Here is a 72089-nt window from a genome sequence, read left to right as displayed (position 1 = left end):
CTCTAGAGATAAATAAAATAAGTACTGTATAAATAAATTGGAAGCAGATAATCGTTTATGAGAAAACCAAGAGCAGTTGGAGGGAAGTTTTCGCTTCTCAATGTGGAGCATATACACACATCTTTTGTGCCATTGTTATCTATGAGAAGACAGGATTTGCAGGTCTTTTAAACAGTATCGAAAATCTGCTAAATATTGTTACTGGAGGAAAAAGCAATATGAGTTTGCAAGCCACTAACAGTGACATTCCTCTTCCAAACCATTTTCTTCTCTCTCTCTCTCCCCCTCCCTCCCTCTTTTAAGTATATTTCTGGGCTGAAGAATGTCAAGAAAGGAAGGAGGGAGAAAGGAAAGGAAAGGAAACAGAAGCCAACAATTGCTATAGTCCTTGCTCAGCAACAGAAGGGGATGCCAGACTGCTGGGAGGTGAGTCACATGCTTTGTATGCATAAAGACTTATGTGAAGGTTCAGATAAGCTGATTGGAAGCAGGACTGACTTGGTATAAGACAGCTTTCCATGTGCAACTGTTTCTGCGGAGACTGGTCCATAACTCTGCACATGCATAAGATCTCAGGCCCAGTTCCAGGACTGGAACAAGTGTTTTGGAACTTTCTGGGCACAGGGCAAGCAGAAGTGTGAATGAGTCCTTGCTGTGGGCTTTCTTCCCCCCTACTTTCACAGGGGTACACCCCCAAATGTCGATGTTCTCCCTCCAAGCACACCCACCCCATAAGATTGCCTGCCCCAATTCCTGCCCACAAGGCTTGTTTGGTTTTGTTTTCTTGTACCATCTTGCATCTGCCAATCTCCCTAAACTGAGGATTCATTTCCTAAAGTAATGAAAGAGCATTGCAAATGCAATTAATTCACCAGAAATTCGCCTTGAGCAACCCCATCTCAAGAAACGGTAGGCACGTTGTCTGCCAACTTACCCAGGCCAGACTTTTAAGATGATATCAAACATGTACACACTCATTCAGGTGACATCTCCCCCTTCCCCTGAAGGTTCAAAGCTTTCTGTTTCATTGTATGCTTGCAATAATCCCGTGAGGTCGTTTGGGCTGCGAGGTTATCACAGCCTAAGCAACCTCATGGGATTATTGCACTTAGTACCTCTTTGCCCGAATTCTCTTGGGTTTTTTATCATTAGAAGACAGAGCATGAGTGCAGCCCATGAAAGAAACACTAGCAAACACTAGACTTCTGCAGTGTATCACAGAGGAGGTGGCTGGGACTCTGGCAGAAATCCTTGGGACGAGAATTGGAGAATTAACAAGCAGGCTCCTATTTTCATCTGAGAAATATCGGAAATTAAGTTGGAATTTAAATGACTCAAGCTCTTCCAACCTACCGCTATCATTGTCAAGTTTAATGTTATCGCACCCCATTAGCTAGTGTGTGACAATTATTTAACTAATACACATTCTGATTTTACCAGGTATCTATATTTGAATAGAAGTAGGCTTAGATATTTGGACAAACGGTCGCTTCCCAACCTCACACAGTTGCTCATCATCATCACTCCAGCTGGAATCTGAATTATGTCTCCAGCTGTAGGCTCAAGCACTGAGAACCAGTACTTCTTAAAACTGGGACTCCTTCAGGCACTGAAGCTATGCATCCCATAGAAAATGACTAGATGGTGCTCTTGGCTAATCTGCAGAATCTGTGATGCCTGAGACAACGCAATTCCTCTCCTCAAAGTGCATAGCAAACATGTTAACAGAGTTCCTTTTCGTATTACACCACAAGACAAGCTTTAAGAGGCCTCAGACCAGTAACAAAAGCATCACTGGATGGCACCCCATTGACACCATGGCAGTGAAGTATCACTTCTTTGCCACCACTTTGTAGCCTGGATAACATGTTCACCCTTGCATTAGTCTAGATGTACATCAGGGTTTACCATCTCCTAAGTTCTAGTTTCATTGCCCAGAAAATCAAAGTATTGGATGGGCTCTGTATTGGAGGACAGGATGCTTAGGAACAATTATGTCAACCTCCTGAGTCATCTCCACATCCCACAGAATGACCAGGACATTGACAGAATAGTCAACCATTCTAGCCAGAAACTTCCCAAGAGCTCTCAAGAATCACTCCAATTCCTACTTGGAAACCTCATCTCCTGTTCCTCTGATATCAAGTATGTGGTGGCTGGATTCCAAGGGATGGTGCAGAAATGATGTTTCTCCTCAAATGTATGGCTTCCTGGGAGGCCCAGCACCAGGGATCAGCATGGATGGGCACCTCCCGGGACTCAGAAAGGGCCATTGCCTACCCACATCTGCCAGGTTGTCCATCAGGACCATCTTCTTGCGCTTTGTGGCCCTGCCATGTTCACCACCACCAAAGCTGTGTTTGTGACACTGTTGCCGCTTGCTGCCATCACTTCACACAAACCTCACTTTTAAACAGGAGCCAAACTCATGCTTGTTGTCTTTGTCCATGGAGTTTTCTTGGCAGGGATACTGGAGTGGCTTGCCGGTTCCTGCTCCAGGTGGATCCCATTTGGTCAAACTCTCCACTATGACTTTTTGAATTCTGGTGCTGGAGGAGACTCTTGAGAGTCCCATGGACTGCAAGAAGATCAAACCTATCCATTCTGAAGGAAATCAGCCCTGAGTGCTCACTGGAAGGACAGATCCTGAAGCTGAGACTCCAATACTTTGGCCACCTCATGAGAAGAGAAGACTCCCTGGAAAAGACCCTGATGTTGGGAGGGCACAAGGAGAAGGGGACGACAGAGGACGAGATGGTTGGACAGTGTTCTCAAAGCTACCAGCATGAGTCTGACCAAACTGTGGGAGGCAGTGGAAGACAGGAGTGCCTGGCGTGCTCTGGTCCATGGGGCACGAAGAGTCGGACACGACTAAATGACTAAACAACAACAAACTCATGCTTGGCTCTGCTCCGCAGTGGCCACATTGCCTCAAAACTCAAAACTTGAACAAACATTGGGTCAGGCACTGAGTTTCAAGCAGGGGCCCATCTTGCTGTCAGCACCATGTTGAAGTTCCAGCAAAGCCCGGCACTGGCTTTCCTACTTGATTTTTCATCTTCAAAAAGTTCTTTTCAAAGCAAGATCTGAGAAAACAGTTCAGCACCAAAGGGCATACTATCCTATGAACAAGACAAGGCAGCAGGCACACACATTCAGCAAACATTCAATGAATGAGTCTTCTGTGTGTGGAACGCTTTGTCTCTGGTGTTTTGGTTTGTGTCGATGTGATGGTACTTTAATGACTGGCTTGTCCTTCTGGGAAACAGGAAATGTGAGCCATCGGCAGGACTGCTTGTTCACATGGGAAGCCATATTACCGAATCACGCAACTACAATTGTTTGCCGCAGGTTTGCGTCCGTATGTGAGCAAGCATTGAAGTGAATCACATACTCCCTGAGAGTGGTTTATTTGCTTTGCTTTTTATCAGTGCAGAAACCCAGGTCTCGAAGTTGGCAGAAGGAAACACAACAGCACTGCTGTGCAGAAGTCATTCAAATTCATTGACATATTTCTGCATGTGGAACAATGGAAGCATTGACTGCCTGAAATAAATAGTAGTAGCAGTAGTAGTAGTAGCTAAACAAAGCAAGCTTCTTTCTTTAAGCCTTAAGGCTTTCCTGAACAATATAGCCGTAAATTTATTTTATGATGCATTTTGACCTAGAAGCAACATGATGTTATTTAGGGCAAATGTACCTAAATGATCTGTGGGCTAGGCTGGCCCTATCACAAGCCATGCAGATCAGGAGCAGAAGGAACACATTCCAGACAAGTGTTTATTGCGGCATCACTCCTCCTCAGGCAGGCAAGCTTTTCCCAGTGTTCGGTCTCTGCTCCTGCCCACCTAGCAGTTCAAAAGCACGTCAAAGTGCAAGTAGATAAATAGGTACCGCTCCGGCGGGAAGGTAAATGGCGTTTCCGTGCGCTGCTCTGGTTCGCCAGATGCGGCTTAGTCATGCCGGCCACATGACCCAGAAGCTGTCTGCAGACAAACGCCGGCTCCCTCGGCCTACAGAGCGAGATGAGCACCGAAACCCCAGAGTTGTCTGCGACTGGACCTAATGGTCAGGGGTACCTTTACCTTTTTAAGGCATGGGTAGAGGGCACAGGTGGCACTGTGGTCTGAACCACTGAGCCTAGGGCTTGCCGATCGGAAACTCAGCGGTTCGAATCCCCATAATAGGGTGAGTTCCTGTTGCCCGGTCCCTGCACCTGCCAACCTAGCAGTTTGAAAGTATGGCAACGTGCAAGTAGATAAATAGGTACCACTCCAGCAGGAAGGTAAATGGCGTTTCCGTGCACTGCTCTGGTTTCACCAGAAGCAGCTTAGTCATGACCTGGAAAAACTGTCTGTGGACAAATGTCAGCTCCCTCGGCCTGTAAAGCGAGATGAGCGCCACAACCCCAGAGTCGTTCGCGACTGGACTTAACTGTCAGGGGTCCTTTACCTTTAACTTAAGGCATGGGTAGGCAAACTAAGGCCCAGCCCAATCGCCTTCTAAATCAGGCCCACGGACGGTCCAAAAATCAGCATGTTTTTACATGAGTAGAATGTGTCCTTTTATTTAAAATGCATCCCTGGCTTATTTGTGGGGCATAGGAATTGGTTCTTCTTCTTCTTTTTCATTCAAAATATAGTCTGCCCCCCCCACAAGGTCTGAGGGACAGTGGAACGGCCCCCTGCTGAAAAAGTTTGCTGATCCCTGGCTAAGGTCTCAAATATAGAATAAATGTTGATAATTGCATAAGGTAAACACACATGCATAAGTATATAAACCACATGTCTAAAACAGTACAGGAGAGCAATCCAAAAGCCATCTTGGCTCTCTGAAAGACCCTCAATATTTCCTCTGCCTCCTTAATCCCCCTTGCCTGAGAAGATGCAGGCAGAGAGCAATCAGGGAAGTTGCTGAAGGAATTCCTCCCCTATATCTATGAAGGTAAAGGGACCCCTTACCATTAGGTCCAGTCGCAGACAATTCTGGGGTTGCGGTGCTCATCTTGCTCTATAGGCCGAGGGAGCTGGCGTTTGTCCGCAGACAGCCTCCGGGTCATGTGGCCAGCATGACTAAGCCGCCTCTGGCGAACCAGAGCAGTGCACGGAAACCCCGTTTATCTTCCCGCCGGAGTGGTACCTATTTATCTACTTGCACTGGTGTGCTTTCGAACTGCTAGGTGGGCAGGAGCAGGGACCGAGCAACAGGAGCTCACCCCGTCGCGGGGATTCAAACTGTCAACCTTCTGATCGGCAAGCCCTAGGCTCTGTGGTTTAGACCACAGCGCCACCCGCGTCCCACATATCTATGAAACTTCTTTGTAATAATTGCAATTGTTTGCCCAGATGCTCTGCACTGAGGGATGCCCAAGGGGCATCCTGATGGTCTTATGATCCAATGCTAATGTTTGGCATAAACTGTGTCTGGAACTATGTAAAACTTGCTAAATCCTCAGGAATATCACACCCTGGCCTGCCTGAGCCACAGTAACCCAACCTCAGGTGTGATGTAATTTCTGACTGTTTGTAGAGGGGATGCACACCAAAATGAAAACCCTTAAAAGAGATGAAGGCAGCCCTGTTTAGGGAAGTTTTTAATGTTTGACGTTTTATCGTGTTTTTAATATTCTGTTGGGAGCCGCCCAGAGTGGCTGGGGAAACCCAGCCAGATGGGTGGGGTATAAATAATATTAATATTATTATTATTATTATTGTGTTTCTTCTTGGTTCTGGGTCTCTCTGGCCTCCTTGCTAGGAAGGGAGGGAATTTGGTTGCTACAGAAAAATAAAGATCTGCTTTGCTTTCCCTGCTTCCTGCCCCCATCCATTCACCTGACAGATCAGGAGTTGGGCAGCAAAAGCCAACCACCCTTCTTTTTCTATATCAACTGCATAAAAATTGCCAGCCCACCCTCCCCCCAATTGAATCCAGTTTTACATTTTCTAGAGAAATTCCAGCAAGGTTTTTTTTTGGGGGGGGGCTTGTTTTAATTTTGTCAACCTATTTATGATATCTGAACGACCTGTTAAGCCTCTGTCTGGAGTTAAACCCTCTTAATTCTGGTTTCTCAGACAGCCAACAGAGCTCTGGCAGCCTTTGCTTTTTCAGAGCAAAAAAAAGAAAAAGCTCAGCTTCCGTCTGCAGAGCAGCTATCGAGCTTCAGCGATTAACCTCTCCCGAAAAGCAGATTTTAACGTGCAGGAAGTAGTTCAAGGAGGGGAGAAAAAAAGATATCTCCCTTTCTAAGGAAACACCGCCTGCCGAAACCCGGGATCGAACCAGGGACCTTTAGATCTTCAGTCTAACGCTCTCCCAACTGAGCTATTTCGGCAGCTGCTCTGCCGCTTTCGAGGAAGGACTGACAAAAGGACTCTCCCGCTTGATTAATTGCGTGTTTTTTATTTGAAAATACATATATATTGCTTCGCTCGGCGCTGGTATTGTCCTGGGCAGCTTCTCGACGATGGTTGAATTAGTTGCAGGTTCCATTTCATGGCAGTGGCTGTGAGCAGCGCCTCTGCTTAAAGGGGAAAAAAAACTATTTTAATAATAATAACCACCTGGAAAGGTTCCCTCCCCCGACAAGGCTGGCGATTTCTTTAGGACTTATTTTTACACACGTTCTGAAAAACCTGCCAGCCTGTGATTTCCTCCTTTTCATATATATAAATTTAAATTTTTATATTTAAGTTTATAGATATAGATATAAATTTACATTTCAGTATGGGCTTTGCAGAGAGCACCACGTGAGCTAAAAGTTTTCCTGGGAGTTTGATATTTTTGATATTTTTATATATTTTTAATTATATAATTATATATATATATATATATATATATATATATATATATATATAAATTTTATATATATATATATATATATATATATATATATATATATATATATATATATATAATTTATATATATATATGTATGTATGTATAAACTGCCAGGAAAACTTTTAGCTCACGTGGTGCTCTCTGCAAAGCCCATGCCGATACTGAAATATATATATATATATATATCTAAAAATAAACTTAAATATAAATATAAAAATTTGTTTTTTATATATATATGGAAAGGAGGAAATCGCAGGCTGGCACGTCTGCAACCCGACGTTGCAAACTGGGGGCGAGATGGGCAGCCTCTTTCGCCTTTTCTCCAGCGATAACAGCGCTATTAAAGATGCCCACATGGCAACTCTGCCAATGTTTGCTTTTCTTTTTTTTTAAGATATTTATTGAAGTTTTACAAAAACGTAAGTTTACAAACTAAAAAAGGTCATATAAAAAGAAAAAGATACAAAAAAGAGAACATAGAATACATAAAAAAGAAAAAAGAAGAATAAAAATACAAAAGACAAAAGACAAATAGCTAAAAAAGAATTAAAAACAAATCCGTTTTTTGTAACTTTGAACTCATTAGCTTATTTCCTTGGCCTCCTCACACCTCCCCTTTTTGTATTCCCATTTAAATAATCAAATCAGCAAATCCTTACCCTCTTTCGTTTATCTTAACTCTGTATCTTAACATATCATAACTCTATATTTTCATCCATTATCAATTCATTTTTGCATATTCTTATTAACTTTGTTGCTAATGCCACTTATTTTCAATCCAACATCATTTTAACATTCATTAATTTTACAGTATTTCTGAAGATAGTCTTTAAATTTCTTCCAGTCTTCTTCCACCAACTCTTCTCCCAGGTCTCGGATTCTGCCAGTCATTTCCGCCAATTCCATATAGTCCATCATCTTCATCTGCCACTCTTCCAGGGTGGGTAACTCTTGTGTCTTCCAATACTTTGCAATAAGTATTCTTGCTGCTGTTGTTGCATACATAAAGAAAGTTCTATCCTTCTTTGGCACCAATTGGCCGACTATGCCCAGGAGAAAGGCCTCTGGTTTCTTCAAGAAGGTATATTTAAATACCTTTTTCATTTCATTATAGATCATCTCCCAGAAAGCCTTAATCTTTGGGCACGTCCACCAAAGGTGAAAGAATGTACCTTCATTTTCTTTGCATTTCCAACATTTATTATCAGGCAAATGATAGATTTTTGCAAGCTTGACTGGTGTCATGTACCACCTGTATATCATTTTCATAATATTCTCTCTTAAGGCATTACATGCCGTAAATTTCATACCGGTGGTCCACAACTGTTCCCAGTCAGCAAACATAATGTTGTGACCAATATCTTGTGCCCATTTGATCATAGCAGATTTAACCGTTTCATCCTGCGTATTCCATTTTAACAGCAAGTTAATACATTCTTGAAAGTATCTTAGTTTTGGGATCTAACAGTTCTGTTTCCAATTTTGATTTTTCCACCTGGAAGCCATTTTTTTATCCAAATTATAGGCCTCTCTTATTTGATAATAATGAAGCCAGTCTCGCACTTTATCTTTTAATTTCTCAAAACTCTGCAATTTCAATTTGTCTCCTTCTTGTTCCAATATTTCCCAATATTTCGGCCATTTGGCCTCCATATTGAGCTTTTTCTGAGCCTTCGCTTCCATTGGTGACAACCACCTTGGGGTTTTATTTTCCAGTAAATCTTTGTATCTTATCTAATGTTTGCTTTTCAAGTTAAGGCCCATTGACTTCAACGGGAGTTACTTCCAAGTTATGGCAGCGAAAGCAGCTGCGGGCAAGTTTTGCCACGTGGGGTTTTAAAGGCACCATGCAAAGTTTTGCCCTATTATTATTATTATTATTATTATTATTATTATTATTATTATTATTTTATTATTATTATTAACACACTACCATAGCTGCATTTCTATATATTGGCCCCTGAGTGGTTTACCATTGTATTAAACATACAATCAGAAAAAAAATATAGTATGAATTAGCTGCACACATGCAAATAGAAGATAAAACAGGCAACAGCTGAGAATGCTGGCCACTTTAAGATAATCTGGAGATTCTCAAAAGTGAATATAAGTTTTGATGGATGTAATAATGGGATACTGAATGGTATAGTTTCTGTAAAATAATGCAGGCAAAGTGAAATATACTCAGAGTCGCAAAGTGATTTCATGCTCTTTATTCAGCTCATAGTGGTGAGGAGGAATGAATGAATGAAAGTCCCCTCAAAGTATCTGCTTTATATACATTATTTACACAATGGGCTGCACATGATTGGCTAATTCCGGAATTCTACTGTAAGCCAATCAAGTTGTGGATTCACTTCTATCTGGAGCATGATTGGGTGGTTCCTGCCAACCAATCATACTGCTACATTGTTCTAGGACCAATCAGACTGCTGCATTCTGAATCCTATTATTCTAGGACCAATCAGACTGCTGCCTTTTGGATCCTATTGTTCTAGGACCAATCAGACTGCTGCAGTTTGGATCCTATTCAACTCAGTACATAACACAAAGTAAAATGATCCATGGAAAGAGAAGAAGGGAAGTCACTGATATTTTAAGGATGTAAAAATGAGTAAATTGTAAAACAGAAAATTTAATAAAAATTATATATAAAAAAGAAGATAAAACAAACAAAAATGCCCCCAGCAGCATAAATCAACATGAAATAGCATAAAAACACAAAGGGTTGAGGAATATAAAAAGTACTAAAAATATGCAAATGTTGTGCAAAGGCCTGTAAGAATAAAAAGTGTTTTACCTGGTGGTAGGTTACGATGCAAGTATATTTGAGGGCATTGCCGTGGGTTGCTATTAACCCCAAAGGTCCCCTCTGTAGTAACCCACTCACCTCACTTCACTGGGTGAGGGAACATGAGGACATCACAAGCTCTTAGGGGCCAAGCTTGAGCGGTATTTGTGGGAGAAGGCAGTCCTTTGAGATAACTTGGCGCAAAATTATTTGGGGCTTTGAAGGTTAACGTCAGCACTTTGAACTGGACACAGAAATGGACCGGAAGTCATCGCAGACGACAAAAATGTGTGCTGGCGTCCTGTGAACCAGCTGACGGTCCTGGGTTGCTTTCAAAGGATGGCGCATTGCACACATCAAAACACATTGACTGGGGGAGGTCATTTAAAGGAGGCAAGTAGTGCTTTCAAGTAGTAGCCATCAAAGTTCTCTGCGTTGTTTTTTAAATGACCATAATTAATGAATTATTCCATACAACTAACATAGTGCGGAAACATGCCTTTGAGGGATTCAGCTGATTTAGTCTTCAATGGTTTAGCATTAAAAAAAAGTGGGACAAACAAGTTCACCGCATGTACTTTGTTAAAGGAAAATGTAATGAAAATGATGTGTAGATGGTATTTGACTCCTGTAAAATTAGCAAGGATATATCATAATTGTGACAATATATGTTGGAAATGTAAAGAAAAAGAAGGAACCTTTTATCATATGTGGTGGACCTGTCCCAAGATGAAAGACTTCTGGGAAAAGATTTATAATGAATTGAAAAAAATGTTGAAATATACATTTATAAAGAAACCAGAGGCCTTTCTTCTTGGAATAACAGGTTTGGAATTGCCCAAGAAAGATGTTGAATTATTTTTGTATGCCACAACTGCTGCTCGTATTTTGTTAGCTAAAAAGTGGAAAACCCAAGCATTACCAACAATAGAAGAATGGCAGATGAAGATGATGGGATTTTCGGAGCTAGCCGACCTAACCAGAAGAATCCGCAACCAGAAGGAGGAGGCGTATCAGGAAGAGTGGAATAAATTTAATGATTATTTAGTTACATTTGTTAAGTTAAATTAACTGAAAATAGCTTGCAAATACTTAATGGGCTTAGGATTTTATTTATGTTAAGTGATGAATTAATATGTTTAATTCCATAAGGTGAAGATCTAAGGATATTAATGTTTAAGTTAAATTTCATAAAAATTGGGATTTGGAAAACCGTTAAAAGGACATGCAATGAAATTCAACCAAGGGGATGCGAGGAAGTCACTTAACAAAGTTAATAACTGTAATTTTCAATAAGGTTATGATTTATGTTTGTTTGTCTTGTGTGTTTGTTTGTTTATAATATTGTGAAAACCAATAAAATTTTTGAAAGAAAAAAAAAGTGGGACAAAGGAAAACTATTCCATTTTCGCATCTTTCATTTCAGGAGCTAAACAGAGTTAGGGGTTTATGAGCCTTTAGCTCGATTCCTGTGTTATAATAGTATTGAATGTGTAGCCTATGCCATTTCAATTATAGTCTGTCCTTTTTCGCATTTTATTTTTTTTACACAATATGGACATGTATGCATTCCTCTTCAGTAAACATTTTCCATTGCGATTTCACTAGATTTCCAAGGCTATGACGAGCTTGGGCGAACCATTTACTCAGGTAAGCATTCCACAAAGCCGGCATCTTGTTTAAATTCTCTTTATCACACGCGGTATTTGCATGCTGGTGAATTCTGAGCCCTACAGAGCTGCTGCTGGCATGCCAACACGGCAGGCATATGGGCCAGCTCAAGCGGTAAGACCATTTAAATGACATGACAGCCATAGTTTGGTGGTACAGCGCATGCCTTGCATGCAAAAGGTCTCCACTTCCATCCCTGGGTGTCCCCAGGCAGGGCTGGGAAAGACTTCGGCCTGAAACCTTGGACAGCCATTTCTTAAGTCAGTGTCAACAACAGATGAATCAATGCTCCAAGTTGGCCTAAAGCAAGCTCCCTCTATCATATAGGCAAATGCTTCACCAGTGGCCAGCATGACATGAAATTTGGCCTCAGAATACCTTGATCATCGTTTCCTCATACTGAAAGCTTTGGGAAGACAGCAATGGTAAATTCACACGACCCTTTTGGCACGACAGAATGTGGTTATGGTGTTTTAGACTTGGATTCGATGTTCGAGGGGTTTGGCAGATCGCCTTTATATGACTGCAGTTTGTGATGAAGAATACTTATCACTGGTTCAGTACAGTGGTACCTCAGGTTAAGTACTTAATTCGTTCCGGAGTTCCGTACTTAACCTGAAACTGTTCTTAACCTGAAGCACCACTTTAGCTAATGGGGCCTCCCGCTGCCACTGCGCCGCCAGAGCACAATTTCTGTTCTCATTCTGAAGCAAAGTTCTTAACCTGAAGCACTATTTCTGGGTTAGCAGAGTCTGTAACCTGAAGCGTATGTAACCTGAAGTGTATGTAACCTGAGGTACCACTGTATCTCTATCGACATAAAGCAATGTACAAGCTAATTGGGTTTGATATTTTCAGTGCCTTTAGATACAATGTGCCAAGTGGCATCAACAGTACAGTGGACGCTTGGGTTGCGAACGTGATCCGTGCGGGAGGCACGTTCGCAACCCGCAGCATTTGCAACCTGAAGCGCCTCATCTGCGCACACGCACCACATTTCGGCACTTCTGCGCATGCGCAAAGAGCGATTTAGTGTTTCTGCGCATGCATGAGCGCCGAAACCCGGAAGTAACCCGTTCGGATACTTCTAGGTTCGGCGCAACCTGAAGCGTCTGTAACCCGAGGTGTGACTAAGTGAAAGGAGAGACTATGGGATACATGTCAGCCTAAAGATCTACATTGTCTCCCATTATGTTTCCGAGCACAATTCAAAGTGTTGGTGCTGACCTCAAAAACCCCAAATGGTTTTGGCCCTGTATACTTGAAGAGGCGTCTCCATCCTCATCATTTAGCCCAGACACTGAGGTCCAGCTCCGAGAGCCTTCTGGTGGTTCCCTCACTGCATGGTTACAGGGAACCAGACAGAGGGTTGTCTTGGCAATGGTGACTTCCCCGTGGAACGACCTCCCGTCAGATGTCAAGGACATAAACAACTATCTGAAGGCAGCCCCGTATAGGGAAGTTTTTAATGTCTGGTGTTTTATTGTGTTTGGTGTTCTAATTTGCTGGAAGCTGCCCAGAGTGGTTGGGGCAACCCAGTCAGATGGGCGGCATATAAACAATAAATTATCGTTGTTATTATCATTATTATTAAGAATAGTAGTAAAGCATGGGAGTTACTGCCAGATTGCTCAGTGACAAAACAGATGTCAGCTGTTGCACTTTTCTACCTTTTGAATACACAGCTCCAAGTCTAACTCAGAAAAAGCACCACTGGGTTATGTGTCCTACATTTAACGTAGTCTTACATTTTAATATTGTTCACATAATTTCACATGTTCATAGAGTTAAAATACTTTTAGGCAACAAGAAAGACAAATTAAATTTGGAAGCACTGTTATTCTTCAAAATAAATTTGAAAGAAGCTATTAGAAATGATAAATATTTGGCATGAAAGCACTCTCAGGTTTCTATACTGTATTCTTGAGTTCAGGAAAGTCTTTGGTTGTCTACAAAGCTCAATTTCTGTAGAGCAATGGGAGACAGATTTCCTTACCAGATCATTGAGGACACATGATATGACAGTATTTTAAAACAAGCACGTGATCAAGCATAGATTTCTGGGACAGGAAGATACAACTACAAAAAAGCAGAAAATACTCCTGAACCAAAATCTGCTGCCTGGGTTGTAAAAAACTATAACCCTGTCAATGCAATACATTAATAAATAATTAAAATGCAAAACAGCTGTACGTATTAAAAGGTGCATTATTTAATAAAAATTGCTCCAATTCAATTATTATTTTTATAGAAAAATATTAAAGCTTCAATATTGCACTGGAATGCTGATTAAAAGGCGTTAGCCCTTACAGCCCATACTGTAAAATTGTACTCCATTGTCTTTCTTCATATTATTGATAGTTGACATTCTATGAATACAATCCCATTTTGCTGCTTGAGTACAGTTTTTCAATAATGTGATGATCTTGAGGTAGAATGTTTTCCTTCATTAGTATTTTTCTTCACAACTTTGCCGCAGACTAAATCATACCGATTCTTCAGCAACAGGAAAAGGCTCTAAAGCTTTCTCCGCATTCTTCCAGTTGTGGAAGTTTTCTTGATACCATTCAACTAGCACAAGAAAAGGAAGATTTCAAAGCATGAACATGTAATAAGCAATCTTACAGTGCTATTCCATGCAGACTCAAATACACACAAAATCATTAAGTGCAGAGGGTGACAGATTACAGGGTACTAGTTATAATCAAGACAGTATATTTTTCAGTTTGAAAAAGGTTTCTATCTCATGATTTTTTTGGCAGCACATTTCAAGGATTCAGGAACCAAAAGGCACAAATAAAAAGTTTTGGTTTATGATGGTTTAAATGTTGTTAAGAGCAGAGTAACAATGCCAGACATTTAGGATTAAGCAGGGCATTTGATCGCCCCAAAAGGAAGTCAATTTCATCTCACAGCATATATAGACTTGTTTCTCTGGTTGGAACCAGAGAAAGGTATGCAGAACTCTGCTCTCACAACAAGCCACCCTATCTTCCTCTACAGGCCCTTGTCTCTCTTGAGAAGCCACTCCCACTCCTCAAGGTCCACAGGGTTTTAGCACAAGTTGGTGAAATTCAGGCAATACTTGCACGAGCAGAGTTGGCTTTTGCTCACACAGAGAAGGCCCTGAATTCCAGGTTAACTTGTGAACAAATATTTGTCTTATGGAAGTTTAAGTCAAGGTCTGCAGTCCTTTGCCAAGTTTCCAGAGCAGCCTAGGAACTTAATGGGGCACTTAAGCTAATGGTTTATTTTGTAAATCTAAGTTTGGCCTCATTGAGAGGGAGTATTTCAATACGGGTAGGAAAATGAGAGTACCCTAAACATTTTTTTAGGAAAAAAAGCACTGGTGCAAACTACAGAAGTGAAATCCCTTCAACGGCACATACCACGTCCAAACGTAAATGATGTATGTGAAAAGTGCTTATGTGGTCTAGTCTAACAGTTGCCTGGATGTAGATACCGGTAAGTTTTATTCTCATAATTCTTACTGCTTCCCCCACCCCAACACATAGACCCTACTCTCAAACTCGCAGAAGCAACATTTATTTCCTCTCTTATCATTACAGCCATACCTTGGAAGTCAAACAGAATCCATTCTGGAAGTCCACTGGATTTCCAAAACTTTCGGAAACCAAAGTGTGGCTTCTGATGTCTAAACTGGAAGATCTGGGGCTTCCGTTATCACTTTGTGGGTGGATACTGGACTTTTTGTCAGACCGCCCCCAGAGGGTTCGGTTGGGCCCTTATACCTCTAATATGCTTAAGACTAACATAGGAACACCACAGGGATGCGTACTCAGTCCGCTCCTTTATATTCTCTACACGTACGATTGTGTCGCTGCTCACCCTAGTAATAGGGTTGTCAAATTTGCAGATGACACAACCGTGATTGGGCTCATCCCTGAAAGGGAGGGTGAAACGGATTATAGAGATGAGGTGGAGCGGCTGACAGAGTGGTGCAGAGCTAACAACTTGCTCATAAATACAAGGAAGACAAAGGAGCTTGTGGTGGACTTCAGCAGACAGAAGAGCAATATCCAGCCACTTTTGATTGATGGGGTCTGTGTGGAGAGGGTAACAACGTTCAGATTTTTGGGCATTGAATTACAAGAGGATCTGTCCTGGAGTGTCAACACAAGGGGGCTTGTGAAGAAGGCGCAGCAGAGACTGTACTTTTTGAGAATTCTAAGGAAAAACCATCTTCCGCAGAAACTGCTGCTTGCCTTCTATCACTGTGCCATTGAGAGCGTGCTCACTTATGGCTTATGTGTGTGGTACGGAAGCTGTACTACCCAGGACAGGATGGGGTTGTGCAGAGTTGTTAAGGCAGCAGAGAGCATTGTTGGCTGCCCACTCTCCACCTTAGAGCAGATTTATGCCACAAGGTGCCATAGGAAGGCACTGGACATAGTAAAAGATCCATCGCATCCTGGTCACTGTCTCTTCGAGATCCTGCCGTCGGGACGGAGATACAGGACGATGAAGACAAGAACGAGCCGTCTTAAGAACAGCTTCTTCTCCAGAGCGATCTCGGCCCTGAATGGGAAGCCTGGACTTTGAAAGTCATCTAATCTTCCTTGCTGTACTATACTGTATTGTTTTAATTAGTGTTTTTATGGAGCAGTCAAGTAATTTCGTTGTCCCTGAGAGGGGGCAATGACAATAAAGATATTATTATTATTATTATTATTATTATTATTATTATTATTATTATTGCCAATCAGAAGCCGCAGAAGCCCCGTCGGACATTCGGCTTCCAAAAGAACATCGAAAACCGGAACACTCACTTCCGGGTTTCGATCGTTCGGGAGCCGATTTGTTCAGGAGCCAAGGCGTTTGGGATCCAAGGTACAACTGTATATACAAACAAAAATACAGTGGGAGGTTCAAAGCCTTTACTTTAAAAATTCTAGCTTTAGCTAATTCAGTAAACAGCTTACTCTCCAAAGTAACCTATAAAAAAACAGGTTTTTTGAAAACAGTGCTTCCCTATTTTCCTTCCACTCTCATTCCAGATTTAGTATCAGTACAACATACTGGTTTTCTTTATTCCTTCATTCCAAGGCACTTTAGGTCTCCAGCCCAAGCTGTGCATTTTTCCAGAATTCATTGGATATCCCAAGTCATTCGTAGGCCTTTAAGTAAATGAGAAGAGTGTTATTCCAATGGAAAACTCAAAGTTTCATACAGCATGTGTATTAATTACCTTAATTACCTTAATTAATTACCTTCAAAGGATTTATTCCTTTGGATTAATCTTTAGGCTGCCCTTCCTTCTCTTGTTAAACACGCATGTTTTACACAGAATAGTCTATATTCACAAATATTACGCACTTGCAAGGCACCCAAATAATTTCCAATCTGTGACTCGATTACTGCAATCACAGACCTGAGTGTGAGTAATCATAGCAAAGATCAGTCATGTGGGGCAGCAAAATATACTACCACTAACCTCAAACATGGGAAATTTATTTGGAATATTATGGATGAATACCAATGAATCTGAGGAGTTGTAATTGCATTTTCAGGTGACTGTCCCTAGCAGGTGCGTAGATATATTCATATACATTCTGATTATGAATACCTTTATTTTAGTTTTAATTTATATAACCCATCACAATTCCAGTCACTAAATGGGGCGTGTGTAAATTAAAAGCATGTGGAACACATAACACAAACATGCCAAATCAGATCCCAGTCAATTTATATTTAAAAAAAAAACAAATTGGAAAGGAGTATTAACACCAACAGCATTTTTCAGGAAATGTATCAAAACGTTGAAATGGAGTTTTGAAAGCCCTTGCATATTCAAAACTCCATTTCAAAGTTTACTACGTTTCTGTCCCACTCTTTGTCCAAGGAGCTGTCATCGTATCCTAACAACTCTAGAAGGTTGCTTAGGCTGAAAGAGTCATAAGCTTCATTGTTGAGAAATGATTCAACCTCAAGTAAAAGGTAAAGGACCCTGGACAGTTAAGTCCAGTCAAATGCAACTATGGGGTTATGGCGCTCATCTCGCTTCAGGCCGAGGGAGCCAGCGTTTGTCCACAGACAGCTTTCTGGGTCATGTGGCCAGCGTGACTAAACTGCTTCTGGTACAACGGAACCAGAGCACAAGGAAACGCCGTTTACCTTCCCACCACAGCAGTACCTATTTATCTACTTGCACTGGCATGCTTTTGAACTGCTAGATTGGCAGGAGCTGGGACAGACCAAAGGAAGCTCATCCCGTCGTAGGGATTTGAACCGCCAACCTTCTGGTCGGCAAGCCCAAGAGATTCAGTGGTTTAGACCACAGCGCCACCTGCATCCCTTCAACCTGAAGTATTCTTGATTCAAGACTAATATTTTATCCATTACACCACACTGATGACTTCTAATCTCTCATAAATGAAAACCACTCTTTCTACAACCCTAAATGTTTTAAGCAAGACCATGAATCACATAGATGCAGATGAAACATTTTATTGGTACAAGTAAAGAAAATGAGATAGATAAGAACAAGTCACATTTAGGACTATTTCAGTAGCTGCATCTAGCAATAAACAACATTGATCATACTTAGAGCAGACCTACTGAAATCAGTTAACTTAGGTCCATTGATTCAATCATTCTGCACGAATTCATATGTGGGGATTACTGTGTTGTTTTTTCTTATTATATATAACATTTCTTTCCTGATTTCAAAAGTTCCTTTCACACTGAAGTACCTGTTTCATTCTGGAGTGGCGGCTTTTTGATCGATATATCACCATGTTACACTAAATTGATTGATATACCACGTTACACTAAACTGATATACCACCATGTTACACTAAATTTTAAATGGCAGGAAAGGAGTGCATGCTGGGATACCACCCCAAAATTTGTCAAATGAAATTAAAACGCCAGATTCCTGTGGTTTTCCAAGCTAAAAGAGTTGGATACAGAATTTATCTGTAAAGCAATTAATGCTAAATTCAGCCAGATTTCCACTGTGTGAAAGATCAAATGCAATGCAGAAAATAACAGGAAATGCCAGGAAGACCAAAAAATTGCCGTGTGACCGCAGACCCAATTGAATATCTCTTGTGATGTTTTTGGTTTTTCAAGAAGAAGCTGCATTATATGAAATCTTTAACTGAATTGCTTCAAGGAACTATAAAACAGAAATAAAATATCCCAGTAAAAATACTGGGTAGTTTGCCTCATTACTTTTATATCCAAATCCAAGCATAGGGTCTTTGTTTAACTGTAGCAATAAACTATAAGCTACTTTCAAATAGTTATAGCTACTTTCAAATAGTTAAAAGTCTCAAGCAAGTCACTTGATGGTTGGTAAAACATAAAAGCAGTGTCTACGCCAATATGAAATGCAGTGACTTGGCTTGCATGCAAAGCTACACCAAAGGTTTGTTCTGGGTTCACTGCTCATGGTAGTGTGTATTGGTCTAAACCACTGAGCCTCTTGGGCTTGCTGGTCAGAAGGTCGGTGGTTCAAATCCCCGCGACAGGATGAGCTCCCGTTGCTCTGTCCCAGCTCCTGCCAACCTAGCAGTTCAAAAGCACACCAGTACTAGTACACCCTTGTGCACATTAATTGAAACAAACAATGTTGTTTAGTGTACAAAACTCACGTATACGTACATTAGTAACGGATAGGACCTCCGCTATTTTTAAGCAGCATTTGAACACGGTTTGGCATGGAGTCTACTAGTTTCGAACAGTCACTGCTGATTTTTAGATCCCTGTACCACACTTGAATCAGCGCCTGAGTTTCTCCATAGTCATACAGTCTACAGCACGGAGGCGACTTTTGCATATAGCCCACAAATTCTCAATGGGATTTATGTCTGGGGAATTCCCTGGCCAATCAAGCACTGCTCTGTCATGAATTTCTTCACCACTTTCGATGTGTGACAGAGGGCAAGGTCCTGCTGCAATATCCCAGTTCTGTCAGGATACCTCTTTTCCAGCTCTGGAATAACTCTCTTTGGTAGAACCTCAATATATTGCGGCAAGCGCATCATTCCTTCTATTGGCTGCAGGCTTCCGACACCACAATGATCAAGTGACTTTTCGTGTTTGTTTTGAGTACAGGATTACGAGTAAGACAGAAAACATGCTTTGTTTCAATTAATTTGCACAAGGGTGTAGATAAACCGGTACCACTGTGGCGGGAAGGCGTTTCCGTGCGCTCTGGCTTCTGTCAGTGTCCCATTGCGCAAGAAGCGGTTTAGTCATGCTGGCCACATGACCCAGAAAGCTGTCTGTGAACACGCAGACTCCCTCGGCCTGAAAGCGAGATGAGCGCCGCAACCCCATAGTCGCCTTTGACTGGACTTAACCATCCAGGGGTCCTCTACCTTTACCTTTTTACCTTGGGAACCCAGGACCAAACTCATCTTCCTATCCTGGAGCAGGAAAGTATTTTACAGCAAAGCTCCATGCTTGCCTCTCTATGCCACAGCCCAACCTACAATGGGTGGGGGGCAGAGGAGCTCAAAATTTGGCTTCACTGTAACATAAGGAAAACATTCTGTAGCACTAAAGAAGAGGACACATAATATTACCCAAATTAAGATGGCATCGGAAATCCTGTGGGATATTTTACATGACAGGACAAAATATTTGTAACGAAATAAGAAATATCTTGCCTGTCTTTAACATAATCCATCCAATATTCTGTCTCTGCTTCAGAACTGGTATTTTTAATCTGTAAATCAGGAGGGAGGGGGGAGAACTACGTCAGCAGTGAGAGACTTAACATTTAACAAAATGTTTTTGATTTCTATTGCGTTGTAAGCACAACTACTTCTAATGAACAGATTTCCACAAACATTTCCATCCTCTGTTTTGTTTAAAATGTAGACGATTCCCAAGTGCTGCTAGCTGTATCTATAAAACTACTAAGGAAAACAAGAGACGTAAGTTGTGAGAAACACTCAAGTGGCCGTAAATAAATCTTACATTTAAGATGCTAAGTGCTAGCTAGTCGGCCGAAATCAAAGGTGTTTATCTTTTGGTGTATGTGACTAACATGGTTACTAAATATATTCTGAGCCATGCAATATTGACCGTAATATAAGAGCGTGAAGCCATGCAGATTAGTGATGAGGATTTGCCCTAGTAGTTTGTATGGAACTACCTTGCATCACTTAAAGAGAAGAAAAAGAACTGCCGTGTTCTTATATAATTGGTGATACCTGGAAGTGTCCGGAAGGGAGACTCTAATGGAATTAATGGGTACATCCATAAACACAACATTTCAGTGAGGAGTCCACCATAGGAAGTCTGCTGTAATTGGGCAAGCCACATTCTTCCCTGGTTTGAACTTGGGGGGGACGGGACGACAAGGATTGGTTTGAGCAGAAAATGGATTGAGGGCTGTCACACAAAAGGCGGAACAAGCTTGTTCTCTCCTACTCTAGCGGGTAACACCTGAACCAATGGCTTCAAGTTACAGGGAAATTCTGGCTAACATCAGAAAGAACTTTCTGATGTTAAGAGTTCTTCGAGAGTGGAACGGTTCCTCATGGAAAGGGGTTGACCCTTCTTCCCGGAAGGTTTTTAAGAAGAGGTTGAATGACCACCTGCATTTAGTTGAGATTCCTTCGTGGCTTAGGGCCCTCGTATTTACGGGACCACCTCTCCTGGCATGCCCCACAGAGGACCTTAAGGTCCATGAATAATCATAGTTTAGAGGTCCCGGGCCCTAAGGAAGTCAGATTATCCTCCACCAGGGCCAGGGCCTTCTCACTGATGGCTCCAACCTAGTGGAATGCTCTGTCCCATGAGACCAGGGCCCTGCAGGGCCTGTAAGACAGAGCTATTCCACCTGGCTTTCAATTTGAACTTAACCTGATCTTTTATTCCCCTTCCTTCCCTCCCCCTCCCCTTTTTATGAAGATTACCCGCTCTGGGATCCCACAGCTAATTCTCCCCTGGTCTCCTTGTTGAACCAAATAGGACTAATTTAACCAGCTAGCCCTGGTGATCATCTAATGTTTATTGGATGGATTTTCCCCCAAATTGATTTTTGAATTCTGAATTTATTGTTCTTCACATTTTATTCTGTATTTTATGCTGTTTTTTGTTGCATCAATTAAGTGTTTTAAATTTGTTGTTAGCCGCCCTGAGCACGGTTTTCTGAACCGGGAAGGGCGGGGTATAAATAAAAATTTATTACTATTATTATTATTGCAGGGAGCTGGACTAGATGACCCTCAGGATCCCTTCCAACTGTACAATTCTATGATTCTACCCTATCAACCTTCCTCTATGAAAGCCTAACTGATTTCTCTAGCATCAGTAATGAAGCCACTTTTCTTGTCATTTAAGTTTTCCAAGTGTTGTGGGAGGGGATTATTGGCTTGTTTTTTGTTTTTTATTACATATTTTGTGTTCTCATTTTGTATTTTATGTTGTGAAACACTATGGGATCTTTGGATGAAGGGCAGCATACAAATTCAATAACAGCAATAATAACAATAGTTATAGACAAAAAGAGGTTAAGTCAAATGTTTAAACTCTAACCATGCAAGTGCTAGGAAATAAACAACAAAACCAAAAGCAGAAAGCCTGCCTGAAATATGATGGAAATGAATTTGTCGACACAGGATCAAAGGCAGAGCAAACAGACCCCACTGGTTAGTAAAATAAAAGTTTGCACATGCTCCCCCATTTCCAAATGTATCTGCACACACATATCTTAGAGTCATTTACTGAAATGCATCAGTAGAGTTCATTTGTCCTATTCAGTATTTAATGCTACTTAGCCAGCAATGTCCAACACTGTTTATTACTCACTAGATGGATTAATTCCTTTGCAAGTTGTGCAATCGACATCTCAAAGCTGGTCCCAATGTTGTAGATTTCCCCTGGCTGCCCCTTCTTCATAACAGTAAGAAACGCTTCGACTACATCACTGGCATAAAGAAAATTTCTTCTCTGAAGTCCTGAGCCATGAATACAGCTACAAGCAAGTAAGACAGTGCATACATTTAGCATTGCTTTCAAACGCTATTCTAACATTCCAGCCAGGTTTGCAAAATTATAAAATGCTTACAAAGGGCAAATTGCAAAGTATGTGATAACAAAACACAACCTCCATTCATGCTAATTCTTCACAGTGGCAATAAACCTGGTGGCATGCACAGCAAGTTACAAAGAATTAGGGAAAAGTGGCTATTGCACTGCACCCTGTGTCAGACTTTGCACTACAGAGTGTGTCCTAGCAGAGTTGAAACATATAACAGGTGTAAATCCATGTCAATGAGAAACTACAAGACCAAGAAAACAAATCTTTACCCCAGCATTATACATTCTCTTCAGCCAAGCTTTTAAATTAGCGAAAAGCATGAAACAATGACTCTTCTATGTCCAGCTCTACATTTATGACCTCTTGTGGTGGGACAGAGTATTAAGAAACCTATTGTTGTTGATTAAAAGCAGTTGTGCATGCAGGTTTTGTCCCAGGGCAGTGCGGTCTCAAAATGTGACCCATTTTACTGTCCGGACTGATTTTAGAACGGGGTGTTCAATTTCAAGGGTATGTGACTGACTTGGCTTGCCATACACTTATAACGGAAGGGGCAGGGGGAACGAATATGACCGTGATACATACCATTTTCTGTTCTGCTGCAAGCGAGAAATGAACTTTGGAATAACCTGAGAAACATTAAAAATAGGCAGCAATTGTTAATCCAGGCTACTTAAAGAGAATGATAAACCTTTCAGCTTTTCTGAAATATTTGTGTGAGAACATATTTAATTCTAGCAACAGACAGTAATAAAGACCACTAATCACTTGTAGCAGTGCCTTCTTTTTTCTTTTTTTAAAGGGAAGGGGCTGAAACCACAACCTGCTCCATCTGCTAAACAGCCAATTAAAAGCCAAAATGTTTTCAATTATGGGTTCTGCACACACAATTTTGGCTGCTGGATCGGAGAGGTGAACTGGATGGGTAGCACTTGCTACATGCATGGTTCCTCACCCAGCTGGGATTTAATATTTGCATGGAAGCCTATTTTCACATGCTAGAATCCCTAGCTAGATGAATGGCCAACTCTTAATATTTAACGGCATGCACATTAATTAAGCAATAATTCTACAGAAGAGAGGCCGCGTAATAAATGCTTGGCAAAGTACTGTGACTTGTTAACTGAGGGCTCACAAAGGGTTTGTTTGATAAAAGAAATGCCTTCACCTCACTTACTTTTTCTGGAAACTGATGGGGTCCATAAACATTGCTGCTCCGCGTGATAACCACTGGAAACTTTAAAGGATATACTATGAGTGTGCCAGTACAAATTCAAGGAGAACAGCCATGAAAAAGTTTGCGGTGGCTTAGATCCTAACTCAGGTTCTGCTGGTGGGGGGCATCTCCCCTTCCTCCCACCACCCAGCTGATTTCCCCCTGTGAAACCTGCTCTAGGGTGTTGGTATATCCTCCCAAGCAGCATGAGAAGCTTGTGAGGGGAGAGACTTCATCAGGCAAGGCCTTCTTCCATCTGCCTTGCCCCACCCGCAAGTCTCTGCTAATCAATTTGTATTGTATTATTTTATGCACTGTGATTTGCCATTGTTTTACTGAATATAGTTTGGAAATTATTTATTGTAATTGTTAAGAGTGGATTTCTGTTTAATTTTTTATATGCTGATATTTAATATTATTCTATACTGTTTCAAGGACGCGGGTGGCGCTGTGGGTTAAACCACAGAACCTAGGACTTGCCGATCAGAAGGTCAGCGGTTCGAATCCCCATGAAGGGGTGAGCTCCCGTTGCTTGGTCCCTGCTCCTGCCAACCTAGCAGTTCGAAAACACGTCAAAGTGCAAGTAGATAAATAGGTACCACTCTGGCGGGAAGGCAAACGGCGCTTCCATGCGCTGCTCTGATTTGCCAGAAGCGGCTTAGTCATGCTGGCCACATGACCCAGAAGCTGTATGCCGGCTCCCTCAGCCAATAAAACGAGATGAGCACCGCAACCTCAGTCGGCCACGACTGGACCTAACGGTCAGGGGTACCTTTACCTTTATGCTATTCTAATGGATTGTTGAATATTACTTTATTTGATATAAGTTCTTTATTTTAAAGGTATGTTTTATTATCACATTTTTGAATTGAATTAGATTGTTGTAAGGTGTACATTCATTGTTTCTTCAGCTTGTAAACCGCCTTGGGTATTGTAAAATAGAAAGACGGCATACAAATTAAAAGTGAAGTGAAATGAAATGAAAAAATCATGTCCTAGCCTCACAGTTCCCTCTGCAAATGAAACAAGGCCTTCTGTTTGCAGGGGACTAGTAAAGATACAAACCAATGCCTTCTTCCACAAACAGAAGAAGCAGTAAGTGGTGCACTTTTCACAGCTCTGAAGAAGAATATCAGCTAAGATCAAAATAATACACTTTTGGGATAGGACTTTGGGCCCTATTGCATGTTATACAATGGCAAGCCTGGGCTTATCACCACGTACACAAACTAAAAAAACCTTGCTCCTTGACAAGCATACCTATACATCGTGCCACATGGCCACCAGGCCCAGCAAGAGTAATCAGTGGTGTTCTGTTTTAAAGTATTCCTTGCTTCCAATATGGAGCAGCAGAAAGGGGACTCTGGGACATGCTTCACTTCTCTTAAAGCAGGCACCCACAAACTCGGCCCTCCAGATATTTTGGGACTACAACTCCCATCATCCGTAACCAACAGGACCAGTGGTCAGGGGTGATAGGAACTGTAGTCCCAAAACATCTGGAGGGCCGAGTTTGGGGATGCCTGTCTTAAAGGCTGGGCTTTGGAGTCAGAGGCTAAACAGATATTCTCGAAAGAGGGAAAAGCCAGACGTCATCAGGAAATTGATACCTGTGGTGCAGCATTTCACAGAAAACCGCAAACAAGCATAGCAAGTTTAGCAGGTTACATATCAAGTTTTTAAATGTTCGTTTTTTGTTGTAAGTAAGCCCACAGCAAAGATATAACTACCATATTTTATACTGGAAATCTACTATGTATTTTAAAACTCACTAGTACCAGCATAGCAGGGGTAGCCAATATTGTGTGCTCCAGTCCTACAGCTCCCATCAGCCCTAGCCAGCATGGCCAATGGTGAGGAGTGATGTGAGTTGTAGTCCCATCATATCTGGAGGACACAGCACTGGTTAGCCCATTGAACATAATGAAATTGACTTCTGACTAAATGTATATAGTTTGTGGTGGTAACTTCTTTAACCTCAGTGTGGGTTCTTCTGTGTCCAAAACATCTTTGGGCATATGGACCATATTCAGAAATCCAAATAATTAAAAATAGTACCTAAAATATCAAGTTTCATTTCTGCTTACCTGGTATCTTTCCCAATATGACTGGACAATGCATTCAGCTGCCGCCTTAGAAGCTGCATAAGGATTTGACGGTTTTTTAGATGAGGATTCATCAAATTCCTAGAACAATTTTTTTACATGCCAGACATTCAAAGTCTTAAAAAGAATTTATATTGATTTACAAGCCAGCTTAAAATGACTCTTGTTAATGGCCCGATTCTCACATAATGGTAAACTATGACTTATTTAACAAACCTCAAATTAACCATGAGTTGTCTGATAAAGCAGCAGAGATCAGCTTGTCCCTCCACTGTTTGGGATTTTTTTAACACTAGCCTTGTGTCTTTGTAGCTTAGTGAGCACCTGGGGTTAAGCAACCAACCAAACTATGGTTAAGGAAGGGTACTAGACACACACATTAAGAGCAAGTCATAGGTAAAACAAAGCAGGGTTTGTAATCCAACAACAAATCACAACTTTATATTCTGGTTTCTTGGTAATAAATAAACCACAGTTATGTCATTTGCCAGGGTTTTCAGGAAACAGTAATTCATGCCTTAAATAGTCTACAAACTAGACTAGTGATTGAGGATAAGCTCGAAACTAGAAACATTAAGTTACTAATGTAGCAATAATTCATGGAAAAGTTGTTCAGTTTGGCTAATGGTTGCACAATACTAAATTCTACCTTTATATACCAAGATAGTTTTAAGATAGTTGTGGAATTGCATGCAAATTGTTACTTTAGACACCTTTCCTTTTTTGGTTTGAATTAACACAAATAAGCAGTGCAAGCTTGCCAAAAACATGTAATAATTTTTTTAAAAATCACCAAAATTCTATATATGGAGTGAAAAAATTTAAGAGGGTTTTCTCATTGCTAATAAATTTTAAAAATTTAAAAATTTAAAAATAGTCTAGTAGCACCTTAGAGACCAACTAAATTTGTTCTAGGTATAAGCTTTCATGTGCATGAAGAGTATCTGAAGAAGTGTGCATGCATACCTAGAACAAACTTAGTTGGTCTCTAAGGCGCTACTAGACTATTTTATTATTTTTTAAAAAAAATAATTTTTGATTTTTTAAAATTTATTTCGACTGCGTCAGACCAACAAGGCTACCTACCTGAATCTTTCTCATTGCTAGTTATCTAACATTATACCTAAATAATACTTCCATTCTCTAATTAGCAGTAGTGCTAAGAAAAATCTACCCCCAGCTAAGCACATAAGGATAAAATACTAACCCACTTACCTAGAAGTAAGCTCTGCTGAATTCAACAGGGCTTACTTCTGAGTAGATGTTGGTTAGGATTGTGCTGCAAGATACCCCAGAGGGCCTGATCCTTTTCCTAGCAGATGCAGCTGAAATCATGGGAAAAGGGAGAGTGATCCTGTCTACCTATACAGTGGTGCCCCGCAAGACGAATGCCTCGCAAGACGGAAAACTCGCTAGACGAAAGGGTTTTCCGTTTTTTGAGCTGCTTCGCAAGACGAATTTCCCTATGGGCTTGCTTTGCAAGACGAAAACGTCTTGCAAGTTTGTTTCCTTTTTCTTAACACCATTAATACAGTTGCGACTTGACTTCGAGGAGCAACTCATAGAACGCAGTGTACATAGTAGCCTTTTTTGAGGTTTTTAAAGACTTTGGTGATTTTTGAAGCTTTTCCAAAACTTCTTTTGCAGCCATTTGGTAAGTTAAGCTTTTAAAACTTTTTTGGGGGGTTTTGGATTTTGGGTTGGGGTGTTTGGAATTCAAGGACTTGGTGTTGGGGAGGGGTTTGCAAGAATCTGGAAGCTTGTGTGTGTTTTTTCTGCATTTTTATGATTTTTTGTGACCATTGGGGCACTCTGCTGTTTTTTAAAAAAAAATCTGGGTTTGAATTTCTGTGTGCTGGGTGGCTGGGGGAACAGTTGGGGAGGGGTTTGCAAGAATCTGGGAGCTTGTGTGTGTTTTTTCTGCATTTTTATGATTTTTTGTGACCATTGGGGCACTCTGCTGTTTTTAAAAAAAAATTTCTGGGTTTGAATTTTGAAATGCTCTTTAGTATGTGTGACTTTAAAGAGCACTTAATAAACTCTTGTTGTACCAAATTTGGCTTTGTTTGGACTTTTTTTGACCATAGGAACGCATTGATTGATTTTCAATGCATTCCTATGGGATTTCGTGCTTCGCAAGACAAAAAATTCGCTAGACGAAAAAATTCGTGGAACGAATTAATTTCGTCTTGCGAGGCACCACTGTATAGTATAAGGAAACCACCCTGCCCAAAGTGTTCTCCTAAATTCAACTCTGACTACCTTTACCAGTAATTAATATTTTACTCTTGCTCCGTGACAAGTGAGGTTTCATGTTCCATCCTCTTACTGAAAAAAAAGTATTTACTTGCACAGCAATCCTAAAATACCAAAGTACTAACAAAAACTCTTGCATCCTTTAAAGACAGCAGAATCGAAAGCTCTTTAGGTCAAATTTGTACCAGCACATTCCTTCTGTGTAAGATTATCATTATCTTTTGGTTATTTTCAAGTGGCCGAACATTGGTGTAAATGTAAAACAATACGCTTACTAAGCTGGAAACAAGAGAGGCTCAGTTCCTAATGTTTGTCAATTTTTATTAGTTGGTCATGGGAAGTAAAGTAGTACTAGTTAAAGAAAGCTAACAGTCTCCACTTACTGGTCATTACAAGATCATGCCCTGATTAATTCACCCAAGAGACAAACATGAAGGTAAGAGATGTAAGAAACTCATTTAATTCAAGCTCACCTTGTTGTAGCTTCCCCCATAAACTTCATCAGTACTGACATATATGAACTTCTCCACATTAGCCTCATAAGCAGCACCAACCAGAATGCAAGTTCCATAAACGTTGACATAGTTGAATTCAAGCTTATGCCAAAAAGAAAGATCTAAGTTTTGAGACAAAATAATAAAGAGAAATGTACGTCAAACTTGGTACCAAAAAAAGCCTGAAGGCCATGATCTCTGGGGGACCTTCAGACCTACAACATGAACTCAAATAAAAGAAAAAATGTTATCTCCATATGCAGTAGAACAAAACTACTCTTAAGAGAGAAATCCTACACACAAGAAGCTGGTATAAAGCAAGCCAGTGTAAATTAAGCCATGATAAAGTTCCATCAGACCCAAACTTCACTCAGCAGAGGAGCTACTGCAGGCTGATCCCCAAGGGGCCTAACAACAGTAATAATTTTATTATTTATACCCCACCCATCTGGCTGGGTTTCCCCAGCCACTCTGAGCAGCTCCTATTAAAGACATTAATAAGGTCCATGGGCCAGATGTTCTGTGCCACTCACAGCAGCAGCATAGTTAGCACCTGACGTCAAAAGTTTAAACAATGATGAATCAAGGGACACAATGGCAAAACAGTAAAACATAGCAATCTACGTACATTGTCACCAGGAGGGACAGCAGGATAGGTGTCCAGCTATGTTAGCAGTGCCAGCATAAGCAGCATCCTCTGCCCCTCGCGCAAAAACTGGAAGCTACTACTACTAGTAGATTATTGTAGTGACATGCAATGCTCACCTACATGTGTCTGAGCTGCAAAATGTAGCACTATATCAAATTTCTCAGCCTCAAATAATTCTTTTACAAAATTGGGTTCACAGATATCCCCCTATAAAAGATGAAAAGTATAAAATTAGTAGGCAACATCAGATTTGGTTATCCATACCCCCAAACTCTTCAACTAGACCAAATTTTACATCTGATGCAGAAAGTTTAATATTTTCGCTTCACAAAGCTCTGTAGAAGGATGCTCCAGTCAGTTCTAACTTCAGTGTACTCAATAAAATACTCAGTAACAAAGAAAAGAAAAAGCTTCCAGTTCCATGTCAGTTAACAAGACTTACACTCAAGTAAGTCCGTACAGGATTGCAGCCTTCATACTGTAGATGGTTTTTAAAATAACAATGAATTACCAAAAAAAATAAATGTATAGTTTACCTGGATAAACTTGTAGTTCTGTCTCTCAGAAACTCTCTCAAGGTTTTTTAAGCTTGCACAATAGTCCAGCTTAACAGCAAAAAAGAGAAAATAACAGAGATGTTTTATTTCTAGAGTCAAGCCTCTGCTCCTCCATTTTGTCTCATAGCATTCTCTTCCAACCCACCTTCTCTGTATCTTGGGGCTCATACAAATCAACCCTTTTAATTAAACTCAGATGGGCCTTAGTACAAAATAAATGAAAATCATCACATCCTCATTTCAATTACAAAAATAATGTCAAGAAAATGAATTCTTAAGAGAGAGAGAAAGTATAATGAAAGCAAATATGTGTTTAATGACAACTCCTTGGTCTGCAGAGTTAATATCTGAAGGAGATATAGAGACTGTATTTTCATTATAAACCCTTCCAAGGAAGAGTTTAATTTTTTATTTACATGGATAAATGTGCAAGACACACAGAACTGGTCAATGAGAAGACCAAAAGCCAGGATTACAAAAAGAAACAGTGTGGAAGTCAGTAACAGTAAGCTGTGAAGGATGATAAGTTTTTTTTCTCTTCATTAATGACAATGCACTGAACTTCATCTTTTAGAATCTGTTACCGGGTGTAATATGTATCATATGAAGAAACCTTAAGTGGTATCTCTAATCTATACTCTGAGTGATCCTTCAATTTATATAAGAACAAGGAGGTATATTGAGGTTTGAATGAATATTTTTATTATAGCAACGAAGCAACTGCTGAACAGGGTTTGAATCTAGTGTAACCTTAAAGTAAAGGTAAAGGTACCCCTGCCCGTACGGGCCAGTCGTGTCCGACTCTAGGGTTGTGCGCCCATCTCACTTAAGAGGCCGGGGGCCAGCGCCGTCTGAAGACACTTCCGGGTCACGTGGCCAGCGTGACGAAGCTGCTCTGGTGAGCCAGCACCAGCGCAGCACATGGAAACACCGTTTACCTTCCCGCTATAAAGCGGTACCTATTTATCTACTTGCACTTAAGGTGCTTTCGAACTGCTAGGTGGGCAGGAGCTGGGACCGAAAGATGGGAGCTCACCCCGCCGCGGGGATTCAAACCACCGACCATGCGATCAGCAAGCCCTAGGCACTGAGGTTTTACCCACAGCGCCACCCGCGTCCCGCAGGTGTAACCTTAGGCCACCTTAATTTACACTAGCTCACTTTACATCAGCTTCTTCTGCATGGGATTTTTCCCTTAGAGCATGGCTATTTGGATTAAAGTGGCATAGCTGCAAACATTCAAATCTCATTTACTGTTGTTTATCTCCAGAGCTAAGTAAATAGAGTATTTTGCAAGACACTGGCCTTCCAGATCAAAATTCACCATGGCAGCACATGCTTATGAGTTCCAAGGTAATGGCTTACTTTAAAAACAAGACCTGAATTCTTGCATGCAGTCACTGATTGCCTGTCAAGTATATGTTGGTTTGCTAATTTATGTTTATTTAAGCAAAAGAGTCTTACCTTATCAAGATTAATAATCATATAGTTTGGATGCTTCTCTACGAGGGAAACCACTACATGAGATGCACTGCAGGTTTTGAAGAAAAAAACAAAAAATCAACATATTTCAAATTCAAACTGCATTGATTTCAGATGTATTTCCAAAACACGTACACACATGTACCAGTCCCATGCTGCTCCCTTGTTTCTGCTGCTACGGTCAGATTGCTTTTTCTGTCACTAAGACTGGCACACCGCAAAAGAGTCTTGTGGCAATGTCTCATGAACTGTCTCTCAAGAAATCAGCCTGAACCAAGAAGCAAATCTCAGTGGAAAATATATTCACTTGTGGAGCTCTTAGAATATTTGTTTGTAAACTTTTTTCAGAAGAATCCAAAATATTGTTTTCTTTAAGAAGCAACTGTGGTTTTCTTTAAGAAACAAAAACATAAAAAGCTTCTAGCAAATAAGCAACTTACCTACCCACCTCCAAATAGTTTGAACTTCCCACCCCTTTATTAGGGGCATCAAGAAATAAGTGACACCCTTTCCAGTCATACATATTAGGATTTCTTTATTTTTACAGTCATGGAAAACATGACATGGGCCTCATGAATGAATGTCAACGCAGAAGAAGCATAAGCCAGCTTTCTCTCTTTTCAAACCCATATTTTCTGAGAAGGAAAGCTTAAGGCCTTTAATCCCTTGGCCCAAATTCACCCCATCCCAATCCAAACTTGTAAACGGACACATGCCGAATCACAAATGGTAGGTAAAAAACTGCAGCTCACCAGGTAGAGGAATTATACTAAAACCTATTGCTTTCCTCTCTTTTTTTTAAAGTAGCAAATACAAGCAAGTTTTTTTAAAAAGAACTTCAATGGAGAAGAATAAGACCCCTTTCTCTCTTTCCAAGCCCATATTTTCTGAGAAGGAAATCTTAATAGGTAAAGAACTACCCTGCAGCTTAGCAGGTAGAGGAGTAATACTAAAACCTATTGCTTTCCTCTCTTTTTCTTAAGTAGCAAACACAAGCAAGTTTGGGTTTTTTGTAACTTCAATGGAGAAGAAACATAAGACACCTTTATTTCTTTCCAAGCCCATATTTTCAGAAAAGGAAAGCTTAGTAGGTAAAGAACTACCCTGCAGCTCCCCAGGTAGAGGAGTAATACTAAAACCTATTGCTTTCTTCTTTCTTAAGTAGCAAACACAAGCAAGCTTGCTTTTCGTTGTAAAGAACTTCAATGAAGAAGTTGTATCTGAAGAAGTGTGCATGCACACGAAAGCTCATACCAAGAACTAACTTAGTTGGTCTTTAAGGTGCTACTGGAAGGAAAAAAAAAATTTTTTTTTTGTTTCAATGAAGAAGAAACATAAGACCCCTTTCTCTCTTTCCAAGCCCATATTTTCTGAGAAGGAAATCTTATTAGGTAAAGAACTACCCTGCAGCTCAGCAGGTAGAGGAGTTATACTAAAACCTATTTCTGCAAGCTTTTTTTTTTTTTTAAGGAAGTGGTACTCCGGTAATTTATGCAATCTAAATTTCGCAAGGCTGCTTGAAAGGCACGCTGGCAGAGAAAGCAGGCCAAAAGTTTTTGGTTTTTTAAACACACACACACACACAAAACTCTAGGCACCTTTACTCAGGAGTAAGCCCACCCCATCATATTCAATGCGCTTTTTGCTCCTTCCGCGAGGGCTTTTAGGAAGCCTGAAAGCCCCCCCCCCAAAAAAAAACCCCAACCCAGGCGGGAATTTACATGAAGCCCGCGCCGCCGGTCACCAAAATCCTCTTGGCGAAGCCCGGGGGGAGCGGGGCGGCCTCGGACCCAGACAACCCCCCAGACATTCTCCCCCCAGCTGGAGAGCCTTTCCTTCCTCCCTCTCTCGCCTCCTCCCCGTCGACGCGTCACTTCCGCCACGGCTGTATACGTCACTTCCGCCTGCTACTGTCACCTACAGCGACCTTTGCACGTGCGCCTCTCTCTGCGTTCTGCGAACGTAGCGCAAGGCGGGGGGGGGGGCGGGTGTCCTGCGCATGCGCACTCGGGCGCTCTCCTCTTTCCAAAACTGGGCGTGATCAAATAAAATTGTTTCGTCTCCCTCAAAGTATTCATTTTTTTTTCTGTTATGTGGCAGCGATGTGTTTTTTTTCTCATGTCGTCGACCGCCTTGAGCGCGGCTGGCACTGTGCAAAGGCGGCATGCGTTCCTCTTCAACCAGACTTTTGAATATCCTACAGCCTTTTAAATGTGAACCGCCCTTGGATCTCCCATTTAATCAATATAAAGTGCTTCTGGCTTGCACTCTTTGTAAAGATTTGAGGAGTGAAGTTGTTTGTTGTTTAGTCGTTTAGTCATGTCCGACTCTTCGTGACCCCAGGGACCAGAGCACGCCAGGCACTCCTGTCTTCCACTGCCTCCCGCAGTTTGGTCAAACTCATGCTGGTAGCTTCGAGAACACTGTCCGACCATCTCGTCCTCGGTCGTCCCCTTCTCCTTGTGCCCTCCATCTTTCCCAACATCAGGGTCTTTTCCAGGGAGTCTTCTCTTCTCATGAGGCGGCCAAAGTACTGGAGCCTCAGCTTCACGATCTGTCCTTCCAGTGAGCACTCAGGGCTGATTTCCTTCAGAATGGAGAGGTTTGATCTTCTTGCACTCCATGGGACTCTCAAGCGTCTCCTCCAGCACCATAATTCAAAAGCATCAATTCTTCGGCGATCAGCCTTCTTTATGGTCCAGCTCTCACTTCCATACATCACTACTGGGAAAACCATAGCTTTAACTATACGGACCTTTGTTGGCAAGGTGATGTCTCTACTTTTTAAGATGCTACATCCTACAGCCTTTTAAATGTGAACCGCCCTTGGATCTCCCATTTAATCAATAGAAAGTGCTTCTGGCTTGCACTCTTTGTAAAGATTTGAGGAGTGAAGTTATTACCCCTCTATTATTGTCGCTCGACCATTGCTCCTGTGTCTTTTAGCACTTTCTTTTAGCAGATCAAGATGATCAGCTGGCAGCAAAAACTAAAGGCTTTTAGCGGGGACAATTAGAATAAGATCTATTATTTGATTATTGATGTAAATCTGCAAAATGTATTTTGTATAGTTTTTACCTCTCTCTACAGTACAATTTATTTTATTTTATTACCATTGCTTAGTGGCTGATGCAAATGAAAGATTCTTCTGATTCTGAATATAAAGTAAAATACGAATATTGATTATATATTTGGTGCTTTTATCTTTTGATTTTGTTCTGTGAACCGCCCTGAGACCTCGGGGTATATAAATTCAATAAATAATCATCATCATAATCATCCTGTATAAGACGTGTCCCACGGCCATGACGTCACGAGCCCCTTCTGACGCCGCGTTCCCTCACCCTCTGCCCTTCTTTGGAAGTTTCCCCGCCCCCCTACCCACCCAGCAACCAATCAACAGGCTCGTCAAACACGGCCGGGTCACGCGGTTGGAGAGCTCGTTCCCTAGCAACCGCCGCCGCGCGCAGAAGTGGGGAATTCAAAAGGGGGCCGGCAGGCCGGAAGTATTCCCCGTCTCTATCGGCTGGCCCCGCCCACCCCGCCGATCGGAAGAACGCTATTGGTTAGCTGCGCGGTCAATCCCGCTCCCGCCCGCCCACCCGTGAGGTTGTAGACGTGGTACGGGGATGAGAAAGCGGTGACTGAGGCGGCCGCTCCCGCCGCCGAGGGAAGGACCATGGGGCTTCCGTGGCTCGCCTGGGCCGCCCTGTGCTGCGCCGCGTGGCTCCCGGCGGCGCAGGCCAAGACGGTCCGGGGCGGCTTCTCCAGCGCGGCCGCCGGAGCTGGCCAGGCGGCGGCGCAGTTCCAGTTCCACGGTAAGCGGGGCGCTGCCCGGCCTGGAGGAGGATCCCGCCCAGCGCCTTTGCGCAGCGCGATCCTATGCGCGCCGAGCTCGGGATCGAGCGCAGCAGGGTCTTCGGTTGGGAGGAGACGGAGGGATGCGAGGGACCCCGTGCCAGGGCGTTTTCTGCTGTTTGCGCACGTTTCCACGCGTTATGCGCCTTTGCGCAGCGCGATCCTATGCGCACCGAGCTCGAGATGGAGCGCAGCAGGGCCTTCGGTTGGGAGAAGGAGGGATGCGAGGGATCCCGTGCCCGGGCCTTTTCTGCTGTTTGCGCCCAATTCCACGCGTTATGCGCCCTTTCTGGATTTGACAAGGGTTTGCCCGGACTCCAGGGGGCTGTGAGACTCTCCCCACCCTGAAGTCCACCGCCCTTTAGCCCCCGCTGTAGCTACGGCTCTGACTGGACCTCCGCTGATCTTGCAGTCATATATATCGTCACCTATATAGGTAAGGTAAAGGATCTCTGGATGGTTAAGTCCAGTCAGAGGTGACTATGGGGTGCGGCACTCATCTCGCCAACATGAATAAACCACTTCTGGTGCAACAGCATACAATGACGGAAACTAGAGCGCATGGAAACGCCATTTACCTTCCCCGCCACAGTGGTACCTATTTATCTACTTGCACTGGCATGCTTTCAAACTGCTAGGTTGGCAGGAGCTGGGACAGAGCAACGGGAGCTCACTCCATCACAGGGATTCGAACCTCCAGCCTTCTGATCAGCAAGCCCAAGAGGCTCAGTGGTTTAGACCATTTAGTCCCGCATATATAAGTGACTGTAAAGGTAAAGGGAAGTGGGTGGCGCTGTAGTCTAAACCACTGAGCCTCTTGGGCTTGCCGATCAGAAGGCTGGAGGTTCAGATCCCCGCCATGGGGTGAGCTCCCGTTGCTCTGTCCCAGCTTCTGCCAACCTAGCAGTTCGAAAGCACACTAGTGCAAGTAGATAAATAGGTACCGCAGTGATGGGAAGGTAAATGGCATTTCCGTGTGCTCTGGTTTCCGTCACGGTGTTCCATTGCGCCAGAATCGGTTTAGTCATGCTGGCCACATGACCCAGAAAGCTGTCTGTGGACAAACGCCAGCTCCCTAAAAGCGAGATGAGCGCCACAACCCCATAGTTGCCTTTGACTGGGTTTAACTGTCCATGAGTCCTTTACCTTTTTATATATCTTAGGTAGGCAATTAAATTTTGCATGCCCCACTTTTAACAAACAGCATTCGCTGTCAAAGAGGGAGGATGGCACTGTTGCACCAGGAGGTTTTTTCCTGTTGGAGTGGCTTCTTGTTTTCCCCTTTGGAGGGTCATAGAATCGTAGGGTTGGAAGGGATCACGAGGGCCTCCTAGCCCAACCCCCTGCAATACAGAAATCTATTTGCTCAACGTGGAGCTCAAACTCACAGCCCTGAGATAAAGTGCTTCATGCTCTTCTACTGACTGAGCTATCTATCCCGCAGGCATCTGTCAGTTGACAAGCATTGCCTTGCTAGTCGCATCTCCTTTCTGCTGGTTTGGAGTTATGAGATTGCCCCAGTAATCATAGGCCCAAGGTAAAGGGCGCTATAGGGGCAGAGGGCGGAGATTTAGGCTGGATCCTAAGCCTGAACAAGTTAAAGGCAAAACGAGTGAAACAACTCAAACACTATTGCTTTCTCTCTGCCAGACTTAGGCAGGCTCAGCCAGCTGCAGCCCCACTGCTGAACGGAGTCTGGATCTGGTGTAATTTTACCCTAGTTTAAGTTATACCAGCTTGCTTTATGCCAGTGTCTTATGTATAGGGTTGCTGCCATAGAGATCCAGTGTGTACATGGGTGTAATTGAGTCGCTCAGCCTAGGTCTTAACTGTCTGATTTGAGCCAACTGAAATCACTTTGCTGTATAAATAACATTCTGCAGCAGGGACAATCCAAAACATTTTTTATACCCACGTCAGAATGTCCAAAGTGCCCTTCCCCAAATAAATCTAGGTTCTACAATCCTATTTTAAGATAAATATATAGCAGCCCAATGTAGAGCATTTTCGCAGTTTGGAATTTTTTGTGCCTTGATGTAAGCTGGAAAAATAATTGCAGGCATCTAATACAACTATTTGTTGACCTATATATTGGTAGGAAAATGAACACTTGGCAGCAGTTTGCATTAAGAGGCGATTCTGCCATCTAGATAATATTTCTCCTTTATTTCCGTCCTTATCTGTGTAATAGACTTTGACTTCTTTTTAAATATCAAGGTGATTGTGCTCTTCTGTATGTCAGAATCAACAATGTAGCAACAGCAGTTGGAAAAGAAGCCAAGCTTCACCTCTTTCAAGCTCAGGAATGGCTAAAGCTGCAAGAAAGCCACCAGGATTACAGCTGTAAAGAGAGATTGTCCAAAGCTCAGCTGATAAGTGAGTTCGAATGGGCAGTGGGTGTCATAAATCTACTGAGTCAGTTCATAGCTTATTATATGCATCAGTTGAACAATAGGTTTAGGATGAAGAAAAAACTAAGAGAAGAGTTATGGTGTTTATAAATTTGCTCATGTAAACAAAAGGCATGGAATTGCAAGCCAAGGTACCTAGACTTAACTTCCATGCCATGCAAGCAGTATATATTGTGCCTGATTGCAACTTAGCCTTCATACATGCACTTTCCTGTGGTTTTTCAGCCACAATTTTCATACTGGGGGAATATACATGCAGTAGCAATGCACAGCACATCCACACAGTAATGCAGTAATGCAGCAGCAGGCTGAACTGTGTCATGAGCAAGCATGTGCAATAGCACATCACATAAAAATATGCACGGCAACGCATCATGTGCAAGAAGCAGCTCAGCACATGCAAAATGCACACAGCCGCATGTCAACTGCCCTTTCCCCATCCAGAAAGCAGCCTGCTCGCTCTGTGACCACCATTTTTAATCTGGGAAGTATCAAAACTGTCATGATAATCCATCGGGGAAAAGTTTTGTAATTATTGAAAAAAATGGCTTGCATCCTAAGATAAGTTCCCAGCCCATTATTCCACCAAAACCCCTCTCCAGGAAATCAGGAGTCTTCCTAAACAATTTTGGTTGGAATTTAGAGGGCAATTAGGAGGAGGAAAATTTTCTACCATGAACTTGTAGAATCCAAGCTGATATTAATTCTCCTCTCGGAGATCTCCAAACTCTTACAGGTATAGACTATCCAGGCACATCCAACAGGTGGATCGTGATCTACCAGTAGATCACTGGATGTCTGTGGTAGATCACTGGTAGATCACGGGCTCCCCCCAAAGAAGCTCAACAAGTTTGGCTCCCCTTAAAAAGCTCAACAACTTTTACCTGAACCCCCAAAAAGGAGGTAGATCACTGCCAGTCTTTAACTCTGTGAGTAGATCGCAGTCTCTTGGGAGTTGGCCACCCCTGGACTATGCTCACATTCAAGAGTAGGAAACCTATGGCCCTCCAGATAAAGCTGTCATCCCTGACCTTTGACCATTCTGGCTGGGTGGGGCTGATGGGAGCTGGTTCAATAGCATCTGGAGGGCTACAGGTTTCCCATCCCTGCTTTTATGCCAAGAGCTTTAGGGCAGCAATGGGGAAGGTGTGTTCCTCCAGATGTTTTGGCCTCTATTTCCCATCAGCCACAGCTAGCATGACCAACTCAGCGACGGTGAGAGCTGTAGTCCAAGAACATCTGGAGGACCCCAAGTTCCTCATTGCTGGCATAATGAGTTTTTAAGATACATGGATAAGTCTGCAATCCTGTATACACATACCCGGGTGCAAGTTCCTCTAAACTCAGTGGCAATTACTTCAGAGTAGATACGCATAGAATTGCATTGCACAAAGTGTCTGTTTGTTTTCTAAATATTTGCTTCTCATCTCTCTTAAACATTTTATCTCTTCAAAATACTTGTAGACTGCTCTGCTCTCTTTACAGCTGGTTTAAAACAAATTTCATCACTTAATTGTGGTTTGTCTTTGAATATCTTGAGTGTTAATATTTAGTTCATAAGTAAGCTAGCATAGAATAAGCGTGCAGTGTTGTTTAGTTTCTGGGAAAATTAAGTCATTTGTATCATCCTATCTCCCCATACGCTACCATGGTCCAATTACAGACTCATTGAAAATGAAGTCAGCAGTTCAGAATCTAAAGCTTAATATAACATTTGTGGAGCACAAATATTTAATGTACAAAATATTGAAGTTCCTCTTACAGTTATTCTCAAAGAAGTGCTAATCATGATCATTCTTAATTTTATTGATCAAAATAAAGACGTGCAAATTATATCTCAGGACAGTATAATTATATAACTGAATTGAACAGATACTAAAAGCATTATTGTAGTATCATGTGTATTTATATGAACAAGTCTAGTTATAATTGGATTCCCCCGCCCTTTTCTTTTAGCCCAGCCTGTCCAGATTTCACCATGGACAAGTAGAGAATTGAGAATGTGGTTTGGGGCTGAAGGCATGCCGCCGAATTAACATTTGAACTAGACCAAATATTATGATCACAATCTAAGCACAGCTTAGCACTTTTATATCCCATTGATTGCAGTGAGTTAGTTATGCACATGCTTAACTGCCTCCTACTGAAATTAAAAGATAACTGAAACTGCTTAACATGTGGGTGCATTGAACCATATGGTTTTTAAGGAGTAAGGTAAAAGGTAAAGGTACCCCTGCCCATACGGGCCAGTCTTGACAGACTCTAGGGTTGTGAGCTCATCTCACTCTATAGGCCAGGAGCCAGCGCTGTCCGCAGACACTTCTGGGTCACGTGGCCAGCGTGACGAAGCTGCATCTGGCGAGCCAGCGCAGCACACGGAATGCCGTTTACCTTCCCGCTGGTAAGCGGTCCCTATTTATCTACTTGCACCCGGGGGTGCTTTCGAACTGCTAGGTTGGCAGGCGCTGGGACCGAACGACGGGAGCGCACCCCGCTGCGGGGATTCGAACCGCCGACCATGCGATCGGCAAGTCCTAGGCGCTGAGGTTTTACCCACAGGGGTACAGGCACACTAAAACATGTAACACAAATGCATCATATGGATCTGTTTTTTAAAAAGCACCTTGATGCATGTGCAGCTGGCAAAAACTGCTCGTGCATTCCTTAGCCATAGCTAATCTGAAAAGTTTCTTGTTTTCTAGCATTGTTTTATGTCCTGTAAGCCAAAGCTTTCTGAGTTTATTCAAGTCTGGTTCCTTTTGCAGTGCACCTGAACAGCACAGAACAAAATTTGACTGTGTCCCAGATTCCGTACCCTGACACATGGTATGTGTTTTATGTTGACAAGTTTACCTGTGCAGTGAATTATGAGGACTCTGAATCCGAGGAAGTTCAATTTGAAATGGTGTTACTAAATCCAGATGCGGAAGGGAATCCTTTAGATCACTTTAGTGCAGGGGAATCAGGTAAGATGTTTCTTCTGGACTTTGGAGGAAATTGGTTGGGGAAGTGACAGGCAAAAATAACCCATTAAATTGTATACATATATTAGATGTTGCTATCCAGTTATCTATAGGATGAGGGAAACATACTTGCTTGGAAAAAGTATAGGATTAGTCATATAACGATGACTTTGAAGTGTCTGATAACTTTAATTTGCCCTAATAGATTAGTGTTCACCCACTTTTTTTTTTTACCTTTTTTCCACAATCCAGGACAATTACCCAAAGTATCTATTTAGTTCCATTTTTGTTGCATTCTAATTGTGATGTCTCAGAAGATACAGTAACATATTAATAGAATCAACCACTTCAATTTTATTATTACATAATTAACATTAGTTGCTAATATATATATGGCACTTTAGTTCTGACTGCAAACACAGCTTTAAAAAAAGTTCTTTGGGGTTCATTGAATGGGCTAAGAATTTACAATGTAACAGAGATAAATGACTACTTCTTACACAGCAAAAAAAAAAATCAAGACAAGTATAAAAGGAAAATAAAATATTGAGAAATTCAGGGACCAGGTTTCTTTAATTCATCTTCATGTTACACACCATAGAACATGAACATCATTCATTCAAAACTGAAAATAAGTGCATTGTGGACTGGCTATGCCTTTTAAATGTTGCAGCAATGACATCTAGTGGTAAGATGAATGTTTCACACATCTGTTGCACGGCCTCTCAAATGTTGGCATAGTAAAATCTTGGTGAGTCAATTGTGTCCGCAAGTCTGAAGCAAAAGTGAAAGCTTCTTTGTTCTGTATGAAAAAGTGGTGTTTGGAGCATGTCCAGCATTATATTTGAACAGAAATGTATGTCTGCCAACAGACACCTGAGAACCTCCTCTTCAAACGCTGCAATCGCTATGAATATTTGCAGCAAACATGCTGCAAACATCTCTTTTTGGTATTGTGAGGAAAAATAGAGATATGAGTGCATGGGAAGCACTTTTTATAGTGCAAACCTCCACATGTTTACGCAGAAATAAATCCCATTAATTCAGTGACGCTTTCAAGCTAGGGTTCAGAGAATCACACCCTTGGGAAGCAATAATATTTTGTGTGTGAAGCGTGGCTTTGATGCCCATTCACAATGGATGTGGCATTAGCCTGGGAGTGACTGACATGCATATACTACTATCCTGGCGTTTACTATACTTCTGTGTGTGCTGTGCTTGAAACATTTCAGTCACTCAGTGTTTGTCAACTGCTTTAGCAAAAGACATTACAACAGCAACAAAGAAGTCTTCGTATAAACAGATTTGTTGAGTTGAGAGCACTGTTCACAAATGCCATATCCTCAAGGCAAATGTATAATGTTTGTATTGCAAAGTCAGCTCTATTCCATGACTGCAAAGAGAAGCTACATTTACCCAAAGGCTAGATTCTTGTCACTAAGCACAGTAAGTTTCAGACACTTCTGACAAGGCGCGTGTGTTTGCATATATACTTAGTAATTTCAACAGAGACGGTTGCCGGCTTAGTAAAAATAAAGTAGGCTGCAAATTATTTGTTATTAGACAGAAACAAGAAAATCCAATATCTGTCCCCAAGGTTTGTAAGCAATATTCATTGTACCAGCATCACACTGGAAATATTGGTGTTATAGTTAACAGTTATTTTAAAATCTATTAAGTTATTTTAGTGAAGGAAAAAAATATTCTTTGGTCACATCTTAATTGGTTCTTTGAAATAAATTGGTTGCAATGCCCTTGAAAGGTAGCACACGACAACATAGGTTAAGGCATATCAGCATAAATGTATTGCATTATCTTTTTAGATGCAGCCTATCCTGGGACCTGGGACAGGTAACAAACATAATTAATGACAAGATTCCAGCATTTCCAGTGTTGTTATGCTGGTATTGTGAGTATATATGCGAGCACAGTACTTGCAATCTGCTGGGGCAGTAGTTGTAGTTTCCTGCTTCTATTTATTAATAGAAAATTTTTCCCAGCCTTTTTAAATAAACTGAGCTAGCAATTGTCTCTGTTGAAATTACTCAGTATATAGGCCTATATTAATAATAACCCTGCTTTGGCTGTACCTTAGGGACCACTTCTTTCCCCTGTTCAATAGGCTCATCTTTGCGCACCAGAGATGAGTCGTTTTCTGTAGTACCCTTACTGGGTGACACCCTTTTGAGTTTCCCTTTGAGACTTCTGTTCTTAATTTAAATTTTATCTGGTCAGGTTGCTACTGTGTTTTGTCGTTATTATTTTTAGCTCTGGAATTTTTTTGTTTTTTTAAGGGTTGGACATTAAATATCTAAGTAAAGAAATATTACGTAAGGCACTTTTTCTCTTTGCAGGCCTCCATGAGTTCTTCTTCCTGCTTGTTCTGGCATACTTCGTCGCTGCTTGCATATACGCCCAGACATTGTGGCAGACGATTAAAAAAGCAGGGCCTATGCACACTGTGTTAAAAGTTCTGTCGACTGTTCTGCTCTTGCAAGCCGCTTCCGCTTTTGCTAACTACCTACATTTTTCAAGGTAAATTTAAACCCTCTGCCTTTGGGCATACAAAGCTGCCATACCGAGTTGGTCTTCCATGTCTAGTGCTGTCTGTGTCAGGGATGGGGAACTTATGGCTCTCCAGATGTTGCTTGACAGTGATCATCCCTGATCATTGGTGATTCTGTCTGGAGCAAATGCGGGGTGGAGTCCAACATCTGGAGGGCTACAGGTTCCCCATCCCTGGTTTTGCTTTGGCAGTGACCTTCCTAGGTTTCAAGAAGGAATTTACATTGTCAAATTGGTCTGAATTTCTTTTATTTGGAAAAGTCGCTGCTTCAATGGCAGCTCTTGAGGCAGTTTGCTGTGGGTCTCGATCACGTTGTGCGTCTGTGCTCGATCTTGGAGCTCCAGCCGCTCCCTCCGAAGCTTTGGGAGCTCCTAGAGAGCATCCTTTGACACTGCTGGACCCTTCGGAATTCGAACTTTTCCTTTCGACTTTTTTGAGAAGGTGCTTTGCCAGTGCTCCCTTCCCATTTCCTCACAGCAATCGGGCCACTCAGAGTGAGCAGCCTCCATCATCCTCCAATGCCCGCAGTTGACCCAGAAGTCATTCCTACCCATGTTCCTTTGTTCCCTTCAGATTGAATCTGAAATGTTCTTTCTGCAAATCACCACACAAGGGTGGTAGAGCAAAATACAGGGTGCTGGTCTGCCCCAGCACAGGGGAACAGCAGGTTTTGAACTCACAGGCACACTGATACAATTACCTGAACAACTGTGCAAAGGTAGGCTAAATGTATCTCAGGGCAGCTCCCTGCTTTGCACAATAAATGGTTTTGCTACATATACTACAATACAGTGGTACCTCGGGTTAAGAATTTAATTCGTTCTGGAGGTCCGTTCTTAACCTGAAACAGTTCTTAACCTGAGGTACCACTTTAGCTAATGGGGCTTCCTGCTGCTGATGTGCCGCCGGAGCACGATTTCTGTTTTCATCCTAAAGCTAAGTTCTTAACCCGAGGTACTATTTCTGGGTTAGCGGAGTCTGTAACCTGAAGCGTCTGTAACCCGAGGTACCACGGTATTACACTGCTGTTTCCTAGAACAGCATAAAAGACATACAAACATGTAAATGTATGTTGGAAGCCTGAATCGCCAGAGTCTCCATATGCATTCACAGGTGTGAATGTTTTCCACACTTTACGTAATACATATTTGCTGCAGGAAACACTGGTGTGTGGGTGTGTAGGAAACACATCTCCTAATATTTACACCATCCTCAATAGATGATCATCCACTGTTCTCTGTACCAAAGAGTGAGATAGGAAATAACCATTTAGCAGAGCTCATTTAGGTTTTGTAGTAAGGAATACAATTCAGTGCAGAAAACAGGTGAAGAAACAAGCTGTTGTCACTTTCCACTATAAAGCCTAAATATGCTGTTCTTAAGGTGTTATTCCACCTTAATTTTTTTTCTTGTAATAAACATGCATACTTCAGCTTCCTTTCAACTCAGATGTATTGATTGATTGTCATTCTTATTGGTTCTTCTAGATTTGCTGCATTTTAACTTCTTAACTGAGGCCTACCACTCTGGCATTTTGTTTTAGTATTTCCCCTTTATGTAATAAGAGTTACATAAATTCAATCAAGTGTGTTTTCTCACTCTCTCTATATGTATTGCCCTTTTACCCTCCAATTAAAAAACACTTTAAAAAAAGTAAGTAAATAAAAGCTTTTAAGTTTTTGAAAGTCCTCTTCTGCTGCACTTCCACAAAAAACAACTGCCATCTTTTCAGTGTCCTGCAGGCAACATTTTGGACAGCCCCACTTGTTGCAAAACTTGTGGACCTAAAGAAAAATAGGAAATACAGTGCAGAGAAAGGCCATTATGTGCAGCAGCTAATCCAACTCAAGATGATGTTCCCATTATTGGCATTGCATTTTGGGAGGCAGGAGACCTCCAGATCAACCCAATTTGCATGCCACTGCACACCGCTAGTGTAGCCTCTTCTGTTAAGAAGTCAAATCTGCTTCACAGAAATTCATATGAGAAAAGCAGAATTCTGGAGCTTCTGTGCGGAATGCAAAAGAGTTATATGCTAGTAGGTTTGCCCATTTCCTTTATCATTTACAAGCCGGAGGCAAACCCAGCTGAGTTTCATGTTATGTATTCTTAAAGCTTTTACAAACTTATTTCCATTTTTTTTAATATCCAAAAATAGTATTAGTGGTGGTTGTGTTTTGCAATCAGTTTATGCTTTTATGATGCGTATTTCTTTAGTATTGGCTAATTTATCAAGCTGGTTTTCCTTTTTAGTTACTCTAAAAATGGAGTAGGAGCACCTTTTATAGGAAGCCTTGCCGAGTGTAAGTATATCTTGCTTTCTTTGAGCTGGTCACAAATGAGGACGTTGGTTTTAGGGAAGCACGTTATCTGGATTTTAATATATCTTGTATAACATGAAATGCTGAGTCTGTTGGGAAGTCAGAGTGGTTTAAAATATTAGATAAAAAATTTAAGCCACACCTAGAAAACTGCCTTTGCACAGAGTTGCAATTCCCGGCTGCGTCTGAAGGAGCCCCTGCAGCAAATGGGGCTCTTTACCCTTATTTATTAAAAATAGTTACGCTTTTTAGAACAGTGTTAGAGTCCACTCAAGCATTCTGCTCAAAATTAAGCCCCATGAAATCAGTAAAACTTCATTCATATAAGTCAATATAGGATTGCAGCTTAACTACAAGTTAAATCGCTTCAGCTAAACAAATTTCATTTCCCCCCTTAGGGTGTTCCAGGCAGACAGTTTCTTGTGCAAATATTCCTGTAAAGACGTGGCACAGGTTAGAGCCCACTCTGTGATTTGCCACTGCTCCTTTCCTCACTTCCAGATTCTTTCTCTTGCTTCCTCACAACAGAGGTGTGCATTTTCCCCAGATGTTGTAGACTCAAGTCTCCATACAGTCATGCACGCCTTCGCTGAATTTCTTGCAGCAAAAGCTAAACCTGACAGCTTTACTATTTCAAGATATGCCAACACGACTCCACCCTTACATGTGCTGATTTTAATTTAATTTAATTTTTCTTGTAGCATATTGCGTAAAATCTGTTGGGTACAATTTTTACAATACTGTGCTGTTTCCTGGGGCTCTTGTAATTCCAGGAGGACTGTGCAGTGTTTATTGGAGCAGCCAATGCTTTTGTTGCGGCGAAACTTAACTTAATTGCAAACCAGTGTATCTCCTGCAAGTGCCAAGGAAAAAAACACATTTCTGTCCCTAGTTATTGCAATTGTTGACCTTCAGTGTACAAAAGGTGACTGTGTTGCTGTTGTGTGGCAAATACAGTGGTACCTTGGTTCTCAAACTGAATCCGTTCTGAAATTCCGTTCCAAAACCAAAGCGTTCCAAAACCAAGGCGCACTTTTCCATAGAAAGTAATGCAAAATGGATTAGTCCGTTCCAGACTTTTAAAAGCAACCCCTAAAACAGCAATTATCATGAATTTTACTATCTAACAAGACCATTGATCCATAAAATGAAAGCAATAATCAATGTACTGTACCATTAAATAAGACAGTATTGTAGATGATAAAAAAAAAGTTTTTAAAAAATTTCTTACCTGCACTGATGATAGTCATTGTTTGGATGGGGAGCTTTTATCCTTTACCACAGTCGCACAACCAATCAGTAGCTGAACAGGGTTCCACACAGTCACAAAAACAAATGAACCAAAAAAGCCTCAAAAACAAAAATGCAAAATAAATGGCAGAAACAAAAGAGCCAAACTTAATCTGTTCCGAAAGTCCGTTTGACTTCTGAAATGTTCAAAAACCAAGGCACAGCTTCTGATTGGTGCAGGTTCCCCAGAAACAATAGCCGACAACAGCATCGGATGTTCGGCTTCTGAAAAACGTTCGAAAACCGAAACACTTACCACTTTGGGAACCAAGGCGTTTGAGAACCAAGGTACCACTGTACTGGATGTATCCGGTGACATAGAGGTTTTTTTAAAAAAAGATGCTTTTCCGGACACATACAGAACAGCTCTGGATAGATGACGTGTATAGACTCTCAAGAGGGAGGGGGAAAACATAAGCATGAAATCATGGTCCTCCTTCATTTTGTCCCCTCTCATTTCAGAAATATTTTTATGGCATTTTCCTTCTTCCTTGTGCGTTCCATATATCTGATTCTGGTTTAAGCATTCCAAAAATACGTTTAAAAGCCATGCAAGGCTGTCCCTGCACACTGTTCATGCTGTGGTTGCAGTGACAACCACAGTAAAGCTCTGGACCAGCCTTCCCTAACATCATGGCCAGTTGTTGGGGGTGATGAAGATCTTGGGTCCCGAGGTTGGGGAAGTCTGGTCTAGATTATGAAACTTGCATTCCTCTACTAGAGGACATTGTGTACATCAGAGGCTCTAAATATTGAGGGAAAAGCCAGTGTATACAGGAAGCTTCGTATTGTAACACCAATGGACAAAATTTAAATGAATTTGTACACTGCAAGAGTGCTGGTCAGTATGCATGCTATTTATCTAGGCTAGATCATCCTGCTAGTTATATTGAAGTGTTTACAACAGTGTTAATTGACCTCTTATGTATGTTTTGCAGAAGTACAGCCCTACAACAGGCCATTTTATACAGAGGTTTTTCTTGGTGGCGTAATTCAGACAATTCAGTTATATTAATGTTCTTCCCCTTAGTGTGCGACATAATCTCTCAGGTGCAGATGCTCTATCTGTTGCTCAGTTTGTGCATGGGATGGACAATAGGGAGAATGAAGAAATCTCAGAGTAAACCTCTCCAGTGGGATTCCACTCCAACATCCACAGCCATTGCAATAGCTGTCGTGGTAACACAGGTCTGTTTTCGTGCTGGGTGTTTGATTTACTGTGGAAGTGCTTTGGGGGGTAATTAAGAAACATTAATAAGCATATGATGTGATAACGATCCTGCATGAAGAGAAGAGGTTGTCTATACTGATGTTCCTTTGGGAATGTTGTGAAAGGGTCTCCAACCCGAAAGACTGCAAATGCTGCTGTTGATGGTAGTGATACAGATGATTGAAAAACTCTTCAGAAGAGCTCTTGCAGAGGATTTAATGTAATACCAAGGTCCTGAAAAAGTAGCAGCCCTGAGTACCTGGTTGTACATTTTCTAAATCCTCACTGATGGCTAAGTATTTCCAGGGTCACTCAAAGTCTCTCCTTTAGCTACACTGATATACCGCATCAGCCCAAAGTGTGAAATGGGAAGTCCCTCGTTCAAATCTGCTCTTAATCATGAACTTCCTTTGCTGTCTTAAGCCAGAGGAAGCCAGCCTGCCCCCCTCACCCACCCAAATGTTGCTGGACTAAAATCCTCATCAGCTCCTGACCGCATGGCAAATGGTCAGAGATGGTGGAATTTGTAGCCCAGTGTCTGGAGGGCATCATGTTTGCCGCCGCTGCCACAGGCAAACTGTTTTTCTCTTCATACCAGCATTGGCTTACTAGTTGCCAAAGTACAGTGGATATGAATTAAATTTCTTCCTGGGATCCGTCCGCAACCCGAAATGTCCGTAGGCAGAGGCGCCACTTCTGCACGCGGCGAAACCCAGAAGTATACACGGCCAGGTTTGCTGCGTTTGTAACCCGAAAGTTGCGTATCCAGAGCGGTATGTAACTAGAGGGTACACTGTAATTGATCTCTCGCCATCCCCCAGCAACTCTATCAAATTCAAATAAAGATTTGGTAACTATTTTGTCCAGCTCATCACTAGAAAGGAAAAGGCCAATGTTCTCAAAAGCTGTGAGGAAAATTTCACATATGAATCTTACATGCCTTTTAGGGGGTGGGCGAGAGGAAGGTATGCAATGTTCCAACTGATCCGTTACCCAAAGATTTCATGAGAGCCTATAGACGGGATTCTTTTCTTTCTCATTTTTGGCAAAATATACTTCTTGGACTATTGTCTAGAGCAGTGGTGAACAAACTCTTTTATTTCAAGGGCTTCACACCCTTAGGGTAATCTGTGGGAGACCGCATATTGGCACCAAAGGTGGATGGCACTGCTTCTCTTTTATTTCTCTTTTTTTACCACTCCATTCTCTCTGTTTAACTCCCTGGTTTTCCCTTGTTACCTGTATGAACTCAGGGTGCCATGGGATTAGGCCTTGATTTATCCACCCCTGGTCCAGAGAATGAAGAGACATGTCTCCAAGCATTCATTCATTCATTGGCCCTCTGTGCTTCATATATCGATGGGCATTCAGCAGAAAAAAACAGTTCTCACCTCTCAGCCATATGCCTTTGAGAACCCCATTACAACATGTGGCCCTGAGCTGGTACCTGTATTATATGCATACCAGCCATGATAAGTGTTGTCTGCCATTTAATTTTTCTGTGATCTCTCTCTCTCTCTCTCTCTCTCTCTCTCTCTCTCACTCAGCTGGTACCTGTATTATATGCACACCAGCCATGATAAGTGTTGTCTGCCATTTAATTTTTCTGTGATGTCTCTCTCTCTCTCTCTCTCTCTCTCTCTCTCTCTCTCTCTCTCTCTCTCTCTCTCATACACACACACACACACACACACACACACACACAGGTAACGTATTTTCCATCTTATAGACGCCCCCATGTATAAGATGCCCCCTATGTTGATATTATTCTTTAGGGAAAAAGCCTAGTCTTATACAGGGGAAAATACGGAATATTGAAAGATTATATTACTTTTTAAACAAACAAGCTAAATGGGCACAGGTGAAAGGTTTCCTTCTCCGACATACTTCTAATTATTTCTAAACCAATGCTTGTTTATTTCTTCTCCTAAGGCTAAAAAGCCCATTCACAGAGTTCTCTTGGCAAGTGTCTGTCGCACCTCATAGAAGCCTGCATGGTGTTGTCAACAGATGGAATCTGCCACTGAATTGGGACCCTATAATTGAGGCAAAATTATCCACATCAGTCCCAAACAGAGTGCTTGAACTTTTGTCCACCCCTGACCACCTCACATCCTAAAAAGATTGTATTAAAAAAAAAATTGCTGACTAGAATCTCAGTTTTATTGAAGAGGCCTTCAGCGAATTGTACTCTTTTTGTTCTTCCTCTCTCCCCACTGCCCAGACTAACAATGTGGGGCCATCATATTTTGTTTTTATACTGTACAAAGTTATATGAAGAAAGATCCACCTGACACTATCTTCTAATTGTGTTCCTTGTTCTTTTGCAGGGCATTTTGCTAATTTGGGAACAGTTTGAGGATACAAATCATCACAGCTACCACTCACACCAAAGTTTAGCAGGCGGGCTTCTCATTGGCTTGAGAATTTGCCTAGCTCTGTCGCTTGGCTGCGGACTTTACCAGATCATCCGAACTGAGAGAAGCACACTGAAAAGAGAATTCTATATCACTTTCACAAAGGTATGTGCATCATATAGAAACTCAATGTATTCTTCTAGAGCGCTACTGAATGCAGTGACTAGTTTGGAGGAAAATAAAACAGTGCAATCTCATATGTACTTACAAATGTTTCTTGTGCTTAATGGAGCTTATTTACAAATTATTGTATACAGGATTGTAGTCTGAGGCTGCAATCCTATGCACTTACTTGGAAGTAAACCCCATGGAACACAGTGAGACTTCACTTCTGAGTACATACATACATAGGGTTTGGTTAAGCAAGGTATGATGTTACACATCAAGACTCTCATAATGTTCTATGGCTTGATGCAGAAGAGCACTTGGTAAGTTACAGAACGTATTTTAATGTGTGAAATGAAAATGAAAATATGTAACTAGAGATCCATTAATGGACAGAGTGACTTTTAGTACTGACATGGTGATGATGATGATGATGCTGATAACTTTCCTAAACAGGGCTGCCTTTAAGTGTCTTCTAAAAGTCAGATACAGTGGTACCTCAGGTTAAGTACTCAATTCGTTCCGGAGGTCCGTACTTAACCTGAAACTGTTCTTAACCTGAAGCACCACTTTAGCTAATGGGGCCTCCTGCTGCTGCCGCACCACCAGAGCCTGATTTCTGTTCTCATCCTGAAGCAAAGTTCTTAACCTGAAGCACTATTTCTGGGTTAGCAGAGTCTGTAACCTGAAGCGTTTGTAACCTGAGGTACCACTGTAGTTGTTTATGTCCTTGGCATCTGATGGGAGGGCATTCCACAGGGCGGGCACCACCACCAAGAAGGCCCTCTGCCTGGTTCCCTGTAACCTCACTTCTTGCAGTGAGGGAACCACCAGAAGGCCCTCGGAGAAGAACCTCAGTGTCCGGGCTGAATGATGGAGATGGAGATGGTCCTTAGCTGATAGTGGTCTTCCTTCTTCTTTCAGGGCTGTCTTCTGTGGTTTTTGTGTCACCCAAGTCTTGTATCCATATCTCTAATGTTAAGAGATTACCAGCGAGAGAAGGTAGGTAGATATGCAGCATAATAAAACTTGAGTCAGTTACCGAATGAAGGCTTAATTGTATGCAAGACTTTGGATTGTTAAACTTTGATAAGTAATGGGAATTTATGAATCTATTTCCCCCCCTGTAGCCCCTTCAATCATTCCACATGAAGGAGCAACATGTATAGAGGGAAGTTGGATGCTTGAGGCAGGGAAATCTGTGCATGTAGACTTCCTCATATCCTGGAACTCTAGTTGTGCAAGATCCAGGAAAGCCTGAAAAACGTGAATGGTGGGGCCAGAAGGAACTGCACAGTCCCTTCCTACCCGTGTTGCCCCTTCATGTGCGTAATGTATGCAGGCAGCTTTAGAATTGTGACGTTAAGAGATCCCATGAAAGACTACATAAAATTGTGTTTTAAGAGATCTGGCAATTCCCAAGGTGAACTTCTAAACTTGAATTTCTGGGTAGGTCCAGTAAATTTCAGGTGAATATTCTGTTCTTCCTACAAAGCTCTGTTCTTTGTTCTCTTTTCCTTTCATATTTTAGGTCATTACCGTAGGCGCCATCCTCTGCCAGTTGTTCTCCATGGTCCTCTTGTACCGACTCTTTGTTTCCCATAGTCTGTATTGGGAAGTGTCCTCTCTCTCTTCAGTAACACTGCCACTTACTGTAGCATCTGGACATAAAAGCCGGCATCATTTCTGAGATGCATCTGGGAGATCCGTTGACAAATGTGCAATAAAGACTTGGAAATGTGCAGCTATTTTCAGCAGTGAATCCACCACAGAGGATCTTTGGGAGAAACGAAACAATCAAAATACAGAAGTACACTGCTGCAGGAGCTGAACGAGTGCAGGTATGAGGCAGATTTTCTCAAAAATCGTGACCAAGCATCTTGGATGAAGTCAAAGAAAATTCTTAACCTCGGTGTTTTCACTTAAAAACTGCCTCATCTTATGTTGGAACTAGATCCAAATTGTCATAACTGCAAGCATAAATGGATCACATAGACCACTTTTGGAATTAAAATAATATATTGGTTTAAAGTTGCTTTGAAACAGTGCAAATTGTGCAGAAGTTTAAAAGGACTTGAAAATTGTAATAGGTCCAGGAAACCAGTGTAAAATGTTTACAACAAACTGTAGCACTCATTATTTGTGTTTTTGAAAACGAAAAGAAAAAACACTTCCTTGCCTTGAGATTTGGATGCAGTTCAGATTTCAGTTTGATTACCAATTGCTTTTTACACACCATGTTTGTGACAAATGTTACAAGAGCATAAGGGTGATGGACTAACTTGAGTTTTGTTTTTTAAAAAACAAAAACTTGGCATTGTTAAGGTTATAAAAACAGCAGGCTAGCATCTCCTAAACTGGGGGGGGGGTATGTGATGCAGCACTAGAATTTTAATCCTGATATAATTCATTACTCTTACATTGAGGATTCAATCATAATTAAGCCATATTCACAGATTAAATTAACAGAAGCATTTCAAATAAATGTTAGTTTCAGTCATCAACTACCCATGAATTCCTGCCCAAGGATACTTAATCAGGATTAAATTTTCTATGAATAATTGAAAAACAAAATACTCACTGGATTTGTTATAATCCATGTTGGCAGTGGGTTCTAAGTAGTTGCCATCTCCCACCCATTGTAGTAGAAGCACACTTTGAAATGATTCCTAGCATTCAGACTGCCATTGTAAATATATAGTCTTACTGAAGTGCCTATTTATTGCTCAAGATTGAAATAATTTGAATGAGTTTTGCTATATAAAATAAACATTCCTGTTAAGTAATTTCTGTGCTGTTGTGTGCTATTAAATCATGCTTGTAAACTGGTGTCTCGGAGGAAATGTGAAGCTGGTTTTATAATACGCTTCAGTTTTTTTCTGAGTTCCAGACACAAGGCTGTGTTTGTACCATCATCAGAAGCCAGCCATGAAAGCTGATTGATTCATGCTTATTTACTCTTCCCACTTGCTCCAAGGCAATACTCGCACTGCGTTGAGCCAACTGCCAGAAGAAAGGAGGAGAAGGCCGTACAAAACGAACGCTTCCCACTTATCCTCTTCCCCACTCTCTTTCCCCCTTCACACCAAGATTAGCAGCAGTGGGGAACACAACTATGGCAGACTTATCCTCAAAGAACTTGGTCAGGAGCGTACGGGGAGAGCGTCAGGGGAGCCTGAGGCGGCAATCCTAATATAGTACAAGCTTGAACATAATTTTAGGAATGCAGCCTTTAAAATCAGACAGTCTAGTCTTCAAAAGCACTGCTTCAGCACAAGCCTTACTAAAGGTAATAGAGCTTCCAGTTACAAACCGCTTTGAGAATCAGTCTCGGGATTTCATTTAAGTTTATAGGTGCCACATTTTTGCCTCTGACTAAGGCAAATGGCAACATGACAAAGTTGTTCATTAAACAGGTTCACTCGTTACTCTTTGTAATTCAGGGCAAGAACGGCAGGTTGAGGCTGGAAAGATTGAAATCGTAGACTTTCATGCCATCAGCAGAACGACTGCAACGTTAATTTTTGCATTTCTCTGGTAGCCACATCAAAATGTTGTCGGCTTAAATTGTGTTTATCTCTGTGCTCATATTCAGAATAGGAAAGGTGGGTTTTGGCACAAACTTTTAATAATACAAGAGAACATATATCTGGGTTTATTCTCACGCAAAATGCACACAAGGCTTGCACCAAGAGTGAGGAATGGTACCAATTGTCATCTTGAGTGATAAAAGTTGCATTTGGCCAGAAAAAATGCATGAAACTCTGATACTTCAATTCTCATATTAATTGTGCAGTGTGGTTTCTGCTTTCAGTAGTCCAAGTGCCGGCAAATTAGAGATTGGATTATTTTAACAGCAGGGGGTTGCTACTCGTAAAGTGGAGTCCAGGAGTTGAAGTTAGGGGAGAATGTAATGATTGGGCTTCTGATGAATGGTCTACCATCAGCATGTTATCAGCATCCATCTGTCTCAGAAGTCAGTGGATTGCACCTCTGGGTGCGAAGCCAAACCACTGGAGAATCGCAGTGCCTGCTGTGGCTGCAAAGACTCATAACTGCTGCATCCTACATTGTTTTTGCTGCGTTGGCAGCACCAAAGCCACTGTCAGGGCAGACAGCTCTCAGGCTCGCTGATGCGCTCAAAAGGAAAGCAGAGCAATATGTTTGCCACCAGCTTGGCTGCAGGAATTGCCGGAAAGAGGCGTACAGGATGCCATTCAATCGTCGTAGGGACTCCACTCCAGATTTGTGTAGGGCTTACTCCTCAGCCTTTTCTTCCCCCTTTCTCACAAATGAGTATATCCGCAAGGCAGTGGAAGTTTACGATTCTCCTTCTCCTCGATGGGCTACCTTCCCAGGTTGCCTCACTTCCCTCTACAGCATGTGCAGTAACTGTCTCCACCATTGGACTTGCTATTGGTCTTATCCACTCAATCCGCTTCACATGCAGATGAAGTCCCTAATCCATCAAGGGTTTCAGACTTATTGGCTACCCTTGCCTGGTTTAGCCGACCAGGCGAAGCCGTTTCCCGGGCTGTGGCCACTGTTGAATGCTGACAGCTCTAGAACCCACAGGTAAGAGCTGGGTGCAGGGTGGGGTCCAAATTTGGCCCCACTACCCCAGAAGGAGCACCACATGTCCCCCACCAGAGGTACTATCCCCCCAACACCCCATATATGCCATACAGCACCATATAGTACCATTGTTAATTGTCCACATACACCATTTCTATGGACCAATTGATAAGCAGTTGCCGTGAGCTGCATTGTTTTCTCTCCCCCCCCCCTTTGTTTTTCAGAAAGGGGTGTTCATCTGTGAAAGATTCTGTTTCCACACTGGCTAGTCATTAACTCTAATCTTTGGCTGTGGCGCTCTTCCTCTACTAGCTATCTAGTTTTACCCTGTAGAAATTTGCTTCTTGGCAGTATGGCCCTTAAAAACAGTAAGTCCCTGCGAGTGCTATGGCCTTTGGTCTTTAAAATGGGTGTGCTCTGAAGTTCTCTGTTGTTTCACACATTGATTCAGCAGCCGATCTGTGGCGTTTGCCTCCTAGGTGGGTCATAAGGAAAGGGTTAAAATGAGTGTGATGGGATTGGCCAGTGGAAACTGATAGGAGGAGTTAGGGTTAGAGGGGGAGTCGTGTGAAAGTCAGTTGAGAGTTGGGAGTTGGAGAAGGAAGAGGGAGGAAAAGTCTGTGGGTTGGTCGAGTTGTGAGTGAGAGGAATTGTTAGGCGGAGTCAGATAGATAGTTGGAATAATCAGTTTGAAGTTGTTAGGAACACATAGGACAGTTAAGGAACTAAGATTAAGAAACTGCCAAGAAAAATTAACTGAAACCATAAGCTTGTTCATGCCTATAAATAAACTTGATTATTTGTTAATGTTAACAACTGTCTGGACTCTGTGTGTACCCATGAGACAAGGGTTGGTGGCAGCAAAGAAAGCAATCACAGTGGTGGCACAGGGTCAATAGACCGTCAAACGTCCGGGGGCCCTGTGTGATCGCCACACCATCCATCATTAGAATTCCAGCAACGGTGCAAGAGGGTAGCCTAGAGAACCAGCGCAATCCTGCTTTGTGGCCCTTTGAGCAGCACCCAGTGGGCGTATTTGGAGCTGTGGAAGCCTGTGCAAACATAGCCAACATAGTTAATAATTAGAAAAGGTTCAGGATACAGAAAGGGTGCTCTCTCAGAAGCTAGTCGATCAACACATTGTTGGATTCTAGTTCATCGCATTTTTTGGATTAAGAGTAAAAAAAAAAATCTTGCTATATCATACATTAGTGGAGAGGGCATTCATTGGGTGTGTGGCTTTTTTAAAAGGTCTTATAAATAGAATGGGAATAGGGAAAAAAAATTAAGCAATCTATTGTTCTGCTAATATGCACAATATTTCAAGTGATGCTAATGTAACAGAAACTCTGATTTTCTAAGTGAACAGGCCCTAATGGCAATAAAAGTAATCTCAGAACTGCAGGCAGCTTCTCTGACCCTTGCCTCATATTTTGTTAGATTCTATTATTAGGTTGCACCTCCCCTTAAACTGAGAGTGTAAGACACAATTTAGCGGCTAAGGCACCAGGGCACCATTTAGTTCTCTTTGCAGTTCTCCAAAAGGTATGGTCTTGAAAGATGATGGCCATTATCAATACCCATTTTGAATCGCTGATGCCCTGACTGACCTTCTCCATGCTCTGATTCACTCTCAGCCACGCATACATCCTACCATTTGCCTTGATTTTTATGCTTTCCCTGTTCATGCAATCACAGGCCCAAAAGGGGCCAGAATCCCAGCTTTAAAAAAAAAAATTGGAAGAAGTTTCTAGTGCTTAAGGCAGTAAATGTGTGGGTGATGCTGGATAAAATGTTCTAATCTGAAGCAAGATTCAGAACTGGGTGGGGCGGGGGTGTGCTTGCTTATGGAGTCTGCACAGTTGTTCGCTCTCCCAGTGATTGTAAAAAGAAGAATAACACTGTACGGCAATAAATGCATGCCGGTTTGCTTGCTTTCCTTAATTTGATTTGTACAAAAAAATAATTTTACAAAAAAATAATAATAAAGCACAGACTGATTTTATTTCATTTTATTTAATAAACGTATATATCACCTTTCAAAACTAAAAATCTTTGCAAGGTCCTTTACAACTCTTATCAAAACTACAGTGGTACCTCGGGTTACATACGCTTCAGGTTACAGACGCTTCAGGCTACACACTCCGCTAACCCAGAAATAGTGCTTCAGGTTAAGAATTTTGCTTCAGGATGAGAACAGAAATCGTGCTACGGCGGCAGAAGGAGGCCCCATTAGCTAAAGTGGGGCTTCAGGTTAAGAACAGTTTCAGGTTAAGAACAGACCTCCGGAATGAATTAAGTACTTAACCCAAGGTACCACTGTAAACCAAACCCGGCAAATGCCCAGGTTAATATAACACAGCATAACAGAACTATTAAACCCAGACCACAAATACCAGAACTGCAACTGGGCCACAATTTTGTTTCTGACATACCAGTTTTCATGACAGCAAATTTAGTTCCTTAGCTACATGAAGAGGACATGAAGTACATATACAGTGGTACCTTGGGTTACAAACTTAATTACTTCCGAAGGTCCGTTCTTAACCTGAAACCGTTCTTAACCTGAGGTACCACTTTAGCTAATGGGGTCTCCCGCTGCCGCCACACCACCACCACGTGATTTCTGTTCTCATCCTGGGGCAAAGTTCTTAACCCGAGGTACTACTTCCGGGTTAGTGGAGTTTGTAAACCAAAGTGTTTGTAACTCGAGGTGTTTGAAACCTGAGGTACCGCTGTAGAAGAAGGTTTCTGTTTTCCTTTAATATATGACTTCTCAAGGTGCGTTGTTCGTGCAGCAAGTACCCCTACCACTCTCATTTGCATAGGGTAAATTAGTACACATAATCTAGTTTATAATTTAATTGATAACTCTTGCTAAAATCTCTGGTTCCCACTGTTCAGATTGACTGTTCCTGCTACTCACTGCTGGATGCCCCTTTCCAAATAGTGCAGTACTTGTCCAGAATCTGTTTCAAATTCTCTCTCTTCCCGTATCCTGCACTATCCAATTTACAGTCTTAGGACTCTAGGCACAAAATTGAAAGGCTGCAAAATTGCCACTTTATCTGGCCAGCTGCATTTGCTAAGCCTCCTAGCAAAATCTCCCGCCTTAAAAAGTGTCTAGTTGTTCGAAATTAAAATAAATGCTATGTAAGTTAATAGCATTTAAACAAGTTTAAATATATTACACAGCCGATTCTGCAGCAGTTGTCCCTGTCAGCCCAACTGCCAAGTATTCCACTGTCCACTTGAAAGCAGAGTAAAATGGAGGCCTCCAAGTGGCATTTTTCAGTATTTTATTATGACTCTCTTTTATCAAATGGTATAATCTTTATAAAATACTGGAGAACCCCAGCCTTCTTCAGAGGCCCGTGGGCTCCACCAGAGTTCTATTATCAAGGCAGCATCACCTGTCTGCAGTCTGCATTGCTGTTCTCATGCATGATGCTGCATTCAATGAGAGCCAGTGTGGTGTAGTGGTTAAGAGCGGTAGTCTCGTAATCTGGGGAACCGGGTTCGCGTCTCCACTCCTCCACATGCAGCTGCTGGGTGACCTTGGGCCAGTCACACTTCTTTGAAGTCTCTCAGCCCCACTCACCTCACAGAGTGTTTGTTGTGGGGGAGGAAGGGAAAGGAGAATGTTAGCCGCTTTGAGACTCCTGAAGGGGAGTGAAAGGCAGGATATCAAATCCAAACTCTTCTTCTTCTTCTTCTTCTTCTTCAATGCCAAAGCCTATATTTCGCACTCACATGGTAGATATTAAGCTCCTGGATGCAGCTGTTGATGCGTTGCACAAGTAGCCTTATTTCAGTGGTGAATTCTGTGGTCAAGCTCCATACTAGCTATTTTTTACAGGTAAAAGCTGTGAATAAAATCAGGCAGCTCCCAATGCTTTCATGGTGACACACTGCCCATTTTGGACATACAGTGGTACCTCGGGTTACATACGCTTCAGGTTACACACGCTTCAGGTTACAGACTCCGCTAACCCAGAAATAGTGCTTCAGGTTAAGAACTTTGCTTCAGGATGAGAACAGAAATCGTGCTCCGGTGGCGCGGCGGCAGCAAGGAGGCCCCATTAGCTAAAGTGGTGCTTCAGGTTAAGAACAGTTTCAGGTTAAGTACAGACCTCCGGAACAAATTAAGTACTTAACCTGAGGTACCACTGTACTGTTTGGTGGCTATGGTATCTGGACATTTTAAGAGTGCTTTGTCCAGAGACAGCGGGGAGATCCTGCTTAGCCCTCTGTGACTTCTAGGAAGCTACTCATTTGGAAAGTGTCAGTTGGTTCATGCCTATCCCCACTTCTTGCTTATCTTTCCTCATTAAGGCTTGCATAGAAACAAGATCAACCAACGTGAGTTGATTTAATCATCGAATCCCTTTGGAATGTCAGGCCTGAACTGCATAACACTCTGCATACTGTTCTGCCCACTCATTAGTAGCAGTGCCGACGCCGTCAGTAGGCCCAGGCTTAAGAGGGTGGGGAAACGGAGTCATCCTCAGTCTGGAAATAATTTGCGTCTAACAATTACACATAATGAGCAATCAAGAAACACCTGGGCCAATAAGAAGGTCCAAGATATTCCCCATCCTATTCTTGGTTCTCTAGATGGTTGTCACCTCTACACACCAGAATGTCACTGTTGCCTTCTCCTTGTGAAAACCCTTTTAAAAAAAATTCTCTGGAGCAAGAAAGGCAAGAGAAGCCATACATCAGGCATGTCCAACTCCCAAGAGACTGTGATCTACTCCCACTATATAAAAAAACTGGCTGTAATCTACCCTTTGTCATTGGAGGGAGGAGGAGCGTGTGTGGGGTGGGTGAATTGCCCAGAGTTGTTGAACTTTTGAGGGGAGGACTGCACAGAGTTTTTTAGCCTTTCCCCCCTGTAACTTTTTGTACACGATAAGGATCCCGCAATCTACCAGGATCAGCCGGATCGCGATCTACCGGTTGGACATCCCTGCCATACATCATTAAAAAATATTGCAATAGACTGCATATGTGATTTCTGGAAGTGTGTGTGGTGTGTGTGTGTGTGTGTTTCTGGATGGGTGAATTGTTGGACAGACAGATACATAATCCATACACTGATAGTTGTATTCAGTCCATGAACTAGGCTGATTTAAAGCACTAGGCTAACCAGCCTGAATTGTACAGGGTACTAAGGAATACAAACAAAATGGTGGCAAGGTTCATTTAAGCAGCCTACTTAAATTGTGTTTTCCCACTTCAGGATAAAGTGCTGAAGAGTGTGTTTAGGCTGGTTAATGAGTATTTCACGGTACACTAAGAAAACTCACCAGGGAAAACTCTGCAAACAGGCAGTTTCAGGAGGCCATCTATTGGCTTGTTTGATGTGGTAGGTAGAGCTGAAAGGGTAATCAGGACAGTAAGTCATTTAACAAACATTTATTGGGCATGTGATTCACTTTAAGACAATTGAGTTATGAATTTCAATCCATACGCTGAAAACATACATTGCAGTCAAAGGTGTTTCAATATTTACAAAAGGCCTCTATTCAGTTCCCTCAACACGAACCTTTGCTTCAGGCTGAAACTTGCAAAACAACGCTCATGCATACTAGAGGGAATGTTATTATTTTTTTTGGGGGGGGGAATGTTTTCTCTAAATTGTGAATACCTTAAATTGTGCTGTAAAAGAAATAAAGCAGCTTGGAAGCATACCAGTTTCATTTGCATTTTGGCACTGTTAAAAATTAAAATAGATTAGATTAAAAAAAGGAAAATTGGCAAGTGATTAGTCAATTACATTATTTTACTGCTTTGGGTATTTTGACACTTAAAAAAAAATTGAAAAGATATATTTTACTTTGAAAAGTGCCTGCTGTACACACAGTGCAACCACTTTTCAGAGACACAGGAGGTTTTCTGCCGAACATACACTGAAGGTGCTACTCAAAGCTCAAATATGTATTTGAGTGATAGGCAGCAATTGCTGCACAAGAGTAGTGGAGGTCAGTGGGTGCCTTTTAAATAAACATATTCAGATAAAATGGCAGTAAGATAAGCATATGAGAGAGGCTGGATTTAATCTAAAATGCAAGGGGATTGAGAGCAGCTATGAAAAGTCTTACGTGGGTTATTTCTACCCACAGGGTAGAAAACAGGAAATGCTGCAACTTTGGGGCTAATGAGTTTCCCATGGAATTCTAGGTACATCCAGATGCAAATAAACTTTATTTGCCTTTGCTCTGTGTGTGTTCACCAGGGCTGGTGCATCTTGCTTCATCGCCTGAGGCAAAATGGGACGCTGCCACTGCCCCCACCAAAATCTCACTTATTGGGGTTGTGCAGCTGCGGCAGCAACTTCCAGGTTCTGGCAAGATCTTGCAAGAGTCCTGCCAGATCTTGCCACAACCCCCAGAAGCTGCCTTGATTTCCCCCAGTTGTGGCAGCAGAAGGCAGGCAGGATGTCCACAGTGGCAGCAGAGAAGCAAGGAGAAGCAACGGTGGCTTTCAGCAAGATCTCACAAGAGCTCCGTGAAATTTTGCAAGAAGCCACTGCTGCTGCTTCTTGCCTCTCCATTGCTAGTGGGGGCAGGCAGAGCACTAATGGTGGCACATTCTGAGAGCTGCACCTCATACGAGGACCATAAGGAGTAAATGCCCTGATTTCAGATCGCACCTGCTCCAAGAGGTTGTCGGCACTAGGGACCCAAACAGCTCTAGACTCTATACCATCACTCCAGTGACCATAGGAACAAAGGCAAGGAAGGCCCTGTACAAGAATAGGCACTGAAGATACAGTGCCCATTCAGCAACCCAAGACTTCCCTTCCCTCATCCCTACTTAGGAGGAGGAAGCAAGCACTAGTACATGTTTTGGATTTGGGCCTACTTAGAAGATCATGGCCACTGGTCCCATCACCTCCTGGCAAATAGAAGGGGAAGAAATGGAGGCAGTGAGAAATTTTACTTTCTTGGGCTCCATGATCACTGCAGATGGTGACAGCAGCCACGAAATTAAAAGACGCCTGCTTCTTGGGAGAAAAGCAATGACAAACCTAGACAGCATCTTAAAAAGCAGAGACATCACCTTGCCAACAAAGGTCCGTCTAGTTAAAGCTATGGTTTTCCCAGTAGTGATGTATGGAAGTGAGAGCTGGACCATAAAGAAGGCTGATCGCCAAAGAATTGATGCTTTTGAATTATGGTGCTGGAGGAGACTCTTGAGAGTCCCATGGACTGCAAGAAGATCAAACCTATCCATTCTGAAGGAAATCAGCCCTGAGTGCTCACTGGAAGGACAGATCGTGAAGCTGAGGCTCCAATACTTTGGCCACCTCATGAGAAGAGAAGACTCCCTGGAAAAGACCCTGATGTTGGGAAAGATGGAGGGCACAAGGAGAAGGGGACGACAGAGGACGACATGGTTGGATAGTGTTCTCGAAGCTACCAGCATGAGTTTGACCAAACTGCAGGAGGCAGTGGAAGACAGAAGTGCCTGGCGTGCTCTGGTCCATGGGATCACGAAGAGTCAGACACGACTAAACAACTAAACAACAACAACAACAACAGCTTCAGGAAGAGATGCTGCTGCTGCCAAGTCTGCTATAAAATACCGGCCTGCTAGCTGTCAGTACAAAGCAATGGAGAAGGTTGCCACATAGCCTACCTAACTCAGCTTTAGATTCTGCTGGACAGCTCCCCTGCAGGTCCAAGCTCAGTTCCTGATCTGGTTGCCATATGCAATATTGTCAGAAGTGAACAGCAAAGCAAGTAGAATTGAGCTGAACTCTATCATCTCTACAGAACTACAGTTTTCCTTCCTGGAAAGGAAAACAGTGCTTGACACCATCCATATAGTGTGTTGCAATGAGAATGAAGATAGAAATGGGAAACATTTGCTAGAAAAGTGGACCTTAGACTATGTGTTTAGGAAAACAATGAATGGAAGTAACAACAATCTTGAAAGTTCTTATATCAATCACATATGAATGTGTCATTCACTGGAACAAGAAAGCTGCTGCTCTGATATCCAAAAATTAGAGATGTGTGTATGTGAAAATGCCAGTAATGGCAACCTGGGACTCAGCTATACAGCTGCAAATAGAACAGTTTAAATGTGTTGTAACACTAGATGGTGACAGTGAGCTATACCAAATTCAATGTATTTTTCAAAACTTTTTTTAAAGCATTTTCACAGCATTTTTACTATGTGTGTAGATTCCACCCAGCTAAAAGAACTACATTGTGCTTCTTTGTCTAAAAAAGTCACACGATGTCTCATTAACATACACAAAATGCATGTTTACTTTTTATACCATGAAGTGCACTTACTTTGGACATACTTTCACAATGAAAGAAAGGTGGGATATAAATGTAAGACAAGAAAATTATTGCCATTATCATTATTCAAATTTATATCCTACACTTCCTGCCAAAGGAGCCCAGAGGAAAACAATTAAAACATCTAAAAACAATCTCAGTACAGATGTGGACAGGGAAAGAGCTCCACTTAAAAGGACTATTGAAAGAAGAAGGACTTCAGTAGGCACCCAAAAGGCTACAGTAATGGTGTCTGTCTAATATTTTAAGAGAGGGAATTCCAAAGGGTTGGAATTATTTGCCACTGGAGCAAAAGGCTATCATGAATATCAATTGCTTGTGTCAGGCAAAAGGCATTTTCACCTACATATCTAAGGACCAATTTTAACATTACACGGAGGTAATTTTTGCAGTCACCAAGCTCTCCTGGCATTCTTCCTAGCAGCAAACCGTGTGAACCTCATCCACAGCAATATGTCTAACGTGCATTAGAGAGCAGAGGTCTTAGGCTTCTGTCTCATTTGCTACGTTAGTCACATGAATGTGGTTGTTGGGAGATGTTCCACAAGTGCAAAGGTTGTCCCAGTGTAACTCCTGCATCAGTCCTAATATACAAAGAGTGTATTGCAGCACCTACTGTATGTGCATTACCCTAGAGTAATTTCTTTCTTTGGGGTCTGAAAACCAGGAAAGTCTGCAGGTCATGCCTGCCTTCTGCTCTTGCTTAAACCACCACAAACACCATTTAAAACTACCTTTGTATTTTTGTAAATCAGAAAGAGCAACATTTTCCAAACATGACTGTGAAGCATTTGAGGCTAAGATGTAGATAACTCACAAAGTTGCTTTTTTAAGTGCATGTAAAAGCAGAGGAAATGGACAATAGATAAAATAAAGCATGCAATTTTCTATAATAACTGCAAACAGGTGACAGGATGCAGGATGCAATCTTATAGCAAAAGGAGCAACCCACCTTTAACCTTTGAAATCGCAGGTGTGTGGAAAATGTAAGGTTAAGATAGCATTGGAAAGGGAAGGCCACACAAACTTTAATTGTTTCAGATAAACTGCTACTACAGGGGTGCAGTTTGGCCCTTACGTTGTACAAACTTATATGAATACATTTATAATATTTCAGCTACATATGTCAGACAACAGCTATAGACAGTAACAATCAAAAGTTATTGTTTATATACTTCCTTGCTTTAGTGAGCTGATATGTTAGAGTCTTTCTGCACATTAGATGGAGGTAGCAGTAACTAATATTATTATTTGCTGTTTAAGTAGGGAACGCATTCAATAATATGAACTCCACCTGGAGTCTGAAGTGGTATGCTCCAGTAATCTACCACCACAGCTTAACAACTCTTTCTGCATAATATGTAAAATGGTTCTTCTACTGCATTTTCACAAATGATGACAGCACATGTTTCACACACTTTGTGCTGAAATACATAACCTGATATTTGAATGCAGTGTAAGAAAGCTAACTTGAAAATCAAATGTGGATTTTAGCCAATAAAGCTTTTATATTCGTTTTACAGACCTATAGTATTTAGGCTGCAGTCCTACTATACTCATTTACCGGGAGTTAGTCACATTGAACTCTGAATATTAGTTATAGGTTTGGTTAGCTGGAGAACAGGCAGTGGTCATAGTCAGTCCTGTTTCAGGAAATGGTTAACAGCTGAGAGAATGACACGATTTAATTATCCAAAGGATGCTTACTTTTAATTTATTGCCCCATTTGATAAAGTATGCTGACAAATTAGTTTATACCAATGTGTTTGATCTGAGATGTGCAGGGTAAAAACATTTGTTAAAATACATTTTTATATCTCTTCACAGGCATATGCATGTGCAGTTTATATACAACATAGGCTGTGCTTATTTCACAACATGAATGATCTCTCTCTCTCTCTCTCTCTCTCTCTCACACACACACACACACACACACATCCTTCCTATACGATCTCCATCTTTTAACCGTGCTATCACTTGCAAGTAGGAATTTGTTTATGTGCTTTTTGTGTGTGTGTACTTACAGTAGCACTAGAAATACCGCTAGGGGGATTGTTAAACCATTTTGTGCGTGGGAGAAAATTAAATTGAATTTCTGGAAGTAACTGTTAAGTTTGTGGGTGTTTCCCCCCCCCCTCCCCTCTTCCCAGCGGTCATTAGCCAACTCCATGCAAGCGCATCTTAAGAGCTCTCAATCGCAGCTTTTGTAAGCAAACAGCAAACTCTCTCACTCTCTCCAGTACAATCTGTCTCTGGCCAAAGTCCTTTCGTCTTTTTAATTGCATTAACGTAACCTTTGAAGTACCTGCTTTTCCTCCAGTACCTGTTCCCCAGAGCTAGCTGAGCTAGCAAGCACCAGAGCAGAGGAAACCAGAAGCATCTTCCTGGTTTTGGTTTGGAGACTGGCAGCACCTTGGCTCAGCCTTGCTTTTGCATCTCCCATCGCTTTGATATCTGTAAGCAAAGGCCGGAGAGAAGAGTTAGACTCTCACTGTTAGGAGGTGGGGATGGGATTTATTACAAGGAGGGTGAACACGTCATAATGTCATTATTTTCTATTTCACCAGGTGAAAGGATGCCAGATCTGGAAGGCATTGTTCACCTAAACTGAGGCGATTAAAGGAGCGTCAATTTCAAAATAAAAGGGAAAACCCTCCCCATCCCTTTTTAAAAAGGATGCTTCTGTTTCAAGAATCTTTTAAATCTGAAGAGCTCTCTTTCCCATAGCTGGGGCCTATGCAACAACAATAGTTTAGTGGGAATAAGAGAAATCCACAGTGGTTTGATCTACTTTTATAAATCCGGAATATTCCCTTTGAATTCGAGAGATACCGTAGCGGTTATTTTCAGGGTCCAAACAAATGAGACAGAAAGGCCCCAAGTGGCATTAGGAAAATAGGTGGAGAGAGGCAAAAGGGGGGGGGAGAGAAACTTCAAGTGAATCTTTGAGGGGAAACCCCAAGGCATTAGGAAAAAATATGTGTTTTCCTGCCAAAGAAGGTTGTCAAATTCTTTTCTTTCTTTTTGTTGTTGTTTTTTAAATAGAAAGGCACACTAAAAGGAAAATTCTTCACAGAATCTTAAAGAACTTCTTGACACAACAGCTGCAAAATCTATTTTCTAAACAAAGATTTATACATATTTATATGAGCTTAATCCCGATTTTTTTTTAATAAATCATTCTCAGAACTGCAGAGGTAAACTATATGTAAATACCTCAAGTAATAGGCTTGTAGTGCAAATCACATCATTTTATCTTCAATTTTGCATTCGTTTTTCTGGCTTAAAGGTGCATCAGAGATATGCATTTTAGCATATTCAGAACACGGGGCGTGAAATTAAATGTTTGACAGAGTGAGAAAAATATACAGACTTTGGAGATGCCTTAAAAATAGTAATTTATGCAGATCTAGAGAAGTGAAATCATTTGCAATGAAGTGACCCTCTCTCCAGGAATTTTTTGCTCACTGTTCTTCTCTAATCTCCTGCTGTATCTTCATTTTTCATTGAACTAGCCAGTTTGCTGCGAAGCAGTCTTGTAGATAAGGGAAGTGCTAAAAGAAGAAGAAAGAAGACGCTCACTGGGTCCGTTTCCATTGCACTTTTACCCAAGGCAATGGGCAGAATTTAACGGATTCCTTCCAACATATGTTTTTGCCAGATAAGTAAACAGTGTGTGTCGGAAATGAAAAAGCATTTGCAATTTAATGACATTACAGCTCTCAGCTTAGGCTGGCGTGCTGCGAGGCGAAAAGCAGAAAGAGAGAGGAGAGTAGAAAGAGAAAAAGAACAAAGTTCATCTTCCCTTTTGTGCATTTTTATCAAGGAAAATATTACTTCTTTTCCCCCCTCTTGTTCTCTTTTCTTTTTCTCTCTGCCTTTTTTCCCTTTTTTTTTTGTCTCACTCATTTCCATTTGCTTCTCCCTACCCCCCCCCCCCAATAACTTCACCGTCCCCTGTTCATTTTTACCTCATGCTGCCCCACACCCATCGCCCCCTAACCCCCACCCACCCACTTCAAATTGTGGGGACTTTGCTCATCTGTTGGGGGCACTCGCTTTTCTTTTCAAAAAATAATAAAATAAACGAAAAACTGAGGGAAAGCTCCTTATCTAGCGATGCCTATATACGTCTATCTGTCATGGCCCCTTCCCTTGGTCATGTTGTGGGCGCCTCAGAGGCCCCACCAACCCTCCAGCAGCAGCAATGGAGGAAGAAGAAAGGCCCCATTTGTGTGTCCCCCTTTTTTTCCCTCAGCTCTGTCTGCTGCTGAGGAGGGAGAGGAAGGCGCATGCATCGAACAAAATGGCGGGAAAGAGAGAGAGAGAGCCCCTCAGGCCTTTGGCAAACTTGAGCCCGCTTGGCCCTTGTGGCCCTGGCTGAGGGGAAGGGGGGGGGAAGGCAGGGTAAACACCTCCCATTGCAAAAGAGAGGAAACGCCCTGATTTTCCTGATCAGGAAGACCAAAATTTTAATAAGGAATTTGGAAAAATTATAATTTATCTGAAAAAACCATTGCAAACAGCTAAAATCGTTAGTAGGGTTGGAATAACACTTGTACTTTAATGGATCTCCTTCATGGATCACTGTCTTGCTGTGGCGGAGAGGAAATGTCCTGATTTTCCTGATCAGGAAGACCAAAATTTTAATAAAGAATTTGGAAAATTTATAATTTATCTGAAAAAAAAACCATTGCAAACAGCTAAAATCGTTAGTAGGGTTGGAATTACGCTTGTAGTTTAATGGGTCTCCTTCATGGATCACTGCCTTGCTGTGGCAAAGGGGCTTGAATAACTCAGAGAAGCTATGAGCTATGCTGTGTAGGGCCACCCAAGATGGACAGGTCACAGTGGAGAGTTTTGACCAAACGTGATCCACCTGGAGCAGGAACCGGCAAGCCACTCCGGTATCCCTGCCAAGAAAACTCCATGGACAAAGACAACAGGCATATAAAAGTTATGACACTGGAAGATGAGCCCCTCAGGTCGGAAGGCGTCCAACATGCTACTGAGGAAGAGTGGAGGACAAGTACAAGTAGATTCAGAGCTGATGAAGCAGCTGGGCCAAAGCCGAAAGGATGCTCAGTTGCGGATATGCCTGGAAGCGAAAGGAAAGACCAATGCTGTAAAGAAAAATATTGCATAGGAACGTGGAATGTAAGACGAGATGGTTGGACAGTGTTTTTGAAGCTACCAGCATGAGTTTGACCAAACTGCGGGAGGCAGTGGAAGACAGGAGTGCCTGGCGTGCTCTGGTCCATGGGGTCACGAAGAGTCGGACACGACTAAACGACTAAACAACAACAATAACAACAACTACAGTTTAATGGTGAATTTTGGACTTAATGGAGATGCAAAACCACCCTGAGACCCTGGGTTTAGGGCGGTATATAAATTCTAATAGTAATAGTAATAATAATAATAATAATAATAATAATAATAATAATAATAATAATAATAGATTTGGGTTATTATAAAAGATGCAGGAGGAAATGACTAATAATGGGACCCACAAAGGGGAGGAGGGAAGTCCAGAAGATTCTTTGGAATCTTGTTTTCATGTTGCATGTTGGACGTGTGATTGTAAAACCTTTCAACTGAAAAGCCAAATAAATAAATTTTCCAAAGGGGGGGGAAAAGGGAATTTTATGGCAGGGGAGTTTTGTCGGAAAACTCTTTTCTCCAGAGCAGGCGAGGTGGTTTTTCATGGGAAGATGGCCCCTCGCTTCACAAGGGAATGCCGCCATATTGATTCCAGAGGGAGAAAAAGAGAGCCCTGTCTCGATCGATCGACACGTGTGTGTATCTGTACTGCTGGGCGGGAAAAGTGTGTCTTGTGAGTGTGTGAGACAGAAACTTGAAGAAGTGGCCATTTACTATGTGTGGCTTAAGCCTGTTTGCATTTGAGAGGAAGGGCCAAGGGATGCCTCACAAAACTGTAGAGTTGGAAGGGACCCCAAGGGTTTCCCAAATTTGGGTCTCCAGCGGTTTCTGGACTACAGTTCCCACCATCCCCGGCCACTGATCCTGCTAGCTAGGGATGATGGGAGTCATAGTCCGGCAATAGCTGGAGACCTGAGATTGGAAAACCCTGACATTTCATTTCATTTCATTTCATTTCATTTTAATACTGCCCTATACCTGGAGGTCGCAGGGCAGTTCACAGAACAAAATCAAAACATAAAACTGCAAGATATATATAATCAAAATAAAAACAGCAACCCAATAACAGACAGACAGACACACACACACACACACACACACACTCCAAAAAGAACCACATTTTAAAAAGGGCACAGTCCATGTAGTCCAATGCCTTGCAATGCATGAACCTTTCGCCCAAGGTGGGGCTCGAACTCACGGCCCTCAGGTTAAAAGGGTCTCGCGCTCTGCCAACTAGGCATTGTGTGAGTACAGGGAGAGATGGGAGACCATGGGGGCATTGGCGTGAGGCGTGATGGGGTGCGAGGGTGCTTCAGTGTAACATGGGGCGCTTCTTTGAGGAAACGGAAGAAGCGGGTGGGCTTTGTGGGGTGAGTGGTATTTCTAGGCAAATTTCCCCAAGAAGGGTTCGAATCCCCGCTTGGCAGCGCAGCTTGCTGGGTGATGTTGGGCCCTGCATTTGCTCTTCCCCTAGCCTACCTCACAGGGTTGTTGTACAAGCAGAAGTATGTGTGCCGCCTTGAGCTCCTTGGTGGGGAAGGAGTGTAAAAAATGAAATAAAATGGTAAATAAGTGTGAGGTCGGTGCTGGTGGTGGTTGTTCTGGAATGATAAAGTGTGCTCCAATCCGAATGTGGGGAAAGTCTAGAAATGTGCATCTCAAGGAAGCTGCGGTCATATTTTGTGAGGGTGGATACATGTTGGGAGGATGCTTGGGTGGATGTTGTTGTTGTTTAGTCGTTTAGTTGTGTCCGACTCTTTGTAACCCCATGGACCAGAGCACGCCAGGCACTCCTGTCTTCCACTGCCTCCCACAGTTTGGTCAAACTCATGCTGGTAGCTTCGAAAACACTGTCCAACCATCTCGTCCTCTGTCGTCCCCTTCTCCTTGTGCCCTCAGTCTTTCCCAACATCAGGGTCTTTTCCAGGGAGTCTTCTCTTCTCATGAGGTGGCCAGAGTATTGGAGCCTCAGCTTCAGGATCTGTCCTTCCAGTGAGCACTCAGGGCTGATTTCCTTCAGAATGGATAGGTTTGATCTTCTTCCATTCCATAGGACTCTCAAGAGTCTCCTCCAGCACCAGCACTCAGGGCTGATTTCCTTCAGAATGGAGAGGTTTGATCTTCTTGCAGTCCATTGGGCGGATGTGGTTCTGAGGAAAATGAAAGAAGATGAGAGCATTTGAATAGGGAAATTGTCATTTACTATGTCATTTGTATCCCACCCTTCCTACCAAAGCAGCCCAGGCCATGAACCAAGAGCATTCATGTTTGGTGCGAACAGAGTGTGTTGTTCACATTTGTGTTTGGGGTGAAGGGGCATTGATGTGTCTGGAGGAAGCAATAGCGCTTCCGTAGGGTGTATATGCAAGTTCATCTTAACCACATGCATATTTGTACTGCCAAGGAAACAAATATTTGTAACTGTGCAACCCCAGGATTGTGTGGATGTGAGTTATCTTGAGAAGAATATGAAGGATAGGGTATTTTTTATTATTATGAAGATTTACACGAGCACATTCTTGCAAGGTCTGACTATGTTTATGTCTGTATTTCCTGAAAGATGAAAGAGTAAGATTAATTATGGTATATATTTGATGCAACAACAATTTATTCATTTACGTGTACTTATGGGTTAGTAGAGCTACCTGAATGGGTACGATCGATCTATCTGTCTATCTATCTGTCTATCTATCATCTATCTATCTACACACACTCTCTCTCTCTTGTGCGAGTTAATATTCCTGAACTGGATTTTTGTTTGTGTAGCTATTTGCATGAGTAAACTTTTTTACGTAGACTAAATGTGTACATACGGGAGAATTTCCTTCATATTTGTGCCTTTGCGTTTCTGAAGTTATTTGAATATTCATGTTTTTATTTGGCACATATATGCATGCTGTGGTTGCACGGGCATATTTTCAAACCTTCCAGGACAAGAGAACATGGTGTCCTTCAAATACCATGATTCTATGCAGACCAAGACGTTTCTATAACCTTGCTTAACCAGTATAATTTCCCGTGCTCTCTGCTTTCAACTATTATGAGTAAAGCCTGGTCTGTATATTATTTTGATCACACCGTAACAGCCTCCGTAGAGTATTTTATCCAGTCTACTACCATAGCAGGGAGTACCATCTCCAGCTTAATTCTTCCCACTACTTAATTCTTCTACACAGCTCAAGTACCACAAGACTGGGCCAGATTGGGGTGGACACTTCCTATGCCTTAAGGAAGAACCTTGTGAATAGTGGCACTGCACTTCACAATGACAGCAGAAGCAAGACATTATATAGATTATATTTGATGAGCCATTGCATGATGATGATGATGATGATGATGATGATGATGGCCCAGCTATAGATGCAAAGCAAGGCAATTGCTTGTTGCAAAAAAATACTGCCAGTGAAGCAATGATCTGATAGTAAACACTTTTCTCCCCCCCCCCAAAAAAGTGTGATAATTAAATTCACATTAAGAGGATTGTTTATTTTGGTGGCAAAATCACACAGAGGTAGGGCACAATAGGTTACAGTATTAGGTGTGGACAGCACACACTACCAATTATGTATAATGGAATAAATCATGAAATAAGCAGAACAAGTTAAACTGAGAAAGAGGGAGATAGGCTGTTTGAAATTTGAAGTGTGATGCCAGATATTTTTAACCCTAATCATCTTTTGGTGCCGGTATACAAAAGTCTTCCTTCAGCCTAAGGTCAGCCTGGAGGTTGAGTATAATTGAAAGTCCCTCAAGTCAGTTAGAAGCCCTATCTTATAGACACAGAGTCAAAAAGATGCTTAAAAAAAAT

The 72089-nt window shown here is 41.9% G+C and overlaps 2 protein-coding genes across 3 annotated transcripts; one reads left to right on the top strand and one right to left on the bottom strand.

The window, feature by feature from the left end:
• Positions 1-13027: 13027 nt before the first annotated feature.
• TGDS (TDP-glucose 4,6-dehydratase) lies at positions 13028-32972 on the bottom strand. Of its 2 annotated transcripts, XM_083610960.1 has the most exons (12): positions 32803-32971; positions 31064-31130; positions 29579-29647; positions 29159-29249; positions 28373-28515; positions 25626-25724; positions 23500-23559; positions 22908-22951; positions 22091-22256; positions 19939-19997; positions 16340-16437; positions 13028-13870 (listed from the first exon to the last, which is right to left on the bottom strand). In XM_083610960.1, the coding sequence occupies exons 1-12, from the start codon at positions 32889-32891 to the stop codon at positions 13785-13787; spliced, it is 1071 nt and encodes a 356-aa protein (XP_083467086.1). In that variant the 5' UTR covers positions 32892-32971; the 3' UTR covers positions 13028-13784. The 2 variants fall into 2 exon arrangements, with proteins under 2 accessions (XP_083467086.1, XP_083467087.1); XM_083610961.1 differs by lacking the exons at positions 13028-13870; positions 16340-16437 and adding an exon at positions 17750-18440 and having other exon boundaries at positions 32803-32972.
• Positions 32973-34517: 1545 nt separating this feature from the next.
• Positions 34518-53008, top strand: GPR180 (G protein-coupled receptor 180). Its single transcript, XM_083610836.1, has 9 exons — positions 34518-34899; positions 37157-37315; positions 40116-40316; positions 42668-42848; positions 45133-45182; positions 47521-47678; positions 50031-50222; positions 51147-51224; positions 51754-53008. Exons 1-9 carry the CDS (start codon positions 34761-34763, stop codon positions 51910-51912), a joined length of 1317 nt encoding a protein of 438 aa, XP_083466962.1. The 5' UTR covers positions 34518-34760; the 3' UTR covers positions 51913-53008.
• Positions 53009-72089: the final 19081 nt, after the last annotated feature.

This window comes from Podarcis filfolensis (assembly GCF_964270895.1).
Source record: "Podarcis filfolensis genome assembly, chromosome: 4".
NCBI classification, from domain to species: Eukaryota; Metazoa; Chordata; class Lepidosauria; order Squamata; family Lacertidae; genus Podarcis; species Podarcis filfolensis.
Note: the sequence above shows the minus strand (reverse complement) of the source record. Positions and strands in the feature narration are given on the sequence as shown.

What these genes read in the sequence shown, in the direction of transcription:
- GPR180 (XM_083610836.1), top strand. Translation starts at nt 34,761, where the DNA reads ATGGGGCTTCCGTGGCTCGCCTGGGCCGCCCTGTGCTGCGCCGCGTGG. An exon ending in GGCGCAGTTCCAGTTCCACG is followed by an intron (nt 34,900 to 37,156) that starts GTAAGCGGGGCG and finishes TTAAATATCAAG; the next exon opens with GTGATTGTGCTCTTCTGTAT. An exon ending in CTTTAGTGCAGGGGAATCAG is followed by an intron (nt 40,317 to 42,667) that starts GTAAGATGTTTC and finishes TTCTCTTTGCAG; the next exon opens with GCCTCCATGAGTTCTTCTTC.
- TGDS (XM_083610960.1), bottom strand. Translation starts at nt 32,891, where the DNA reads ATGTCTGGGGGGTTGTCTGGGTCCGAGGCCGCCCCGCTCCCCCCGGGC. An exon ending in ACCGGCGGCGCGGGCTTCAT is followed by an intron (nt 31,131 to 32,802) that starts GTAAATTCCCGC and finishes CAAAACCTGCAG; the next exon opens with TGCATCTCATGTAGTGGTTT. An exon ending in CCCATCAGTTTCCAGAAAAA is followed by an intron (nt 22,952 to 23,499) that starts GTAAGTGAGGTG and finishes AATGTTTCTCAG; the next exon opens with GTTATTCCAAAGTTCATTTC.